Below are 72,089 nucleotides of genomic sequence, written 5' to 3' on the forward strand. Positions count from 1 at the left end.
CTAGATGGGTTTGCACACCCCATAAACAAATAGGCTTGGTCCTGGCCTTTCTATTGGCTCTTAGCAAGATTACACATGCAAGCATCCCCGTCCCGGTGAAGACGCCCTATAAATCATCATGACCAAGAGGAGCAAGCATCAAGCACGCACACGCAGCTCAGAACGCTTTGCCTGGCCACACCCCCACGGGAGACAGCAGTGACAAATATTTAGCAATAAACGAAAGTTTAACTAAGCTATGCTATATTTAGGGTTGGTTAATTTCGTGCCAGCCACCGCGGTCACACGATTAACCCTAGCTAATAGAGATCGGCGTAGAGGGTATTTAAGATCTGACATAATAAAACTAAACTCCATCTAAACTGTAAAACCCTAGCTGATGTAAAATAAACTACGAAAGTGGCTTTAAAGCTTCTGAACACACAATAGCCAGGACCCAAACTGGGATTAGACACCCCACTATGCTTGGCCCTAAACCTCAATAGTTAAATAACAAAACTACTCGCCAGAATACTACAAGCAACAGCTTGAAACTCAAAGGACTTGACGGTGCTTTACATCCCCCTAGAGGAGCCTGTTCCATAATCGATAAACCCCGATCCACCCCACCCTCTCTTGCTTAGCCTATATACCACCATCTTCAGCAAACCCTGATGAAGGTTACAAAGTGAGCGCAAATGCCCCCACCGCAAAAACGTTAGGTCAAGGTGTAGCCCATGAGACGGTAAAAAATGGGCTACATTTTCTATCTCAGAAAATCCCACGAAAACTCTTATGAAACCTAAGAGTCCAAGGAGGATTTAGCAGTAAATTAAGAATAGAGTGCTTAATTGAACCAGGCCATAAAGCGCGCACACACCGCCCGTCACTCCCCTCAAATATATTTAAGGAACATCTTAACTAAACGCCCTAATATTTATATAGAGGGGATAAGTCGTAACACGGTAAGTGTACTGGAAGGTGCACTTGGATAAATCAAGGCATAGCTTAATATAAAGCACCTGGCTTACACCCAGAAAATCTCAATACCACTTGATTGCCTTGAGCCAATACTAGCCCTAAGCATAGCCAACACTAATACCAAGCCACCACACATTAAACCATTCACCTACACAAAGTATAGGCGATAGAAATTTTAATCTGGCGCTATAGATATAGTACCGTAAGGGAAAGATAGAAAACCACCCAAGCACAAAACAGCAAGGACTAACTCCTGTACCTTTCGCATAATGGATTAGCTAGAAGCAACTTCACAAAGAGAACTACAAGCCAAATTCCCCGAAACCAGACGAGCTACCCAAAAACAGCTAAAAGAGCGCACCCATCTATGTGGCAAAATAGTGGGAAGATTTCTGGGTAGAGGTGACAAGCCTACCGAGCCTGGTGATAGCTGGTTATCCAAGACAGAATCTTAGTTCGACCTTAAGCTTACCTGCAGAACTACCTAATCCCCCTGTAAGCTTAATTGCTAGTCTAAAGAGGGACAGCTGTTTAGACACTAGGAAAAAACCTTACGGAGAGAGTAAAACCCCCAATTACCATAGTTGGCCTAAAAGCAGCCATCAATTAAGAAAGCGTTCAAGCTCAACATCAACCACCTCAAAAATACCAAACACATAACTGAACTCCTCACACCACATTGGATTAATCTATCACCCTATAGAAGCAATAATGCTAGTATAAGTAACATGAATATTTTCTCCACTGCATAAGCCTAAATCAGACCGAAAGCCTCACCGATACTTAACAGCCAGGCATAGCAAGCACAAACAAGTCCATGCCACCTTCACTGTTAATCCAACACAGGCATGCCTTAAGGAAAGGTTAAAAAAAGTAAAAGGAACTCGGCAAACTCAAACCCCGCCTGTTTACCAAAAACATCACCTCTAGCATTACTAGTATTAGAGGCACTGCCTGCCCAGTGACACACGTTTAACGGCCGCGGTACCCTGACCGTGCAAAGGTAGCATAATCACTTGTTCTTTAAATAGGGACTCGCATGAATGGCACCACGAGGGTTTAACTGTCTCTTACTTTTAACCAGTGAAATTGACCTGTCCGTGAAGAGACAGACATAAGATAATAAGACGAGAAGACCCTATGGAGCTTTAATTTATTAATGCAATCAAAAACCATACAAACCCACGGACCTTTAAACTACTACACCTGCATTACAAATTTTGGTTGGGGTGACCTCGGAGCACAACGAAACCTCCGAACAACACATGCTAAGACCACACAAGTCAAAGCGAGCTAACATTCATAATTGATCCAATAATTTGATCAACGGAACAAGTTACCCTAGGGATAACAGCGCAATTCTATTCTAGAGTCCATATCGACAATAGAGCTTACGACCTCGATGTTGGATCAGGACATCCTAATGGTGCAGCAGCTATCAAGGGTTCGTTTGTTCAACGATTAAAGTCCTACGTGATCTGAGTTCAGACTGGAGCAATCCAGGTCGGTTTCTATCTATTGTACATTTCTCCCTGTACAAAAGGACAAGAGAAATAAGGCCCACTTCATAAAGCGCCTTCATTACATAAATGACCTAGTCTCAATTTAGCAAAGTATCACACATTCCACCCAAAAACAGGGTTTGTTAAGATGGCAGAGCCCGGTAATTGCATAAAACTTAAAACTTTATAACCAGAGGTTCAACTCCTCTTCTTAACATCATGACCACAGTAAACCTTTTACTTCTAGTTATACCTACATTAGCTGCCATAGCATTCCTCACACTCGTTGAACGAAAGTTACTAGGCTATATACAACTACGAAAGGGACCCAATGTTGTAGGTCCATATGGACTATTACAACCCTTTGCTGATGCAATAAAACTTTTCACTAAAGAACCTCTAAAACCCTCAACATCTACCACTACCCTCTATATTATCGCACCCGCTCTAGCCTTCTTCATTGCCCTTCTCCTATGAACTCCCCTCCCCATACCCAACGCCCTAATCAACTTCAATCTAGGACTCCTATTCATCCTAGCCATGTCTAGCCTAATCGTCTACTCCACCCTATGATCAGGATGAGCATCAAACTCAAACTATGCCCTAATCGGAGCCCTACGAGCCGTCGCTCAAACAATTTCATATGAAGTCACCCTCGCTATTATCCTACTATCAGTCCTACTAATAAGTGGCTCATTTAACCTTAATACACTCATTACAACGCAAGAACATCTATGACTTCTCCTACCATCATGACCCTTAGCCATAATATGATTTACTTCTACGCTAGCAGAAACAAATCGAACCCCCTTTGATCTCATAGAGGGCGAATCAGAATTAGTATCAGGCTTTAACATTGAATACGCTGCAGGTCCATTCGCCCTGTTCTTCATAGCCGAATACATAAACATCATCATAATGAACGCCCTAACAACCACAATTTTCCTAGGCACATTCTACCCCATCCATTCACCAGAGCTATTCACAACATGCTTCACCACCAAAACACTCTTCCTAACTTCCCTATTCCTATGAATCCGAGCAGCATACCCCCGATTCCGTTACGACCAACTCATACACCTACTATGAAAAAGTTTCCTCCCACTCACACTGGCACTACTCATATGATGCACCTCAATACCCATCGCAATCTCCAGCATTCCCCCTCAAACCTAGAAATATGTCTGACAAAAGAGTTACTTTGATAGAGTAAACAATAGAGGCCCCAACCCTCTTATTTCTAGGATTGTAGGTATCGAACCTACCCCTGAGAATCCAAACTTCTCCGTGCTACCTCATACACTCTATCCTAAAGTAAGGTCAGCTAAACAAGCTATCGGGCCCATACCCCGAAAATGTTGGTCATATCCTTCCCGTACTAATTAACCCACTAGCTCAACTCATTATCTACACCACAATAATTACAGGCACACTTATCACAACACTAAGCTCACACTGATTTCTCGCCTGAGCAGGCCTAGAAATAAACATACTAGCCTTCGTCCCAATTCTAATAAAAAAAACAAACCTCCGCTCTACGGAAGCTGCTACCAAATACTTCCTAATACAGTCCACCGCATCTATAATTCTCATAATAGCAATTATCTCTAACAACCTATCATCAGGATGCTGAACAACAACAAGTTACATTAACCAACCCCCATCCCTAATAATAACAACCGCCCTTGCCATAAAACTGGGAATAGCCCCCTTTCACTTCTGAGTCCCAGAAGTCACCCAAGGAACACCCCTAACTTCCGGCCTACTCCTCCTTACATGGCAAAAACTAGCCCCCATCTCAATCATATACCAAATTCACCCATCAATCAACACCCACATCCTCCTAACCCTCTCTACCCTGTCCATTGTAATAGGCAGTTGAGGGGGTCTTAACCAGACACAATTATGCAAAATCCTAGGATACTCTTCAATCACACACATGGGTTGAATAATAATAACACTGGTATACAACCCAACTATTACAATTCTTTATTTAACTATATATATTATCCTAACAACTACCATATTCCTGACCCTTAACCTAAACTCAAGCACCACAACTCTCATACTATCCCGCACCTGAAACAAATCAACCCACCTAGCACCACTAACAGCACCCATTCTCATATCTCTAGGAGGCTTACCCCCTCTAACTGGCTTCCTACCCAAATGAATTATTATTCAAGAACTCACAATGAACAACAACTTCCTTATCCCCTCTATTATAATTATCATAACTCTACTTAACCTACACTTCTACATACGCCTAATCTACACCACCTCCCTAACACTATTCCCCACATCCAACAACACAAAAATAACATGACAATTCGAAAATACAAAACCCACACCCCTTATCCCCCCGCTCATCATCACCTCTACTCTTTTACTACCGATCTCTCCCCTAATCTTAGCTACCCACTAGAAATTTAGGTTAAACAAGACCAAGAGCCTTCAAAGCCCTTAGTAAGTAAAAATACTTAATTTCTGAAACACATAAGGACTGCAAACACCTACTCTGCATCAATTGAACGCAAATCAACTACTTTAATTAAGCTAAGCCCTTACTAGATCAATGGGATTCAAACCCACAAAAACTTAGTTAACAGCTAAACACCCTAATCGACTGGCTTTGATCCACTTCTCCCGCCGCAGGAAAAAAAGGCGGGAGAAGCCCTGGCAGAAACTCTGAAGCTGCTCCTTTGAATTTGCAATTCAACGTGAAAATCACCTCGGGGCTGGTAAAAGGAGGACTAGACCCCCATCTTTAGGTTTACAGCCTAATACTTACTCAGCCATTTTACCACTTTTCCATCCCACTTATGCTCATCAACCGTTGACTCTTTTCAACAAACCATAAAGACATTGGAACCCTATATTTACTATTTGGTGCATGAGCTGGGGTCATAGGTACAGCACTAAGCCTTCTCATTCGAACTGAACTAGGTCAACCTGGCAATCTACTAGGTAACGACCACATCTACAACGTTATTGTAACGGCCCATGCATTCATTATAATTTTCTTTATAGTCATACCTATTATAATTGGAGGCTTCGGGAACTGACTAGTGCCCTTAATAATCGGCGCACCCGACATAGCATTTCCCCGTCTAAATAATATAAGCTTCTGACTCCTCCCTCCTTCTTTCCTACTACTAATGGCGTCAGCCGTAGTAGAAGCTGGCACCGGAACAGGTTGAACAGTATACCCCCCTTTAGCAGGAAACTTCTCCCACCCAGGAGCTTCCGTAGATTTAATCATCTTCTCCCTCCATCTAGCAGGTATTTCCTCTATCTTAGGGGCCATCAACTTTCTTACTACCATCATCAACATAAAACCCCCCGCAATATCCCAATACCAAACCCCCTTATTTGTCTGATCAATCTTAATCACAGCAGTCCTTCTACTCCTCTCTCTACCAGTCTTAGCCGCTGGCATTACCATACTGCTAACAGATCGCAACCTCAACACTACTTTCTTTGATCCTGTTGGAGGAGGAGATCCTATCCTGTATCAACACCTATTTTGATTCTTTGGTCACCCCGAAGTCTACATCCTCATTCTTCCCGGTTTTGGAATAGTCTCCCACATTGTAACTTACTACTCTGGAAAAAAAGAACCGTTTGGGTATATGGGTATAGTTTGAGCCAAAATATCAATTGGGTTTTTAGGTTTCATTGTATGGGCCCATCACATATTTACAGTTGGCATAGATGTAGATACACGAGCCTATTTCACTTCCGCCACTATAATCATTGCAATCCCCACCGGTGTGAAAGTTTTTAGCTGACTTGCTACACTTCATGGAGGCAACATTAAATGATCTCCAGCAATACTTTGAGCCCTGGGCTTTATCTTCCTATTTACTGTAGGAGGTTTAACCGGCATTATCTTGGCAAACTCATCCCTAGATATCGTACTACACGACACATACTACGTTGTCGCCCACTTCCATTATGTTTTATCAATAGGGGCTGTATTCGCCATTATAGGAGGCTTTATACATTGATTTCCCTTATTCTCAGGCTATACACTGAACCAAACTTGTGCCAAAGCCCATTTTATCATTATATTCGTGGGCGTAAATTTAACTTTCTTTCCACAACACTTCCTTGGCCTGTCCGGAATACCCCGACGCTATTCTGATTACCCTGATGCCTACACTACATGAAATGTCCTGTCATCTATAGGCTCCTACATCTCACTAGTAGCAGTAATCTTAATAATTTACATGATCTGAGAAGCCTTTGCTTCAAAACGTAAAGTACTACTAATCGAACAACCCCTCACTAGCCTAGAATGACTAAATGGCTGCCCCCCACCCTACCATACATTCGAAGAACCAACCTATATTAAACTAAACGAAAAAGGAGAGAGTCGAACCCCCTAGAACTGGTTTCAAGCCAGTCTTATAGCCCCTATAACTTTTTCAACAAGATATTAGAAAAATCATTTCATAGCTTTGTCGAAGCTAAATTATAGGCCAAACCCTATATATCTTACATGGCTCATCCAGTTCAACTAAGCCTGCAAGACGCCACATCTCCTATTATAGAGGAGCTAATCACTTTCCATGACCATGCTTTTATAGCCATATCTTTAATCAGCTTCCTAGTGTTGTATGCCTTGCTCTCAACACTCACAACAAAACTAACCAATACTAACATCACAGACGCCCTAGAAATAGAAACTATCTGAACCATCTTACCCGCAATTATCTTAGTCCTAATTGCCCTCCCATCCCTGCGCATCCTGTATCTGACAGATGAAGTCACCGACCCATCCTTCACTATCAAATCAATTGGACACCAGTGGTACTGAACCTATGAATATACGGACCATGGGGGCCTAATTTTTAATTCCTACATATTTACCCCCGCTATTCTTAAACCCAGGAGATCTTCGGCTTCTAGAAGTTGACAATAGAGTAGTCCTCCCAATTGAAGCCCCTGTACGTATAATAATTACATCTCAAGATGTCTTGCATTCATGAACTATCCCTACACTAGGCCTAAAGACAGATGCAGTGCCTGGACGCTTAAATCAAACTGTATTCACGGCCACACGACCAGGCGTCTATTATGGACAATGCTCAGAAATCTGTGGCGCAAACCATAGCTTCATACCAATCGTTGCAGAACTAATCCCACTAAAAATCTTTGAAATAGGACCTGTATTTACCCTATAAATAACCCTATTTCCTTTCTCTCCCCTTAACACCCTCACCTCATAAATCCTCAAGATACCCTACAAGTCCACTGTACAGCTATCCTAGCATTAACCTTTTAAGTTAAAGACTGGGGGACACACCCTCTGCAGTGAAATGCCCCAGTTAGACACATCGACATGATTCACTACTATTATGACGATGCTTCCTACATTATATCTTATCATACAATTAAAACTACTAAACACAAACTACTATCAACCACCTCTTACAAAAAACTCCAATCTACAAGCCCACAATATTCACTGACAACCAAAATGAACGAAAACCTGTTTACCTCATTCTCAACTCCAACAATCCTAAGCCAACCCGCCACAATCCCCATCATCCTATTCCCCACCCTGCTAATCTTAACCTCTAAACACCCCATTAATAATCGACTACCATTCAACAAAACCTAACTCAATTCACCCTAAAACAAATAATAATAATTCACAATGCTAAAGGACAAACCTGATCTTTAATACTAATGTCTCTAATCACCTTTATTGCTATAACGAACCTTTTAGGCCTTCTGCCTCACTCGTTCACACCAACCACCCAACTTTCCATAAACCTGGCCATAGCAATCCCTCTATGAGCAGGCACAGTAATCGTAGGACTTCGCTTTAAAACCAAAAATTCTCTAGCTCACCTTCTACCACAGGGTACACCTACACCTCTCATCCCTATACTGGTAGCAATCGAAACTATTAGTCTACTTATTCAACCGGTAGCCCTAGCCGTACGACTGACCGCAAACATCACAGCTGGCCACCTACTAATACACCTAATTGGAAACGCTGTACTAGCACTATCAACTATCAGCTTCTCCATGACTCTGCTAACCTCCATACTTCTAGCACTATTAACCATTCTAGAAATTGCAGTAGCCCTAATCCAAGCCTATGTCTTCACACTCTTAGTTAGCCTCTATCTACATAACAACACCTAATGACCCACCAAACCCATGCTTATCACATAGTTAAACCCAGTCCCTGGCCACTGACAGGAGCTCTGTCAGCTTTCTTAATAACATCCAGCTTAGTCATATGATTTCACTTCTACTCTACCACCCTACTAATACTAGGCCTACTAACCAGCATACTAACCTTATATCAATGGTGACGTGACATTGTACGAGAAAGCACATACCAAGGCCACCACACAACATCTGTCCAAAAAAGCCTTCGATATGGAATAACACTATTCATCATCTCAGAAGTATTCTTCTTTATCGGCTTCTTCTGAGCATTTTACCACTCAAGCCTCGCCCCAACACCCTACTTGGGGGGCCATTGACCACCAACAGGCATTATCCCTTTAAACCCCCTGGAAGTACCCCTCCTAAACACCTCTGTACTACTCGCGTCTGGGGTTACAATCACCTGAGCTCATCACAGCCTCATAAACAGTAACCGAAAACAAACAATCCAAGCCCTACTTATCACAATCCTACTAGGCACCTACTTCACCCTGCTACAAATCTCAGAATACTTTGAAGCGCCTTTCACTATCTCCGATGGTATTTACGGTTCAACATTCTTCATTACCACAGGCTTCCACGGGCTCCACTTTATTATCGGATCCACATTCCTCTTTATTTGCCTCATTCGCCAACTACTATACCACTTCACATCGAACCATCATTTCGGCTTCGAAGCCGCCGCTTGGTATTGACACTTTGTAGATGTTGTCTGACTACTCCTCTATATTTCTATCTATTGATGAGGATCCTACCAGTACAATTGACTTCCAATCAATCAGTTTTGACAGCATTCAAAAAAGAGTAATCAACCTAGTGCTAGCCTTAACAATCAACACCCTATTAACCTCGCTACTGATAATTATCATATTCTGGTTACCCCAACTCAACTCCTATACAGAAAAAACTAGTCCCTACGAATGCGGATTTGATCCCCTAAGCCCTGCTCGTATCCCGTTCTCAATAAAGTTCTTCCTAGTCGCCATTACTTTCCTACTATTTGACCTAGAGATCGCTCTACTACTATCCCTACCATGAGCCATTCAAACAACAAACCTCCCAGTAATAATTAAATCGACCATCACTTTCATCATTATCCTAATTCTCAGCCTAGCCTATGAATGAACTCAAAAAGGGCTAGACTGGACCGAATTGGTAAGTAGTTTAAATAAAACAAATGATTTCGACTCATTAGATTATGATAACCATACTAACCAAATGATCCCCACCTATATAAACATTATACTAGCATTTACCATCTCTCTTCTGGGCATATTAACCTACCGCTCACACCTAGTAGCTTCTCTCCTCTGCCTAGAGGGAATAATGATATCACTCTTTATCATAGCTGCCCTTATTGCCTCGAACACACACTTCCCTCTAATCAATATTATACCCGTCATTCTGCTAGTATTTGCCGCTTGCGAAGCAGCAGTAGGTCTTGCCTTACTAATCTCAATCTCCAATACATACGGACTAGACTATATCCACAACCTAAGCCTGCTTTAATGCTAAAAATAATTATTCCCACAACCATACTACTACCTATAACATGACTTTCCAAAAATGATACAATCTGAATCAACTTGACTATACACAGCCTAGCTATTAGCCTCATTCCCTTACTATTCTTCAACCAAACTAACACTAACCTCCTTAATCACTCAACCCACCTATCCTCTGACCCACTAACAACACCTCTCCTAACACTAACTGTCTGACTCCTACCTCTCATGATCATAGCGAGCCAGTATCACCTATGCAATGAGCCCCCCTCACAAAAGAAACTTTACCTCTTCATAATAATTCTCCTACAAATCACCTTAGTTCTGACATTCATAGCTACAGAACTAATTATATTCTACATCCTATTTGAAACTACTCTTATTCCCACTCTAATTATCATCACTAAATGGGGCAGCCAAGCAGAACGTCTTAATGCAAGTACATATTTTCTATTCTACACACTAACCGGCTCTCTACCCCTACTCATTATACTAAACCACACCTACAACAACACAGGCTCATTACATATTATATTACTAACACTCACAGACCAAAAACTAACAACCACCTGATCTCATAACTTTACCTGACTAGCATGCATAATAGCTTTTATAACAAAAATACCCCTATATGGCTTACACCTATGGCTCCCTAAAGCTCATGTTGAAGCCCCCATTGCAGGATCAATAGTTCTTGCCGCAGTACTCCTAAAACTAGGTGGCTACGGCATAATACGACTTACTCCCATTCTTAACCCCTTAACAGAATATATAGCCTATCCATTCCTTATATTATCCTTATGGGGCATAATCATAACAAGCTTAACATGTCTCCGACAAACGGATCTAAAATCACTCATCGCATACTCTTCTGTAAGTCACATAGCTCTTGTAATTGTAGCCTCCCTTATCCAAACCCCCTGAAGCTTCTCTGGCGCAACTATCCTTATAGTCGCCCATGGACTCACCTCTTCCATATATTTCTGCTTAGCTAACTCAAACTATGAACGCACTCACAGCCGTATCATACTACTATCCCGAGGACTCCAAATCCTACTCCCACTAACGGCCTTCTGATGATTCACAGCAAGCCTTACTAATTTTGCCCTACCCCCCACTATTAATCTACTAGGCGAACTCTTTGTAATCGCAACCTCATTTTCCTGATCCCATATCACCATTATACTAACAGGACTTAACATACTAATCACAGCCCTCTACTCTCTCCACATATTCATTACAATACAACGAGGAACACTTATACACCACATAATTAACATAAAACCCCCCTTCACACGAGAAAACATTAATATTCATACACCTCCCTCCAATTATTCTTCTATCTCTTAACCCCAACATCATTCTAGGTTCACTTCCTGTAAATATAGTTTAATTAAAACATTAGATTGTGAATCTAACTATAGAAGCTTACCACTTCTTATTTACCGAGAAAACTCGCAAGGACTGCTAATCCACGTCTCCGTACTTAAAACTACGGTTTTCTCAACTTTTAAAGGATAACAGCTATCCATTGGCCTTAGGAGTCAAAAATATTGGTGCAACTCCAAATAAAAGTAATAATCATGTACACTCCCATCATAATAACAACCCTCATCTCCCTAACTCTTCCAATTTTTGCCACCCTTATCAACCCTAACAAAAAACGTCCATACCCAAACTACGTAAAAATAACCGTAATATATGCTTTTATTACCAGCCTTCCTTCAACAACTTTATACATCTTCTTAAACCAAGAAACAACCATTTGGAGTTGACATTGAATAATAACCCAAACATTAAACCTAACATTAAGCTTTAAACTAGACTACTTCTCCATAATATTTATTCCAATTGCACTATTCATTACCTGATCCATTATAGAATTCTCGCTATGGTACATAAGCTCAGACCCAAACATCAACCAATTCTTCAAATACCTCCTTATTTTCCTTACTGCCATACTAGTTCTAGTCACTGCTAACAACCTTTTCCAATTCTTTATCGGCTGAGAAGGCGTAGGGATTATATCCTTCCTCCTAATTAGCTGGTGACACGCTCGAACAGATGCCAATACAGCAGCCATCCAAGCAATCCTATATAACCGCATTGGCGACATTGGTCTTATCCTAGCTATAACATGATTTCTCCTACATTACAACTCATGAGACTTTCAACAAATATTAACCCTAAATTCGAACTTAAGTCCCCTTCCACTAGTAGGCCTTCTCCTAGCAGCAGCAGGAAAATCAGCTCAATTTGGCCTTCACCCCTGATTACCCTCTGCTATAGAAGGCCCAACTCCAGTCTCAGCCCTACTTCACTCCAGCACCATAGTCGTTGCCGGGGTATTCTTGCTTATTCGCTTCCATCCTTTAATAGAAGCCAATACATTAATTCAAAATCTTACATTATGCCTGGGGGCTATTACTACCCTATTTATAGCCATCTGTGCCCTCACACAAAACGACATTAAAAAAATTGTAGCCTTCTCCACCTCAAGCCAACTAGGTCTAATAATAGTCACCATTGGCATTAACCAACCATACTTAGCATTCCTACACATCTGCACCCATGCCTTCTTTAAAGCCATACTTTTTATATGCTCCGGATCCATTATCCACAACCTAAACAACGAACAAGACATTCGAAAAATAGGGGGCCTATTTAAAACAATACCCCTCACCTCAACTTCCCTAATCATTGGCAACCTAGCACTCACAGGAACACCCTTCCTCACAGGCTTCTATTCCAAAGACCTTATTATCGAAGCCACAAATACATCGTATACCAACGCCTGAGCCCTATTTATTACTCTCATCGCTACCTCCCTAACAAGCGCCTACAGTACTCGAACTATTCTCCTCACCCTAATGGGACAACCTCGCTTCCCAGCTCTAACAAACATTAACGAAAACAACCCCGCTCTACTAAACCCAATTAAACGCCTCACAATAGGCAGCATAATCACAGGATTTCTTATCACCAATAGCATCTCCCCCACTTCACCCCCCCAGCCAGCAATACCCCTCTATTTAAAACTCTCAGCCTTATGCGCAACTGCCCTAGGTTTCCTAGCAGCTCTGGACCTCACCCTTATAACAAACAAACTAAAAATAAAAAACCCATCACAAATATTCAAATTTTCCAACATACTAGGGTATTTTCCCACCACAATTCACCGTACAATCCCCTATCAAAATCTACTTATAAGCCAAAACTTAGCCCTCCTCCTATTAGACTCAACATGACTAGAAAAATCTATACCTAAAATAATCTCACAAACACATATCACTGCTTCCATAACTGTAACCACCCAAAAAGGCATAATCAAACTCTATTCCCTCTCTTTCCTTATCCCCCTTACCCTAGCCCTATTTCTAATGATATAATCTATTGCCCCGGACAATCTCAATCACAACGTACACACCAACAAATAGCGTTCAACCAGCAACTACCACTAATCAACGCCCATAATCATACAAGGCACCCGCACCAATAGAATCACCTTGAATTAATCCTGATCCCTCCCCCTCAAAAATCACCCAATCACCCGTATCACTAAGACTAACCACCACTACTACCACTTCATCCAAATTTAAAACCCATAAAACTAACACCACTTCCATCATCAACCCTACTAAAAGACCCCCTAGAACCTCAAATCCCGAACCTCATGTCTCAGGATACTCTTCAATAGCCATTACTGTAGTATAACCAAAAACAACTATCATACCCCCTAGATAAACCAAAAACATTATTAAGCCCACATAAGCCCCTCCACAATTTAAAACGATCACACAACCAACCACACCACTAACAATTAACGCTAAACCCCCATAAATAGGAGAAGGCTTGGAAGAAAAACCCACAAATCCCATAACTAATAATACACTCAATGTAAACAAAATATACGTCATTGCTTCCATATAGACTCTAACCATAACCAATGGTTTGAAAAACCATCGTTGTACTTCAACTATAAAAGCACTAATGATTCCAATACGCAAATCCAACCCAATCATAAAAATAATTAATCGTTCTCTCATTGATTTACCCACCCCATCTAACCTTTCCATATGATGAAACTTCGGCTCACTTCTTACAGCCTGCCTAATTCTACAAATCATCACAGGCCTATTCTTAGCAATACACTACTCACCAGACACCTCCTCTGCCTTCTCCTCAATCGCACATATTACCCGAGATGTAAACTACGGCTGAACCACTCGCTACCTCCACGCCAATGGCGCCTCTATACTCTTCATCTGCCTTTTCCTACACATGGGCCGAGGCCTCTACTATGGCTCATACCTCCTCCTAGAAACCTGAAATATTGACATTATACTCCTTCTTATAACCATAACAACAGCTTTCATGGGCTATGTCCTCCCATGGGGCCAAATATCATTTTGGGGGGCAACGGTAATCACAAATTTACTATCGGCAATCCCATATATCGGAACCAATCTCGTTCAATGAATCTGAGGTGGGTACGCCATTGGTAACCGCACTCTCACACGATTCTTCACCTTACACTTTATCCTACCTTTCATCATCGTCGCTCTCACAACCGTACACTTACTATTCCTACACGAAACAGGATCAAACAACCCCTGCGGAATCTCCTCCGACTCATGATATAGAAATCATGCCATATATGCTGTCAGACTGGACTGGAATTAAACTAGAAATCAGTGACACAAAGATAGCTGAAAAATTCCAAAATACATGGAGATTAAACAACATACTTCTAAATAACACATGTTATTATACTGCATAATGATATATATGACATTTTGGGAAAGGCAAAACTATGGAGATAGTAAAAGATCAGTTGTTACCATGGTTTATGGGGAAAAGAGGGATGAACATATGGAAAACAGGATTTTTAAAGCAGTGGAACTAATCAGTATATCAGTATAATAGTGGAAACACGTCATTACACATTTGCCAAATTAATAAACAACACCAACAGTGAACCTTAATGTTAGCTATGGGCTTTGGGTGATAATGGTGATAATGGTAAGTCAATGTAGGTTCGTAGATGGTAACCAATATACCACTGCAGTGAGAGATTCTGATAGTGAGAGAGGTTATATATGTATGGGGAGGGGCATATATGGGAATGTTCTATACTTCCTGCTTAATTTTACTGTGGACCTAAAACTGCTATAAAAAATAAAATCTGTTTTGTTAAAAACATTAAACACATACTTAGCAATTCTACCCAACAATTCTACTCACAGGAATGTACTTAAGAGAGATGGAAATATATGTCCACACAAAGATTTACCTGCACATGTTCATAGCAGCATCAATCATTGATGTCAAAAATTGGAAACAAATCAAATATTTATCAACAAGCTAATGGATAAACTAAACATGTGTATCATAGAATGGAACACTATTCAATAACAAAAGGAAGTGAAATGCTGTTTCATGCTACAACATGTGAGAACCTGAAAAACATCATGCTAAGTAAAAGAATTTAGGTGCAATATCACACATTATATGATTCCATTGATATGAAATGTTCAGAAAAGGAAAATCTAGAGAAAAAGAAAAATGATTAGTGGTTGCCTGGGACTGGGGTTGAAAAAGAAAATTGCCAACAAATATGAGGAATATTTTGGAGGGATAACACGTTCTAACATTGAAATTTAATGGTTGCACAACTCTATAAATTTAAATTGAATTTTGCGTTATGTAAATTATACCTCAGTTATTCTATTAAAAAATGCCAGCAATTTTTTTTTAGCAGATTACAAGCTGATTCTAAAATCCATAATGAAGTGCAAAGGACCTAGAACACCCAAACAACTTTGAAGAAGAATATATTCAGAAGGCTAACACTACCTAACTTCAAAACTATGAAACTATAGCAATTGATACAACATGGTATTTGCATCGAGATAGATAAGTAGATCAACAAAATTAAACAAAGAGTCCAGACTATGCCCACATATATAGAAAAAGGATCCTTGACAGAATAAAAAGGCAAACCAGAGGAGGAAAGGGTAGTCTTTTTAACAAATGATCCTGAAACAATTGAATATTCTTATGCAAAAAGGAAACTCTGATTAATACCTTGCACAAGCACACAGTCAAAATTGATCATAGACCTAAATATAAAACCTAAAACTAAAATCTTGCAGAAGAAAGCATAGGAGAAAGTCTTTGTGACCTTATGTTAGGCAAGAATTTTTAAAATATATGATATATATAAAACAAAATCCTTCAGGAGGAATACATTCCATTGTTCTATTATACTGTAGGATGACTATAGTTATGAATAATATATATTTTCTAATAACTAGAAAGAGGATATTAAATGTTCCCAACAGAAAGCAAATGATAAATGTTTGAGATAATGCATATGATAATAATCCTGATCTGATTACTATTCATTATATGTATTGCAATATCACTATGTACCCCATAAATAAGTATGATTATTCTGTGTCCATTTAAAAAATGTTTTAAGAAGAAAACATACAAAACAACTAGGCCATGAACAAATTTCTGATTGATATTAAGCAACTTAAACACATAAAATCCATAAAAGAAAATAAACTGGGCTTTGTTAAATTTAAAAAACATCTGCTTTCTGAAAGACACTGGTAGGAGAATTAAAAGTTTAGCCACAAACTCACAAACTGGAACAAAAGTACTTGCAAAGCATAGATAGGATTAAGAGTTCATACCCAGAATATAGATAGAACATTCAAAAACACACAACGAACACACATACCCCTAAAAATAAGTCCAACACTTTGAAAAGACACTTCATCAAAAAAGATATGTTGAATTTCAAATAAACACATGAAAAGATACTCCACATCATTAGTGACTAAAGCAAATTTAAACTACAGTGACATACCATTACACACCTAACTTTAAAACAGTGACTATACGAAGTGTTGGTTAGGATATAAAGGAAATAGAGCTTCTTTACCAGCTGGTAGAAATGTGAAGTACTATAACCACTATGAAAACAGTTTGACAGATTCTTAAAATGTTAAGCATACAACTACCAGATTATCTTGCCATGTTACTCCTAAGTATTCTCCCAAGAATAAAGTGATGTCTACATAAAAACTTGTGCACAAATATTCATGGAAACTTTATTTGAAATAGTCAAACGCTGAACACAACAAAAATGTCATCAGCAGGTGAATGGATAAACAAATTGTGGCATATTCATACAATGGACTGCTACTCAACAATGAGAAATCAGCTATTTACACACTTAACATAGACGGATCACAAAAATTATTATGCTGCCAAAGTTAGATGAGAAAGAAAAGTACAAGACACAGAGGTCAGTTTCCTCCTCCTCCTCCTCCTTCTCATTCTTCCTCTTTCTCTTCCTCCTTTCTTTTAAAAATGGTTTTCTATTTTTTTATTATGGTAAAATACACATAACATAAAATTTATCATCTTAACCATTTCTAAACTCCATCATTTATCATTTCTTTGTGTTAAGAATATCCAAAATCTTCATTTGTAGCTATTTTGCAATATACAATAAACTATTAATAGTTACATTTATCCTATTGTGCTATCAAACACTAGAACATATTCCTTCTATCCTATCATATTTCTGTGCCCATTAACTAACCTCTCTTCATCCCATTTTTTCCCCTATTCCCTCTAGCCCAGGCAACTATTGCTATATACTTCTCTCTTAGTACTGCTTTTGCTGGGCCCATAGGTTTTGCTGGACCCATAGGTATGTTGTCGTTCCCTTTTTATTTGTTTCTAAATTTTTTTTATTTTCTTAATTTTTTCATTGACTCAATGGTCATTCAGAAAAATGTTATTTAATTTTGACGTATTTGAACTGTTTCCAAAGTTCCTTTTGTTATTGACTTCTAGTTTATTATTTTTGTGATATGATCTTTACATAGTGTTGATTTTTAAAAATAGTTTTTAAGACTTGTTTTATGGTTTCATGTGTTGTCTATCCTGGTGAATGTTCCATGTGCTGATAATAAGAATGCGTATGCTGTGGCTGTTGGATGAAGTGTTCTGCAAACGTCTGTTAGATATATTTGGTTTGTAGTGTAGTTGAAATCTGATGTTTCTTTGTCTATTGTCTGCCTAGATAATCTGTCCAATGCTGAACATGAGGCATTGAAGTCACCAACTATTATTGCATTGGGGTCTATCTTTCTCATTAGCCCTAATAATATTTGCTCTATATATTTGGGTGCTACAGGGTTGGGTGCATATATATTTACAATTGTTATATTCTCTTACTGAATTGATCAACAACTTATTATATGATGACCTTCTTTGTGTCTTTTTGTTTTTTGACTTAAAGTCTATCTTGTCTAATATGAGTACAGCAACTCCTGCACACTTTTGGTTTCCATTTGTGTGGAATATCTTCTTTTATTCCTTCACTTTCAGTCTATGTGTGCTTTCACAGGTGAAATAAATAAGTTTCTTGTAGACAGTACACAGTTGGGTTTTGTCAGACAGTCTTATTTGGTCCTATCTCAGTTGTTGTAGTTCAACAAGTAACATTTCTGCTAATCTGGTTGATTGGATACATAGGTCAAATGCCTAATCTCTTTAGCAAATGGCTGTCCAGCTCTCCATAGCATACTTTCTTATTTTTTGCAATATGAATGACCTGAGAATTTTTCAAATATTCATATTATGGTTCCTTTTGCTTAACAAATCATTATTTAATTAATCTTGTTTTTCTATCATTTTTCTGTAAGCAGCAAAGAACAACCTAGCTGCATCTTCCACTTTGCTTAAAAATCTCAACTAAATATTCTAGTTTATCACTTCCAGCAATAGAAGATAATTCAGCCAAGTTCTCTGTCATTTTATAACAAGCATTTTCTTTCCTCCATTTTCCAATAGCATGTCCCTCATTTTCATTTGCAGCCTCATCAAAAGCACCTCCAACTTTCATATTTGTAGCAATATTTTCTTCTTGACATATGTGTTCTTTAAAATGATATCTACTATATCTACAGTTCCCTTTTTTTTTCCTGAGCACTCACTAGAATCACATTTAATATCCATATTTTTGCCAACAGTCTCTTACAAAGCAATATAAGCTTTATCCTATCATGTGACTTAAAATTCTTCTAGCCTCTTCCTATTATCTAATATTGCAACATTATGGAAATAAACTTACATTTGTAGGTATCTTTTTCATATCACCTCACCTTCAGGTACCAAAATCTGTGTAAGTCTCCTAGCACTGTTGTAGTAAAGTAACACAAACTTGAAAGCAGCTTAAATCAACAGAAATTTATTCTCTCACAATTCTGGAAGTTAGAAGTCCTAAATATAGGTGTCAGCAGAGTCATGCTTTTTCTGAAAATGATAGAGGAATATTTCTTTGATTCTTCTTAGCTTTTTGTGGTTTTCTGTCAATATTTGGAATTCCTTGGCTTGCAGCTGCATACTTCCAATCACCCCCTTTGTCATCATGCAACCTACCTGAGTGTCTGTGTCTTTGTATGGCCATCTTCTTATAAGAGCATCAAAGACCAGTAAGCAGAGATGCTTACTGATGCTCACCACTGGTAAAGATACTCACCATCCTTAGTTATTAGAAAAATGAAAATAAAAACCTCAATACGATAGCACTACATATCCAGTAGAATCACCATAATAATTAAAAAACACAATAATATGTTTTTATGAGAACGCAGAATCCTCATACATTGCTGGTGGGAGTGTAAAATTGTTAGTCACTTTGGCAAACTGTTGTAGTTCCTCAAAATGTTAAACAGAATTACCATATGACCAAGAAATCCCACTTCTAGTTATATAGAGCAAAGACAGAGGAAAATACATGTTTGTACAAAAACTTTTACAAGAACACTCAAAGCAGCTTTATATATAATAACTAAAAAGTAGAAAGAGCTTACATTTCTATTAAATGATAAACAGATAAAATATAGTACATCCATATAAGGGAATATTATTTAGCCATAAAAATGAATGAAATTTGGATACATGCTATAACATGGATGGACTTGGAAAACATCATGCTAAGTGAAAGAAGCCAATCATAAAAGACTCCATATTTTATAACTTAATTTATACAAATGTCCAGAATAGATAAGCCTTCCTTTAGAGATAGTAGATAGTGGTTGCCTGGTGTTGACATGTGGGTGGAAATGAGATATGACTGCCTATATTTTTAGAGTGATGAAGATATCATTAAATTAGGTTATAGTGATGTTTGGAACATACACTGTAGATATATTTGAAAAATCACGGGCTGGGCTCCATGGCTCAGTGATTTTTTAAATCCCAGCACTTTGGGAGGCTGAGGTGGGTGGATTGCTTGAGGCCAGAAGTTCCAGACCAGCCTGGCCAACATGGCAAAACCCCGTCTCTACTAAAAAATAAAATAAAATAAAAATAGCCAGGCATGATGTCGGGCACCTGTAATCCCAGGTACTCAGGAGGCTGAGGCAGAAGAATCACTTGAACCCGGTAGGCAGAGGTTGCAGTGAGCTGAGATTGTGCCTTTGCACTCCAGCCTTGGTGACAGAGCGAGACTCTGTTTCAAAAAAATTTAAAAAAAATAAAAATCACTGAATTATGTAGTTTACATGAGTGAATTTTATGAAATATAAATTCTATTACAATACAGTTATAAAATATTGAATGCAAATAATAAATAATAAATTTTACTTTTAAATCTTAAATATTTTTATTTGATTTTCAAAACATTTTAAAAACATTTAATTTAAATATTATAGGGTACAAATATTTATTTTCCTTTCATAAAAATAAATTTAAGAAGGCATAATAGAACCCCAAACTTAGAAACAAAGAGCTATTCTAGAAAATTAGCTTGAATTTCACCTATATAGTTAAAGTTTTAAATGAAAGCTCACAAACTTGGATTTAGAACTGATTGTCTCTATCACAAATGTCTTATGACTCTTAATTGACATGGACCAACCCTGTCAGCTTATTTGCCATATTTACATATCTGAATATCCCCTCTTTCTCTACTTCTTAGAGGGTAAAAATGAAATAAAGGTAATAAAAAGACTAATTGGTAAAATAATTAAAGGCAGAGAAGTCTTGATTTCCTTTTCGATAATTTACCCTGAGGGATCAAACTATTATTTTTTTGACACATAGGGATTTGACCTGACATCTTAACCCTTGTGACCACACATCCCCCATCCCAAGGTGAAATCTTGCGGCACTCCTTTTTGGTACTTTGGGAAGGTGGTGGTGCGGTGGAGTGAATCATCTAAAGGATTAATAGCACCAAAGTGCTTGAGAGTGGACTGTAGAAAAATGCAAGAGGATATTAAAAGATAAATTTATTCAAAGGTAAAATCATAATCTAATATAAATATAGAATTAACATATATCAAAAGTCTTACTTAACTTATTAATGAAAGAACTAGTAAGAAGATACAACTGTTCGAAGGTAGAATTTAAAGACCACACATATTTAGACAATAATGAATATTGATATGAATTTACATTCAGATGCAAATCTAGCCTATCTACAGGCAGTCATCAATTGCACTCCCTCAAACATTCTTTTGCATTTCTAAAGATGCTAATTATTTACATTATGTTTTCTATGACTGAGTTGAAAATTAGCTCAAAAACAATGACATTTTGAGATAATCTGAAAGAGTGAACTATACAGGACATTCAGTAGTACTTTTTCCCATTCCAAAGTATTTTGTAATTTTTCACAACAATAGACATCTCTAATAAAGATGGTTTTTGCTTATTATGGAGGTTGTGAATGTTGAAGAAAATGAGACAGTTGGGATAATCAAAACATGAGATCAAGTGCCACAAAACAAGTTACTTCCAGAAACCTATCTCCCTAAATTATATGGGGTTGCTTAAACCTAAAGTAAAAGTATATTGAAGACATGCAGAAAGATCTTCTTAAATGACTCTTCAGTAAGGCTTTTCTAAAATAAAATGTCTCATCCATTCATTCATTTATTTAGAGGCCTTATTGCAGGGATTATCATCAAGGATTACTCCTTACTTGTATCAGGTATGAATGCAATCCAAAAAAGAAATAATAAAAATTATATATGCTGATGTATTGGAATCTGTATACTCATTTTTCTTAGAATTAACAGAGGAGCACATACCTCTTCACCTGGAGCAGCTTTAGGTAGCAGTTTGCTGGGGTGAAATATGGGAAGTTCTTATGGATAACTCTTTACTCTGGTATGGATTTTGCTCTTGATGTTATAGAGGCTTAATAACCTCTATATCACACTTGAAAGGCCTGCTGCAGTACATTCTGAGAACATTTTCACTGTTGGTCAAATTTCACATTGGCTCCAATCAGCTCACCTGCACACAGGCACAACTTGAATGTCCCATTATTTACTCACACTTAGCTTTAAAACAAATATGCATTGCTTCAGTGTCGGTGGCTCCGTAAGGTTGTAGGCTGATGATTTTTTATATAGTGTGAAGGTCCCACATAATTATTATATAAAAATATTATATATAAATATTATAAATAAAATATATTTTTATAATATCTTACAAATAAAATATTATGTTTTATATAAAGTAAGGTCCCCCATAATTGTTTTGACAACTCCAGGGAATCCAGAAGAAACATTTGGTAAGAATTTTATAGCCATGTAGGAAGTGACACTTGATTATTTCTCTTTTCATCTTTAAGCTTGGTTTAGAACTTAATGCTTGGGATCCCCTTAATAAAGCATATAGTTAATGATTTTATTCTAAAACTGCTGAATATGTTTCCTTGCCCCCAAATACTTCATTCATTAGTGTCTGAAATGTCCATCATAGTCTCTTTTTTGCATTAAGGCAATGCACCAAATTAAAATTTTTATGCCAATAGGAAAATAATTATTTTAGCTATTAACACCTGGGTAAAAATAGCATGTCCAATTAGTGAGGTCCTGATAGAATGGCACATGGAGCAGATAGGATTTGACTGAGAGCAAAGAAAGGAAAAAAAGTGAAAGAAAAATCAAGAGGGAAACTACAAAAACTGACAGAAATAATTTTTTTTTTTTGCAGTAAGAAAAAAAGAAAGAAAAAACTTTTGGTGAGGAAACATCTTAGTCCATTGAGGCTGCTATAACAAATACCACAGACTGGGTGGCTTATAAACAACAGAAATTTATTTATCACAGTTCTGGAGCCTGGAAAGTCAAAGATCAAGGTGCCAACAGATTTAGTGTCTGGTGAAAGCTCACTTCCTCATAAATGACAACTTCTCACTGGGTACTCACATGGTGGAAAAGACAAGGCAAATCTGTCCGAGACCTCTTTGACAGGGAAGTAATCCCATTCATGAGGGCTTTGCTGTAAGACATAACTACCTCCTCAAAGGCTCTACTTCCTAATATCATCTTGAGGATTAGGATTTTAACATGTGAATTTGGAGGGTACAAACATTCAGATCATAACAGGAGAAATGTCAAAATGGACAAGGAAAAAAACTGCCAAACCTTATATCATTCATAATTTTCCTTAGTGTTTATTGTATTGATGTCAAATTCTCTTTTTCTTCTATGCTTTCAAATGATCAAGGCCTCTTTGGAAATATTTTTTCAAACACTACAACTCAGAACATGTTAATCAATGATAAAAATGGTCAGTTTTGCGTCATGAGTTTTAAATAAACACAAGGAAAGCATTTGTGTCAGTTTTCAATTTATTGCCTCTGAGGTTCAAATTTGTGTTTTAATATATGCTCTGCAATAGTTCTCAAAAAAATTTAAACAGGACATGTTAAACAGGCAAGGAGGACTTTATTCAAGAATATTGCAATAGGATACAGGCGTTGAGCTCAACTCTGTAGATACAAAAACTGGGAGAGTTTAAGTGCTGGAATGAGCCAGTGGAAAAGTACTGGAGAAAAAGTTAGGGGAAGATTGTCAATGTGATTACGCCACACATATATGCTAATTTACACTTAGAGAAGTTAGGATCTTTCCTTCCCATAAGGACTGAGAATTATGGGTGCTGTGCTATTTCTCCTGATGAGTACATATCAAAGGAATGGTGCCCAGGTCCCTGAGAAAGAAAGTCCTGTGTTGTGAAACTGGCAAGAGCCCAGAGAAGATTTACATCTCAAAGGAACAGAGAAAGAATTTAAAATTGCAAGTTTTCTAAAGGAGAGGCTCTAAAAAGAGGGAAGTTAGATATCTAGAGTCCAGAAGAAATCTATTGAAAGTTTAGTCAAGCTGCGGGGAATGTTAAGGCCTTCTTGGTCATAATAGATTGTGTAATTCCTTTATGCATTTCTTCTTAAAACTAAACAGAGTGGTAAACTTTCTTAGAAGAAGGTGCTGGAGGGACATTGCATGAAAAAAGGCTTTACCTGTGGTGTCTTGATGCAATATGGTTGGCTGGTGGTATGGGTGTGGGGACATCTAGTGGAGTTCTGCCACAGCCATATGGCCAGAATACACATTGACCTTGCAGCCCCAGAGTATCCTAGGGATCTCCCTTTTCAGTCCTCCCCATATGGACATCCTGTGCGCTAGGTTTCCAGCCATGTTGGAGCCTCCACTCCATGACACTTCAGTCACCAGCCGTGACTTGTCCCTCTTTCCTGCTTCCTGGAGTGTTGCTTGCTTTCTGTACCATAACAACAGATTAGCTATAGTCTGGTGTATTAGTCTGTTCTCACATTGCTATAAAGAACTACCTGAAACTGGGTAATTTATACAGAAAAGAGGTTTAATTGATACATAGTTCTGCAGGCTGTACAGGAAACATGACTGAGGAGGCCTCAGGAAACTTACAATTATGGTGGAAGGCAAAGGGGAAGCAGGCATATCTTATGTCTGGAGAAGGTGGAAAGTGAGAAGGGGAAAGTGTTACACACTTTTAAACAACCAGATGTTGTGAGAACTCACTATCATGAGAACAGCAAGGGGGAAGTTCACCTAGACCCCCATGATCTGGTCACCTCCTACCAGGCCTCTCCTTCAACACTGGGAATTAAAATTCAACAAGAGATTTGGGTGGAGACACAAATCCAAAGCATATCATCTGGTAAACTAGCAAACTGCTGCTATCCAGTGGGTTCAACCTTATTCTGTACCCTAGTCTTAGGGAGGGATCCTATTTCCATGTTCATCCTTCCTTATGTGCTCGCCCTCAGCCCTAGGATACCATACAGAGTTTCATTATATCTCCAGTTACTATTTTTTTTTTTTTCAACAGAGTCTTGCTCTTGTCCCCTAGGCTGTCGCGATCTCGGCTTACTGCAACCTCTACCTCCCGGGTTCAAGCGATTCTCCTGCTGCAGCCTCTCGAGTAGCTGGGATTACAGGCACCTGCCACCATGCCTGGCTAATTTTTGTGCTTTTTAGAGACGGGGTTTCACCATGTTGGCCAGGCTGATCTCGAACTCCTGACCTCAGGCAATCTACCCACCTCGGCCCCCCAAATTGCTGGGATTATAGGCATGAGCCACCACACCTGGCTCTGGTTACTCTTTTATCACTTTAGTTATTATTCATATTAGCCTTCCCCTAATTAAATCACTGAATGGTTCTAGAGCTGATTGGATCCAGGCTGCTATAATATTTTGTTACCATTGTATTTTTCCCCTAAACTATAGATTCTCACTGGGAGACTTGGACATATGCCCAATTCTTTTAAAAGCATAATTGGATAAGGATTAAGAGGGGGATGTCCATAATCTCCCTGGCTTTAAGGTATGACTTGGGAGGAGATGACCATAGCTTTCAACAAATTCTTAAAGATCTCAGTGATCAAGGAAAAAAAAATGGAGGATAATTTTTTGAGTCTAGAAAGTGAGCACCAAACCTGGTTGCATTTTATAATTACTATGGAGCTTTTAAATATGCCACTGCCTGGGCCCCAGCCCAGACTAATTGAATCAAAATTTCTAGGAGTGAGACACAGGCATTGGTATTTTTCAGCATGCCCCAGGTGATTTTGATGTGCAGTTAGAGTTGAGAACCACCACTCAAGGGGCGTACTACCATTTTGGTTTCTTGTGCTTTTCATGCCCTCTTAATCATTGCTTTATTCTTCTTGCTTATAATAGAAGACTATTGAATGGAAAGTAGAGATCAAAAGTGCTCTTCCAGCAATTTAATATCCAAATTTTTAACTCATTTTCCACATAAAATGACCTTACATTAACAGTGACTCTTAGGAAGAGTAGCACGTGTGAGTTATGATCAAGAAATTAAATTTGCCCATTTCTTTTTGGTGGAGGTCAAAAAGCCCTACAGCAGGTAGATAGTGCACTCACAAGCATGACAGAAAAATTCTCAAGATAAAATGACCTTTCAAGTGGTAGAAAATGTTCTTTTAGAGAAAATTTCTTCAATACTGTTTAGAGGGCTCATTTAGAAAATGCCACCTAACCACTGAGTAAAGGCATGTTCTGAACAAAACGATTTTATATTTAGTTTGAACTTTATACAAGCAATTTGCTGTTCCTTATATAGCATGCAGTGACAAGAAAAGAGAGATTAACACCATTCTTTCTAAGCATTGAAGTTAAAAACTGACTAAATATGCCAAATCTAAGTGTCAATTTATTTTTTCAAATGGTGTCATGATGTTTCTTTATTTCTCCTGCAAGGAGATTAAAATGTGTTTTTATAGAAAATTTTAAACATGATGCAGCACAAATGTCATATAACAGAACAAATAAAATATATTGTTATATGTATCCTGTATTCTTTCTTGGTTTTCTACAGATTTTCTTAACAAAGTCTTGTAAGTGATATGTGGATTGGCTGGGCTTCTGTGTATTTGTATTGCTAATCTTAATAAGTAAAGACGTCATGTTCTTGACTTCCAGCTAATTTCTTCATCTTGTCTGACAAAATCTTGGTTAAACAAATGGTTCTTTCCTTATGGATCTGAAGGTCAGCAGTATATTTGGTCAGAGCAAACTAGGAAATTATTTCAAAATGTGTGATTGATCGTGGAAGACCCTTTGCACCTGTACTCTGAACTTAATGCTGATGTCTAAAATCTGAGAAGTTTGGCTGATGAGAAATGAATTGGGATCAAGAGTAGAGGTTATGTTGACATAAGTGAAACCTCAACTCTATGGATTCTTCCTGATTTATGACAATTATTTTCCTTTGTGGACTATAGAGTCTATATCTTAAGAAAACATATTAATGGGATTTGAAGGCAAGTAATGGGGTAACAAAATTAAAGAGAAAATTAGAAGAATATAGCTTGTGATTGATGTTACTGATTAAACTAGACTTAACATACTTAAAAAAATAGACAAAAACATACTCTAAAATTTGGATTCTCTGATATATGTGAATGAGAAAAACTTAAAGGAGCTAAGATAAAACAAATTCTTTTAATAATAATAATTCTTAATAATAAAAATTCTTTAAGAGTATGAAAAGTCACAAGAGTTTTTTTTTTGTAAAAAAGAATAAATTTGCTCAGTTTTAAAGTGTATAACAATTGGTTAGGACAATTTTGCTGAAAATTAAATATGAGATATTGGGATTAGATATCTTTTTTGGCAAGATAGCCTAGGCTGCCATAACAAAATAGCGCAACTGGGGGGCTTAAAACAGTAAAACATTATTTTCCCACAATTCTGGAGGTTAGAAATCCAAGATTAAAGTGTCAGCATGTTTGGTTCCTTCTCGGTGCTCTGAGAGAGAATGCTCCATGCCCTTCTCCAAGATATGGGTGGTTGCCAGCAATCCTTCATATTCCTTTGCTCATAGATGTATCACTCCAATCTGTGCCTCGATCATCATATGGCATTCTTATGTGTCTCTGAATCCAAATTTCTCTATTCTTTTAAGGATGCTGGTCACTGGATTGGGTCCTACCCTAAACTAATATGACTTCTTCTTAACTTGTTTACATTTGTAAAGACCCTGTTTCCAAATGAGGTCACAATCATAGGTACCAGCAGTTAGGGCTTGAACATATCTTTTTGGAGGATGCAATTCCACCGAATACACATAGTGTTTCAAGAATGTTTGGAATATTCTTTTGGGGATTTTTGGTTATGCAAAGACCTTAGAGCATTTTAACTTTTTTAACCCCTCAAATTATGATTTTTACTGTGTATTATAATACTCAATGTATATTTTAAGCCCCATAAGACATTCTTATTTATACAGTCAGTATTCATCTAAATTCATTCATATAACAATCTTTTTCTTTCCTCTTGGTTACTTCCCCAATCTTCCATGTATATTTGTATGTGTGTGCATTGGCAGGAATAATGAAGGAAAGCATGTGTGGATGTTTATGGGAAACCTACATGGAATCTTTCTTGTCAAAGACATAATAAAATGGACCAAGTGCCCTTTAATATCTCTTCTAAGAACATGGTTCTATGAGAAATTCATTTAATGACTTCAAATAATTAGAGGTCCTTTTACCCAAGGCAATGTTTTTCACCCTTTCAACTTGCAAAATATTGCAACTTTAATTTTGCTCGGATGCATAAAATGCATCTTTCATCATTGTGGTAGTGAAATGAGAATTTGGAGATTAAAAAGTCAGAGAATCTAATATCTACTGTCTTTATGTGTGTGTAAAAATAGGCACTTAAAGCTTCATTTTTGGGAGTTGATTTTATAACCTTGTTGGGGGCCATTTGGTAGTATGTATTGGTAACTTGAGAAAAGGAATTTATATATACAGGCATTTGTATTTTCTAATTAATAAATATGTGCACAAAATGTATATATAAATGATTTACTGGAGATTATTTATAATAACAAAAACTGGAAACAATTTAAAGATATGTAGGGGAAAATCTGTGGTCAGTGGAAAACTATGTATTTTTGTTTAGCCTCTGGCATTATCTTATTCCAGAATTATTTTCAACTCTGTAAATTGTAGATAATTCATAGTGATGCAAAATAATTATTGTCTATAGACGTGTCAATTTTTTCCTCTGGAGGTTCTATTGACTCCCCTGCCATACTGTTGAAAAGACTAGTTTTGTTCCTATTTGCACATTTATTTTATTATTATTGGTTTCTAAATCTCTTTCTTGTTCTCTCTGTGGTTTTGATTCTTTTTTGAAGAGGTTTGAACACCTCACCAGTTTCTTCCGTAATGGATTAAAGAAAATCTTTATTACAAGTTTATTTTTAAAACTGTTTGAGTCATGATTTTACTTTATTTTGAAAACTATTGCTTAACATGCCTGATAATGAAGGAATGGTTCAGATATCTATACCAGGTAATGCTGCATTCACTCATTTAAGTAATCTGCCAGTGAATTTGATAATGTAGATGTGGCCTAGCAAATTACTTAAGAATGTGGTCAGATCACAGCTCCACCACTAAGCAGCAGTGGGAACAGGTGCCTCAATTATCTTTTATAAAATGAGCATAATAATATCTACTGGATAATTGCATTGTGTAACGTATTGTGTAAGACACTTAGAAGAGTGACTGATATATTATTACATTTTAAAAGTATACAAAAATAGCATGGCCTAATTTTATAATTTTATAACTATTTGATTATCTACTTACGTATCTTAATCTATCCTGAAAGGAAAATATAACAATATTTTATTTCTGAGTATATAAATACATTAGTCTTTTTATTTTCCTTTTGTTTACTTTTGTTTATTACAACAGACATATGTTAATTTTATGAGAAATTAAGAAACAGTTTAATTTTTTAAATGTCGCTGATTTCGTTAGCCATTTAACAAATATAATAGAGAATAGAAAAAAAAAAATCTCCCTGGGGTGAAAATGTAATGTAATGTCTACCCCTTTTTTTTTTTTTTTTTTTTTTTTTTCAAATGCTTTCTTTTGTTTACCAGCTTCACTGTGTGTCCTGGAATTAGTCTGTGTAAGCTTGTCACCAGTCATGCATGTGAATGAAAAAAAAGGGTAAAATGATAGCAAAATCACTGCTCTCTTTATGAAAAACAGAAGAAGCCTGTGCATGGGCAGATGGTGCTTTATTCCTAATTTGCAGGGCATGTACATCTGGCGATTCTGTCCATATTTTAAAACCTGTGTTCAGGATGGGGAAGAGCTGCATGTGACCTCGGTAACAGGCTGCTCCCTGATAAGTTGTCATGAAGCAACCTGAGACAGGCAGAGATAAACCAAATGGTGCTTTTTCATCTTTAAAATATAAATCTCATCAATAATAAAATATATGCTCTCCTTCATTATTCCTGTCAAAAATTGGAAGATAAAGAGCTCCTATTGGAAAATACGAGCTCAAATTGCTAGACGGGTACACACAAGAGTCAGTAACAGTGCTGCTAGCCCCAGGACTAAATAGCACAACCTTCTCAGTCACTAAGGATCCAAACTCAGCTAATGGATTCAGATCTACTTCCACAAAATGACTTACTCATCATGACGGTGTTTTCTTAGGTATGGTCAGCAGCTACAAGGAGGAATTTCAACATGATTGTCCACAGATGGTTGCCGGTTCAGCCAAACATGCTTTCTGGAATAGCCACCCAGTTCACCCATGTGTTCTCCAAAAAACCTAGAGAAGTGCAGACACATTAACTGGAGGTACATTGCAAGAACTCATTATACGATATAGTCACCTTCGCAAGGGAGACTTAGGCCAGTGAGAAGAGAGGGGTCTTTAAGTAATAGGCCAGAAAAGACCAATTCTGATGAGAATTGCACTTACTACAGGGACAAGATTTGTCCATTTGAATCATGGATGTCAGAAGATGATTTCTGGTTGTTGGCACATTCAACCAAAGAGAGAGAGACAATGAAAGGAATTTCTACACCCTGCAGTCACTAAGGTAGAGCTTCCCAGCTTAATATTGTGTCTAGGTTTGCATTATTGTGGAGGAAGAAACAGTGCGGTAAGTATTCTTTATACAAGAATCTTTTCCGATCTCTCCACTAGATGTTTGTAAGGTATGGGGAAAAAAATTCAGATATCGTACCTTGTCTAATCTAATGCCTAGCCGTATATCATACAGAATTGAAAGTGGCTTATGTAACTGTGAATCTCTCTTTCCTGGGGCACCTTCTCTACACTTAGTGAGTATAAGCCAATGTGGAAGTAACAAAACAGTCTTATGTTTTACATAGACACCGTATATACTTCTGCAAGTCAATGTTTATTAGGCCAGTTTGGTGATAAGTGTAAAATACAGAATTACTTTTGTAGAAAGAATTTTTGTTTCAATGGAAAACTGCATATTAGTCATAATATACCCTTCTAGATTTGTCAGATTCTATCTCTGGCCATTGCCTTTGAGGTATTTTTAAAGTTTTAGGTAAATTCTGTCCTGTCTAGTAGTGATTTTAATTGACTTCCTTCCCCCCATGATAAAAATCCTCTTTCATATTTGCAATTCACCTCAACATTTTTTTACTCCATATAAATCTGTGCTATTTGATTTATTCTTTGAAGTGGCTATCATATCTGCCTGTTCCATTATATGACTTGAGTAAATTCTTTAACACAAGTCCGTGTTCATATTTGAGTGCAAGAAATGATTTTAACATTTTATTATTATTATTTTCCACTGACAAATTGTGTACATTTATGGGCTACAATGTGATGTTTGGATAAATATATACAATATGGAATGATTACATCAAGCTAACTAGCATATCACCATTTTTTTTTGTTGGTGAGACGTTTGAAATTTACTCTCTTAGCTATTTTGAAATATACAATACATTATTATTAACTATTGTCAACCTGCTGTGCAATAGATCTCAGAAACTTAACTTTTATGAAAAGTACCTTTGAACAGCTTTAGAGGATTTTCACTAAGATGCCCAATGAGTTCACCCACCAGAGTCTGGCAAACTTCATTGCTAGACAAGTGCACTTCATGGATAGTTTAATTTGCTGGAGGTGGGTCCAAAGCAGTTGTTGAACTGGCCAGGTGCAGTGGCTCATGCTTGTAATCCCAGCGTTTTGGGGAACTGAGGCCATAGGAGTCCTTGAGGACAGGAGTGAGAGACAAGCCTGGACAACATAGCAAAACCTGTTTCCACAAAAAATACATAAATACATGAAAATCAGCTGGGCATCGCAGTGCACACATGTAGTCCTAGCTACTCAGGAGGCTGAGGCAGGAGGCTCATTTCAGTCCAGGAGTTTCAGGCTGCAGTGAGCTATGATCATGCCACTGTACTCCAGCCTGAATGAGAACTGTCTATAAAAAATAAAAGTAAAAAAAAGAAAAATAGCATGAGCCATGAATATGAAAAGGGAATAATTATTTGATACTAACCATTGAATTCTGTAATTCTGTGTTTAATCTTGACCCATGGCTACAATTGGAAAGTTGAAGTTATAAATTCGATGTGTCCTTGTCTCTGGCTACATGTCTGGAATTCAGAAAGGCCCTTATGTCTTATTGTATAAGGTCATAATATTTTCCTAAATCCAGTGGTGTTAATAAATTTGATTATAAAGCCTCTTAAACAAAAAAACTCTATTCTGATTGGCTTAAATTAATAAATAAGTGCTTATATAAAGATAATATTCTTAACATTTCCAGAAAATAGGAAAATTGAACTTCTAATATTTCCTATATGCTATACTTAAAAGGTACTCTTGGCCGGGTGTGGTGGCTCACGCCTGTAATCGCAGCATTTTGTAGGGCCGAGGCGTGTGGATCATGAGGTCAGGAGTTTAAGACCAGCCTGGCCAAGATGATGAAACTCCGTCTCTATAAAAATACAAAAATTAGCTGGGCATGGTGGCAGGTGCCTGTAATCCCAGCTACGCGGGAGGCCAAGGCAGAGAATTGCTTGAACCTGGGAGGCAGAGGTTGCAGTGAGCCAAGATCGTGTCACTGCACTCCAGCCTGGGTGACAGAGCAAGACTCCGTCTCAAGAAAAAAAAAAAAAAAAAAAGGTACTCTTATTGAAACTGGGAAATGTTTTTAATAATTCTAGTTTATATAATTTAGGTAAATCATGGCAAATGAGACTATTTTAGTAATATTGTCTAAATAAAAATAGCTACATCAATCCTGATTTATTAATGTTAAATACAAGGGTATATCTTAATTCTACTTGAGTATGTTCTTCTTAAACTTATAGTTTACTGATGAACCAAGCTGACATTACTTCTAGTTCATGTTTAAGGTTGTGAAAAATATAAATTTTTGTTTAACCAAATTAATTCATTATCCTGACAATGTTATTTCAGCAGTAATTATGTTTTGTAGGATGTCAATTTGAAGATAATTTCTAAGCTCTTCAGATGGTTTAAAACTTTGGACAGACATTAAACTAAATTAACTAATGTATGTACATTCATTCATTACACCACTAGATAAATACTGATTACTAAGCATAATTTTAGGTTTATATGCCTTGTTTTTATTTTATATTTATATGCTACAGAGAGACTGTATCTTTGGGTCTGTTAATGACTGTGTTCATTTTGCCCCTTTGAGGAGGTTAATATAAAGAGTGGCTGTGTTCATGAGCTATGCTGGACTGCAAGGATGCAGGTGTGTAACATTCATGGAGGTCCACCCCCCAATTTTCTCTGAAATAGAGCTTACTTTCGTTAAAAGACATAATTGATATATTGGAATGAGAATGCTTATAAACAATAGTTTCAGAGAAAAACAACTATGTACATCTATTTTTCAAGAATAAGAGTAGATTTCTCTTTTATTTATTTTTTATTTTTTTAATTTTTTTTTGAGACGGAGTCTCGCTCTGTCACCCAGGCTTCAGTGCAGTGGCGCAATCTCAGCTCACTGCAAGCTCTGCCTCCTGGGTTCACACCTTTCTTCTGCCTCAGCCTCCCGAGTAGCTGAGACTACAGGCGCCCCCCACCACGCCCAGCTAATTTTGTTTTTGTATTTTTAGTAGAGACGGGTTTCACTGTGTTAGCCAGGATGGTCTCAATCTCCTGACCTCATGATCCACCCGCCTCGGCCTGACAAAATGCTGGGATTACAGGCGTGAGCCACCGCGCCCGGCGTGGAGTAGTTTTCTCTTAAGGAGTGGCTTTTTGGTCTCTGAGTCCCTTTGCACTCTTTAGGCTTATTGAGGATTCCAAAAAGAGTTTTGTGGGTGATAATTATTGTTATTTACTATGTAAAAATTTGAAACGAAAAATTTGAATGCTTACTTGTATTCTTTTGAAGATAGCAACGATTACTACATTGATGTTAATAACACTCTGGTAATATCATAAAACTAATTCTGACCTCGCGGATCCCCTGAGATTGGTCCTAAACTGTCAGTTGGTTCCAGAATTAAAACTGCATAATAGAAGACAATATTTGGAAATTAATTTTGTCTACATTTATAATATCTGAGTTTGAAAAATTATAAAATATTTTAAACTCTTAGCAAAATGTGCTCATTTTTCATGTTCTTGTTTCCTTGGCTTACTTTTTATTGTCATAATGAAGATAATTATTCTTATATTTTCCTGTGAAATATGCCTAGATAATAAATATATTGTGTTTTACTGGAATAACCTTTGATATTTGTATCAATTTTCTGATGTCCTTATTAAAGAAAATAAGTTTCTCATTTAGGTTTTTTACATTCACGATAACTTCTTATGTTTAATTTTTAAATGTTTTACTGTTACTTTAAAATAAGTGATAGTCTGGGTGTGGTGATTTAGGCCTGTAGTCCCAGCACTTTGTGAGGACAAGGTAGGAGGACTGCTTGAGCTCGGGAGTTCAAAACCAGCCTGGGCAACATAGTGAGATCACATCTCTCAAAAAAAATTTAAAAATAATTAACCAGGAGTGGTGGAGTGTGCCTGTAGTCCCAGCTACTCAGGAGGCTAAAGTGGGAAGGCTGCAATTAGCTGTGATCATGCCACTGCACTCTGGCCTGAGCGACAGAGCAAGACCCTGTCTCGAAAAAATAAAATATAAAAAAAGAAAGGAATGACATTACTGTTTCTCAGGCTCCCTGATCAGATTTTTTATCTTAAGTATTAAAATCTCTTCACAACTTTTGATTTTTGCTTTTCTTCTGAAAGCAAATTGTAAATATAAAATAAAATAATTTTTAGCTTGCCTTAAATCTAAAATTGTCTTTGAGATTTATGAGAGGGCATCTGGAAGATCAAAGTGTTCTGTTCTTCGAAGGAGAAATGCTTGAGGTGATAGATAGCCCATTTACCCTGCTGTGATTATTAGTTACCGCATTTTTAAATTAGAATATCTCGTGTACCCCACAAACATATGCACTTACTAGTACCCACAAAAATTAAAAATAAAGAATTGAAAAAAAAGTTTTTTGTTCATTTATCTTATAAAAAAAGAAGTAGAAATAATAAGGCTTGATACATTACAATTGATGAATTGTGAGGGAAGAGTTATAAAATGAGAAGAGATACCTAAGTTGGCTTAGGTAAATGTTATTAGTATAAGTATTTCAGAAATGGAATGAAATATGGGAGTTTCTTAGAGATTTTTCAGTGTCCTTGCTGTCCAAGGGATGTTTCTACATATCAGTCTGCTGTGCCTGATGTTAGTTGAAAAGGGTGCATTTTAGCAGTCGTAATTTCAGTTGTATTTTAAAATGTTAACGTGGTTGCATCATTAATTCTTTCATTTGGATCTTCTATGTCAGTAGTTTTCAACTGGAGATTCACAATAATTTAATATGGAGTTTTATTAATACGCAGATGTTTAAGAACTACTACAGATTTAGTAAACCTCTTACTGATATCCTTGCTATATTCTTATTATATCTTATTATATACTTAGTTTATTCATGATATGTCAGGCTTTTTTTTTTAAGATTCCTATAATGTGTTCTATGATAAGGCTTATTTTTTATATCAAAATTTTTTCTCTGTAAATATTATGATCATCTATTTTTTTTGCAATTGATTATATTATCTTGTTTTCATGCCATAGAAATAATCAAATTTTCCTGTTAATTGTATTATTATTGTTATGAATTTTTAATAGATCTTTTATTGCTAAAAATTATCACCAATAAGTTAACAACAGTCATATTAAGTCTTTTGTTCTCTATGGGCAATTTTGTTGTTGTTGTTTTACTCTGATGCTTTCCTGAAAGCTCTGAAATAAATTATAGGTCAGATACTTTTTCCTCAACAAAGAACTGCTTGAGAGCACTATGGAAAAGGGCATTGCCAGGTACTTTTGGGTATAAGCTTCTGATGACATCACTGAAATAAGCTTTTTAGACTATAACACTGGAACTGAGTCAGGAATTCCAGAATTTTAGTAATTTTAGAGATGAGTTCATGAAACTCCTAACAAAAGACCCAGTGGAACAAAAATTACATAGAATTGAATGAACTAGTGAGTGATAATTACGTTTTATTTGAACTATTGATATTGTTTTAATGTTCTATTTACTCATATATAAAAAAGGCCTTTTTCTATCTCCTTAAGCTATCTGTAACTCATAGCAATTTGATAGTCTCCGTTTTTATAAACTAAAATAAAACATTTGTAAATTATCTTATTCTTTCTACTTGAGCCCTCCAGAATTTGGAAACTTTTATTTATATTTATTTCTTTATTTCTTTATTTAGAGATGAAATCTCGCTCTGTCACCCAGGCTGGAGTGCAGTAGCATGATCTCGGCTCACTGCAGCCTCCACCTCACAGGTTCAAGAGATTCTCCTGCCTCAGCCTCCCGAGCAGCTGGGACTACAGATGTGCACCACCATGCCCGGCTAATTTTTGTGTTTTTAGTAGAGATGGGGTTTCACCATGATGACCAGGCTGGTTTCGAACTCCTGACCTTGTGATCCTCCCGCCTCAGCCTTCCAAAGTGCTGGTATTACAGGTGTGAGCCACCCTACCTGGCCAAGAATTTGGAAACTCTTATTGAATATTCTTATTTTTGTAGCAATGTAGCTATTTGCATGAATCCGATAGCAGTGTTATTCTTTATACTAAGTAAGACATAATTGGAAACTTTGGTTATGCAACTAAAGACTTATTTGAGACTGATGCTCATTTAATCAGGTATGACCAGACACTTTTAAGGAACAAAGATTGACTTCATGAAAGCAATGTTTACAAAGCTCTCTTAGGAAAACTGGTATGGCAGGTAGCTTACAGGGTTCCCAGCCTCACGAGTGAGTAATGAAGGTCACTTCCTGTCTGTCCCAGGAACATTAGGATATTTTAGGGACCTTGAGAAGAAAGAAATTCACCCAAATAAATACGTACTATAGACGAAATCTTATGGTGCATTATTAGCTTGGCTGCCAAGCCTCAAGGGGCTTTTAAAGGTCCAATTTGAGATTCTTTAGAAAAATTTTTAGCAAAGCAAACTTAGGAAGGCCCACGTAGCAAATTAACACTGTTGTTGCACCTATGTAAATAATCAGACCAAATCTAATGAGAACAATTTGTATTTTGTGATCAAGAGTAGTCTTTCTTTGAGATAATTTTTAATCAATAGGGGGAATATTGTGGAAAATTTCTTTCAACAGAAAACTATGCATTTCCTACAGCATGTCCTTCCAGATTTATCATTTTCTAGTCCTGTTGTCTTTGAGCTATTTTGCAACTCTTTTTAAGTTGTAAATGACTAATGATATGTAAATTTTCTCCTGTAAGTTAATGATTTCAATGGATTTCCTTCCAATGTGGAAACACAATTTTGTCCCCATTTGCAATTCATCTCAATATTCCCTTACTTCATACAAATTTGTGCTGTTTTGATTGTTTCCTTAAACCAGTCATAATATCTGCCTTATTCCCTCATATGATATTAGTAAAATAAATTCTTTAACAAGTGTTTATTTTCATATGCATTTTTGAGTCATGATTTTACCATTCTTTCTAAAAATTATATGTTAACACTTTTTTCCCCAATAATATTGACAATGGGTGGTAAACTATGGGATTTAAGAGAGCATAGTGGTTACATTAACTACTATATGGACTATAATACTGTCAATAAAGTAAGGGCATTTTCTTCCCAATAGAGTGTTATGTACTTAAAATAGTTGTAAAATATGTATCTATTAGTAGAATAGAGAAACAAGCAGAATAATGAGTATATTTTGCCATATTCTAATACAGAAGTGAAAGATAAGGCCATTTTTACCCACTTCCAGCAATAAGCAGATATGCCTTAGCTTCACTCTAGGTCAATAAAATTATAAGCTAGAGCTTAAAAGTAAACAAAGACACCTTGAGATTGGGCTAGTTTTTATGTGAGTAGTTAGGGAGATCATTGTTTTATAATCCTACTAAACTTATAAATGCAGATTATTTTAGGTTGTCATTTTCTATTGATATCTTGGCTTGCTTTTCACACCAAAGGTATATTGTGATGTGGTAAACTAAATAACGCTTCATCTATTCCGGAGTCTTAATAGGATAAAATAGTTAAATTTTTATTTTTCTTAAGAATGACCATAGAAATAATAATTTAATTCTTACTCTTTGCCCTCCTTTTTAAAATCACTGTAATTAGAAGACATAAAAATTTAGAATTTCACTGACGTGACTTATGCCATGGCACTTGAAAGGCTAAGTGGCTAGTTTAAAGGCAAAAGTAATCATTAAGTTTCAAATAACAACTTTTCTTTTACATATTATATTATGATTAAATGAGTAGATGAAGTTATTACCCTTTAATATTTTATAGCTCAATAGGCATAACAGACACATGTTATAGAAAGTCTACTGATCAAAGTCTGACCAATAGAATGGCTCTTGGTTTTTAAGAACTAAACTTTGTAGAACAAAATATGTTTTGAACATTTTCTTTATGTCTTAACAAGAGCTTGTTATTTATAAATAGTTTTAGTTGAGGGTTGGGGGTTGACATACATCATTTCAAATAATGAGATACAGAATCCTGCTGTATATTAATTAGGATATATCTGTAATTAAATCCTGTATTGGGAACTACTCTCCAATGGTTCCTCTATCAGTGGAGAAATTGCCTCTTAAAAATAGTAAGGGGGATTTTCCCATAACTTTTAATTATCATGAGTCAGTAAAACTATTGCATTATATAAATTTCAGAAATTTTTTTTTCAGATATTACCAAAAAGTTTTAAAATTAGATGAAATATTTTTTATATTATTATTGTTGTTGTTGTTCTCTTGAGATTCAAAGGTTTACCATGAGTTTTCTAGATGTATTCATTCTAATTTGAATTAAAAAGTCACATAATTAAGTTATTAGATAAGGCAGAGGTTCCTGAAATTAAATAGTTAATTGAATTTGAGGGGAAAAAAAGAATAGCAGAAGCCCCTGAGTATCCTGCATTTCAGAATTAGTGACATAGGACCAAAACAAATTCCATGGCAACGCTCATTGTGTGTGGTAAATGCAATACAGATAAACCTATTTATGGATCCACTGGGAACACATCATAAAACGATGATCACTTAAAACTGGAATAATAAAATAAATCTCTGTTCCCTTTGGCAATGATTTCTACTAATAGCAGTTCACCCATGTGGCAATTTCCTGATTCAGCATTTACATATAAATAAACCCTGAGACTCTTAACGGCAGTAATGACTTTTTTTTTTTTCCTGTTAACTTCTTTTGAGACTATTAAAAAAAAAAAATAAAGAACCAAAAAGCTTCTTTTGCCATTGCCATCTTTCCTTCTCAACTAATTCCATTGAAAGTTTAATACACATTTGTGTTCGTTTTTGAGACAGGGTCTCACTTCATTGCCCAGGCTGGAGTGCAGTGCCATGATCACAGCTCACTGCAGCCTCGACCTCCTTGGCTCAAGTGATCCTCCCACCTCAGCCTCCCCAGTAGCTGGGACCACAGGCTCGTGTCACTATGCCTGACTGGTAGTTTTTGTAGAGGTAAGGTTTTGCTATGTTGCCTGAGCTGGGCTTGAACTCCAGGCTTAAGCAATCTGCCTGCCTTGGCCTCCCAAAGTGCTGGATTACAGGTGTGAGCCACTTTGCCAGCCAATATAAATTTTTGAACAGATAAAATGGAAGCTACTTTCTAGTTAGCTGAATAGAAATCAGAAACATAACTCTATTGTTTAGCAAAATGAGCAAGGGAATTGAAACGTATCTCATTACAATAGCCAAAAAAAGGTAGCTAAACTCAGAACAGGTAAGATTGTTATTAGAAAGCATGCAGTGGCTTTAGCCCTTTAAATAATGTATAATAAACCTAGAGAAGTTTCAGAAGAAAGTAAAACATCGTACATTTTGGAAAGCATAAGAAACAGTGTAAAGTAATGACCTTCAGAAGAATAAAGCTTAAGAGTATAGAAAAAACTGAACTTTTCATGTTTTTCTTAAGAAAAAATGAGTTTTTTTGTAGGTATTTTTATAGTTTTAGGCAATAAGGATGCATAACAAGAGAAAATGACTTAAATTTTAAAATTAATTTAACTAAAGTTTCCAAGAGTGTGCATCGTTAGGCAAGATTCATTCAGATTAATAGTTATCCATATCTCGTCTTTCACTGCATATGTTTCAATCTTGTTTGTTTTAGTTCATGTCATGGTCATTTCTTAGACTATGCTTCCTTCTAGTAATGCTTTTAGGTAATATATAAATAACAATGATTGTAAAATTTATTTTCTGTTAGTTTTTTTAGCTTCCTCTTGTGATCTTAGCTTGTTTTCCCCTACTTTTCATTATCTGGATTTCTATGAAGACTAAATCTTAAAACAAACACATCATTAAACAACTCGAAGGTAACTAATAAAATCTAAAATATTTAGTGCAATACTTTAATAATGCAGCTAAATCATTAGTCAAGATTTCAAGTCACAATGGAATATTTATTAAACATCTTGTTTCAAGACCAAAATAACATGCATGTAGGATTCAGCGTTTAATATGTATGAAAATAAATGGCAATATAGCAGTGATTATGTGGCTGTATTCAGCTGTTTATTGAATTGATCAATTAAGCAGAAGACCACACAACAGCAAAAGTGCAGTAATATTTTTTCATTCTTTCCCCTTTGGATATATTGGAGGTTCTAGCAAGATGTTCAAACAGTCATAGCTGCACTGTTTTAATGCCATGCCTGTATGCGTGTTTTTTACTTTCTTCTTAAAATAGTTTGGAACGTTTCTCAGCATTATGAAATGTCATCCAACACATCTACAAAGTGTGACAAACATCTGTGATTCCTCATGTCTCATACGTGCTAAGACTATATTTCCTATTTGGAGAAAGTGGTTCTCTGTGAAGCACTGGGATATTATAACATTACTGCTACATTATTTAAAATGGTTCATTATTCCTGCTTTGTTCATGAGGGAACTGGAAACTTCACTAATTAGACAAATATACCACTGATGTTATCCTAGAACTGCATGTAAATGGCAGCCTGTTAATTTCATAAGATGCCGAGGGGTATTCAGTTACTGGTTGATCATAAAGACATTAAAGTTAGGTGAACTCAGATGCATGTAATAGCCTCCCCATGGCCTCATTTGGTTCTGATGTGGTGTAGTGAAACACATTCATCTAATCCATTTAAAATATGTTAGCTGAAGTGGAAGGAAAGTAAAAAAAAAAATGGAATGTACTTTTAGTGGCTTACTTAACAATTTTACTCTGGTAAAATATATGTTTTATGTGAAATGACAGGTAATTAGGATAAAAACTGATTCTTGAACTAGATGTGAATGACCCGAGTTATAAAATACCTCAATTCACATCTCCTTTCTGGATTCCCTCCAAAACACTGAGAAGTGACTGACCCATCATTTTGAACAGATATGTACATTACTCTTTAATTGACGAGACTAAAATGTGAAACAAACTAAAGACAATACCTAAAAATAGGAAATATTGAAAAGAAATATTGGTTATTATAGCAAGCTTGTTAGTGAGGAACCAATTCACCACTAAAATAATAATCACTTCCATAATCTTTGTATATATTGAGAAAATTTTCCTTTGAAGCTATTGACTGATTTTCAAAACTATAATCTGCATGGCCTTCAGACAAAGAGTATTGAAGAAATCCTTAAATTATATCTACCATGATTTTTCCTTGCTGCCAAACCTGACAGTCATTGATAGCTTCTCTAATTTCAAGCCTGTCAAACTCATTAAACAGCAACATGGCTGAACGCTTTTCCAATGATCGTACCACCATCTGTTTAAATTATGACCTATGATCTTTCCAAAAAATTTAGAACTTGAATATTAAGTAGGATGAAAGCAGTTTACCTCTGATACACATAGTTTCTCTGTAACTATTTTGAGTTATATGACAATTTCATAAATATTAGCCATGGAAATTTACTTTAATATTTACAGATGCAAATACTCACTATATTCACTAATGTTTTATTTATTTTTTATTTTTTGAGACAGAGTCTCATTCTGTCACCCAGACTGGAGTGCAGTGGTGTGATCACTGCTCACTACAGCCTCAACTTGCCAGGCTGAAGCAATCCTCCCACCTCAGCCTCCTGAGTAGTCGGTACTATAGGCATAGCACATCATGCCTGGTTAGTTTTTTAAATTTTTTGTAGAAACAGGTTCTCTCCATTTTCTCAGGCTGGTCTTGAACTCCTGTGCTCAAGCGATCTCTTGTCTTAGCCTCCCACAGTTTTCAATTTTAACCACGAATATGTGTGTGTATGAATATATATACACATATATATATTCACATATATACACGTATATACATACACACGTATATACATACAATATACTATATATACTGTGTGTATATATACATAATTGTTTATATAATCCTAACATATTTTTCATATATTCCATTAAGTTTTTATTAACTTTTAAAGTAGATTGCTTGCAAATATCTCCTTAATAACAAAGACGTCTAACTGACCAGAAATTTGGCTACAAAAAGCAAACTTGAAGTCTCTAGCAAAGATTGTTAGTTTCACCTAAATGGACTTTTTAGCTTTATCAATATCGACTTTCTGAATGTACTACAATATCTATAATAGCCTTTACAATGGATGCTTAGACTTCAAATAAAAGTAAATAACCATATTATATATGGAAATTTTTACATGAACATAGGCAATTCTGGCACAAAAGTACTTTGATCACTACTGAGCCATTACAACAAATATAAAAATACCAGAAATTCTACTATTGCTGTGGCTTTATTTCAGGGCTAACAAAAGCGTTATCAAATAGAGTATTTCTTATTTTCTAAGATATCCATCATTTCCCACATTTTAACATCTGTGAAATGAGGCATGATACAGTTAGGCTTTGTGTCCCCACCCAAATCTCATCTTGAATTGTAATCTGCAGGTGTTGAAGGAGAGTCCTGGTGGGAGGTGATTGAATCATGAGGGCGGTTTCCCCCATGCAGTTCTCATAATAGTGAGTGAGTTCTCATGAGATCTGATGGTTTTATAAGTGTCTGGCTCTTCCCCTGCTTGCACTTCTCTCTCTTGCTTGCCATCACCTAAGATGTGCCTGCTTCCCCTTCTGCCGTGATTGTACATTTCCTGAGGCCTCCCCAGCCATGTGGAATGGTGAGTCCATTAAACCTCTTTCCATTATAAATTACCTAGTCTTGGGCAGTTCTTTATAGTATTGTGAAAACGGACTAATACAAGGCTACATCTTCCAATTGACAGAGTATCATTGTTTAATTGGCAATAGGTGTTTTTGTTTTGTTTTTAAGTGGCACTTGAAAAGAGGTTGGTGCAGTGGCCTATTTCTGTAATCCCAGCACTTTGGGAGGCTGAGGCGGGCGGATTGCCTGAGGTCAGGAGTTCAAGACCAGCCTGGCCAACAATGGCCAACATGGTGAAACCCTGCCTTTACTAAAAGTACAAAAATTAGCTGCGCTCTGTGGCATGCACCTGTGATCCCAGCTACTCAGGAGGCTGAGGAAGGAGAATTACTTGAACCTGGCAGGCAGATGTTGCGGTGAGCCGAGATTGCACCACTGCACTCCAGCCTGGGCGACAGAGTGAGACTCCATCTGAAAAAATTTTTTTTTGAAAATAATCCCCCCTTATCTATAATTTCACTTTCTCTAGTTTTAGTTACTCTCAGTCAACTGATGTCTGAAAAATAAGCAAGCATCATACAATAAGCTATTTAGAGAGAGAGACCATGTTCATATAACTTTTATTATAGTGTTTATTATAATTGTTCTGTTTTTTACCAGGAATACTTGCTACTCTCTTACTGTGCCTAATTTTTGTAAATTTAACTTTATCAAAGGTATGTCGGTATAAGGAAAACTCTATATAAAATATTGGGTATTATCTGTGGTTTCAGGCAACCATTGGGAGTCTTGGAATGTATCCTCCTTGGATAAGGGGAACCTACTGTATCTTAAATTGACTCTCTCATACTCTAAGAAATAGTTGTGCATTGCTAAGGGTAAAGTAAGTTCAGAATATGAGGTAAGAAAACAAAGAGGAATCTTATAAAATTACCTCTGTGTAGTTTGTTAATTTGCCTAGAGTTGGTGTTCCATATTCAAATGCTTCTGAGTCAGGTATGAATAAGCACTGGTCACTGACTAAAGTAAATTTATTTGCATTCTTGATGTTAGATTACCAACCAATAGCTTACAGGTGAAGTTTAAATTTGGGCTATTTTTTTTCTCCTTGTGTGTTTTAAAAATATGTATTCAGAAAATAATTATTAGCAAAATGTATTTAGGAATCAGCTTATGATTGTTAATTTAAAGGTTAAAAATCTTCCAAAATTGAACTATTCTATTTTAAAACATAGGTAGAACACTAAATGTAAAATAAAAGAGCAATCTTCAAATTATATATATGTATAAACATAAAACATATATACATATTTTGTATAAACATAAAAATATAAAATTTTTTCCCTAGATGTTAAGAAAGTAAAAATTGGCTCAAGATAGACTTGCTGAGATTTGAAACTATAAAATTAGTTTTCTAAATCAATACCCTGACTTGAGCAATTTTTAAAGGCATATCTTTCAGTGAATGAGTGAATAGGTTTCCACATCTTGACAAAGTAAATCTCCATTTCACTTCATTTTTTTATCAGAAAACAAGCAGCGGAAAGAACTTAAAAGAAAGTTTTTTGTTGGTTGGAAATCTTTGTGAGCTAAGGCTATTTGTGTCCATAACACTAGTGGGTGTAGGACGGCCCAGACGACTAAGTGTATGTGTGAGAGGGTTAAGAGGCTAGCAACATTGAGGCAGAAAATGGTAAAGAAGAGCAAATATGACATTTAAAATAGAAAAATTACCCCAGTATGGTGCCTTTAACCAAATGAGTGAAATAAGGGAGAGAATAATTCTTCCATATTATGCAATTGCATATTCCATGTGAATCCCATGTAAATTATAAGAAAGCCTTTACTCTCAGGTCCTGTTGAGTTTTTCTTATTGTTAACACATATTTGATCTGGAATTACAATGCTCATGTGTTTGCATGCCCTGCCAACTATGTTTTGTTTACATGCAAGGATCCTAGACAGTAGATACTACGTTTCTCTAAGTTAATTGTATTTCATTTCATGCTGCAATGCATTGTTATCACATATTGATAATATTAATGAGAATGCTGTTAAACCAATGAGGAATCCAAAATGAAGGACATAATCAGGTAAAGTATTTGTGGTTTTAGTTTTTCCTAATATGTTTACAGTCTTTCATTTTCTCAGTCTATTGTGAAAGGCAATGGCATATTTTTACAGTGCAATTTTAAATCCTTTTGCAAAGCAATTCTTCCCTGGTTGTTTTTTCTGCCTCTGTTCCACTCTCCACTTGCTTTTCCAATGTGTGTATTTTTTTAATAGACGACTTTATTTTTTAGAGCATTTAAGTTCACAGCAAATTTGAGTAGAAGGTATAGAGATTTCCCATATATCACCTGCCACCTCTCATGCATAGCTCCCCTCATTATCAGCATCCCTCACCAGAGTGGTATTTTTGTCACAATTCAGAAATCTGTACTGATACATCATTATCACCCAGAGTCCGTAGCTTATACTAGAGTTCACTTTAGGGTTATACTTTCTGTGGGTTTGGACAAACGTAAGATGTCGTTCATTCACCATTATGGTATTATACAGAATAATTTCAATGCCCTAAAATCCTCTGTGCTCCCTCTAATGCATGCCAAACTCTGATTTTTTTTTAACTGTTCTGATAGTTTTGCTTTTTCCAGAATGTCATAGTGTTTGAATCATACAATATGTAGCCTTTTCTGACTGGCATCTTTCACTTAGTAACCTGCATTTAAGTTATTCCATGTGTTTTCATAGCTTGATAGGTTATTTCTTTATAGTGTAGAGTACAATTTAATTGTTTGAATGTACCAGAGTTTATTTATTCATTCACCCTCTGAAGGATATCTTGGTTGCTTCCAAGATTTGGCAATTATAAATAAAGCTGCTGTAAAAATTCCTGTACAGACTTTTGTGTGGACATAGTTTTTTACTCCTTTGGGTAAATATTAAGAAGTGCAATTGCTCGATTTTATGGTAAGAGTGTTGAGTTTTGTTAGGAACCACAAAAGAATCTTCCAAAGAGACTGCACCATTCTGCATTCCTGTCAGCAATGAATTAGAGTTCTGATTGCTTTACATCCTCACCAGAATTTGTTATTGTCAATAAATTTGGTGTTGTTTTGGATTTTGGCCATTGTAGTGGGTGTGTAGGTTTTGTAATTTTTTTTATGTGTGTATTTGCCATTTGTACTTCTTTGGTGTGATATCTATTAAGGTCTTTGGCCCATTTATTTTTTATTTTATTTCAATCGTTTTTGGGGAATAGGTGGTTTTTGCTTACATGGATAAGTTTTTTTAATGAGATGCTGGTGCACTTGTCACCCCAGCACTGTACACTGTACCCAGTATGTAGTCATTTATCCTTCACCCCCCTCCCAGCCTTTGCCCCAAGTCCTCGAAGTCCATTGTATCATTCTTATGCCTTTTCATCCTCATAGCTTAACTCCTACTTTAAAGTGAGTATATACAATACTTGGTTTTCAATTGTTGAGTTACTTCATTTAGAATAATGGTCTCCAGCTCCATTCAAGTTGCTGCAAATGCCATTATTTCGTTCTGTTTTACAACTAAGTAGTATTCCATGGTGTATGTATATCACATTTTCCTTATCCACTCATTGATTGATAGGCATTTAGGTTACTTCAATATTTTTGCATTTAAGAATTGTGCTGTTATAAACATGCATGTGCATGTGTCTTTTTCATATAATGACTTATTTTCCTTTGTGTAGATATCCAGTAGTGGGATTGCCAAATTAAATGGTAGTTCTACTTTTAGTTCTGTATGGAATCTCCATGCTGTTTTCCATAGTGGTTGTACTAGTTTACATTCCTACCAGCAGTGTAGAAATGTTCCCTTTCCACCACATCCATGCCATCATTTTTGTTTTATTTTGTTTTTAAATTATGGTCATTATTGTAGGAGTAAGGTGATATCTCATTGTGGCTTTAACTTGCATCTCCCTGATAATTAGTGATTTTGAGCATTTTTTTTCATATGTCTGTTGGCTATTCATATATCTTCTTTTGCTAATTATTTATTCATGTCATTTGCCCACCTTATCATGGGATTATTTGGTTCTTTCTTGCTGATTTGTTTGAGTCCCTTTTAGATTCTGGATATTAGTCCTTTGTTGGATGCATAGTTTGTGAATATTTTCTCCTACTCTGTAGGCTGTCTGTTTATTCTGCTGGTTATTTCCTTTGCTATGCAGAAGCTTTTTAGTTAAATTAGGTCCTATTTATTTATTGCTGTTTGTGTTTCATTTGCTTTTGGGTTCCTGGACGTGAATTCTTTGCCAAACCAATGTCTAGAAGAGTTTTTCCAATGTTATCTTCCAGAATTTTTGTGGTTTCAGGTCTTGGATTTAAGTCTTTGATCCATCTTTAGCTCATGGATGGGTAGAATCAATATTGTGAAAATGACCACACTGCCAAAAGCAATCTACAGATTCAATGCAATTCCCATCAAAATACTGGCAACATTATTCACAGAACTAGAAAACAATCTTAAAATTTATATGGAATCAGAAAAAGAGCCCACATAACCAAGCAATACTAAACAAAAATAACAAATCAGGAGGCATCACATTACCTAGCTTCAAACTATACTTACAAGGCTATTGTTGCCAAAACAGCATGGTACTGCTATAACAATGGACACATAGACCAATGGAACAGAACAGAGAACCCAGAAATAAAGCCAAATACTCACAGCCAACTGATCTTCAACAAAGTATACAAAAACACAAAGCGGGGAAAGGATACCCTATTCAACAAATGTTACTGGGATAACTGGCAAGCCACATGTAGAAGAATGAAACTGGATTCTTATCTCTCACTTTATACAAAAATCAACTCAAAATGGCCCATTTTTAAATCAAATTATTTGTTTACTATGTTAATAAAACAACTATTACTAAACTATACTTACTATAGTTTAAACTCAACAACTATATATATAGTTTAAACTATAGTATCATACAGTAATTGTTGTAGTAATATAGCAAATATATAGTTGTTGAGTTTGAACTATATATATAAATATATATAGTTATAGAGGGCATATATATATATAGAGAGAGAGAGAGAGTCTGTTATCAGATGCGTCTTTTGCAAATATTTTCTCCCACTCTGTGGCTTATCTACTCAGTCTCTTAACATTATCTTTTGCAGAGCAAAAGCTTTTAATTTTTTTGAAGTTCAGATTACCAATTACATATTTCATGGATGTGTCTTTAATATTGTATCTAATGAGTCATTGCAATACCCAAGGTCATACAGGTTTTCTCATATGTTATCTTCTAGGAGTTTTTATAGTCTTGTGTTTTCCATTTAGGTCTGTGTTCTACTTTGAGTTAATTCTTGTGAAGGGTGTAAGGTCTGTGTCTGGATTTGGTTTTTCTTTTGTAGCTGGGTGTCCAGTTGTTCCAGCACCATATGTTGAAAAGACCATCTTTGCCCCATTGTATTGACTTTGTTCCTTTGTCAGAGGATCTTGTCAAAGATCAGTTGACTATATTTTATGGGTCTATCTGGGCTATTTTGTTCCATTGATATATTTGTCTGTTCTTTTATCAATACTGTACTGCCTTGATTATTGTAGCTTTATAGTAGGTCTTAAAGTCAGATATTGTGATTCTTTTTCCTCTCCATATAAACTTTACAATCAGTTTGTCAAATTCCACTAAATAATTTGCTTGGATTTTGATTGGAATTGTATCTGTGCTATGACATCAAAATCATATTTGCCAGAAACCCATCTACAGATATTTTGAGCTCCTGATTTCATTAACTTTGTGAATGTGGACATTCCTTTCCTTAAATTTCAGAATATTTTATTAAAAATGGAACTTAATAATACTTCTTCTAGTTGCCTTACAGGGGCACAAAACACATATTTTATAAATTGAAAATATTTATATAAATGTAATGAAGTGTAGCTGTTATTCCCGTTATCCTTGATCATTTCTTACACATTGTAATTTGAGATAATTCTATTACATTCCACGCATTACAGGGCAGTAATATCATATCCTCAGAGTGCTACCTATACATAGAGAAGCAGCTTAGGATAGTCTGCCAGTTAAACATGTAATCTTCTGAAATTTAATGTATAACTTGATTATTTAATGCTTATAAGATGTTTTCATTAGGAATATCATTATGCCTGGTGATGAAGTGCCTAGATCAGATGACTAAAAGATTCCTATAATGCAGCGGAAAAATTGTATCAGTATCTTCATTTGTTTCTAAGTGGAAAATCTAGGTTTCTAATTTGTGGAAGGGAAAAGAGTCCCATCGACCTGTCCTGCAATGAGTTTTAGGACTCTCTGTTTCTTACTTTGCCTTCATGGTAAGAGGGTAAAATCTATGCATAGGCCTCCACTGACTTGTGGACTTTCATTTTTGTCCTCAGTTATCACTTTTAATTGCAATCACCTTTTGTTCTAAGGCTTTGTAACTTCACAACCTCTTCATCGTGTTCTTTTCCTGAAAGTCATTCTAAAAACTTTAATAGTAATAAAGGGCAATCATAGGAAAATCATTGAAACTTGCTTATGTAATTAAGTTATCCTTTTCTTTTTCCAAATTTTTTATTGTGGTAAAATATACAGAACACAAAATTTACTATCTTCATTATTTTTAAGAATACAGTATTTAAGTAGTACTTAAGTAGTATTACACAGTAGGTTATACTTAGTACTAGTTAGTACTCAGTAGCATTAAGCACATTCATATTGTTGAACAACCAATCACCACTATCCATCTACAGAACTCTTTTTCTCATATGAAACTGAAACACCATATCTATTAAACAATAAATCCCCATTCACTCCTGCCTCCACCCTCTGACAACACAACTCTATGCTCTGTCTCTATGATTCTGACTACTCCAAGTGCCTCATATAAAAGGAATCTCATAGTATTTGTCTTTTAGTGACAGGCTTATTTCATTTAGTATAATGTCCTCAAGGTTCATCCATATGTAGCATATGTCAGAATTTGCTTCCTTTTTTTTTTTTATTTCAGAGATAGAGTTTCGCTCTTGTTGCCCAGGCTGTAGTGCAATGGCACGATCTCAGTTCGCTGCAACCTCCGCCTCCCAGGTTCAAGCGACTCTTCTGCTTCAGCCTTCTGAGTAGCTGAGATTACAGGCACCCACCACCACACCTGGCTAATTTTCTATATTTTTAATAGAGACAGGGTTTCAGCATGTTGGTCAGGCTGGTCATGAGAATTTGCTTCCCTTTTAAAGATACATAATATTCCATTGTATGTATCTATCATGTTTTGCTTGTTCATTTATCTCTTGATGAATACTCAAATTGCTCTCATGTTTTAGCAATTGTGTTTAATGCTACTTATGAACATGAGTATAAAAATATCATCTCTTTGAGACTTTATTTCAATTCACTGGAGTGTATAGCCAGAAGGAAAATTGATGGGTTATATGGTAATTCTATTTTTATTTTTATTTTTTGAAAATTACTGTACTGTTTTCTAGAGAAGCTGTTTTAACATTCCCAACACTGGTGTACAAGGATTCTAATTTATCCATATCCTCACCAATATTTGTTATTTCCTATGTTTTGTTATAGTAACCATCCCAGTAGGTGTGAGATGGTACCTCTTCGTAATTTGAATTTGCATTTTCTAAAGATTAGTGAAGTTGAGCATCTTTTCATGTGCCTACTGGCCATTTGTACATCTTCTTTGGAGAAATGTCTGTTCGAATCCTCTACCCATATTTGAAATAAGTTTTCTTTGTTTTTGAGTTTTAAGAGTTCTCTATGTGTTCTAGGTATTAATCCCTTATCATTTATATCATTCACAAATATCTTCCTCTAATCTGTGAGTTGCCTTTTACTCTGTTGATAGTCTTTTGGTGCAAACATTTTAAAAATTTTCAAGAAGTCTGAATTGTCTATTTTTTCCTTTTTTTTTTTTTTTTTTTTTTTTTTTGCCTGTGCCTTTAGTGCCATGTTGAATAAATCCTTAACTATATATGGGAAGGTTTACTTCTGGACTGTCTATTCCATTTCATTGGTCTTATATGTCTGTCTTTATGTCGGTAGTACATTGTTTTGATAACTTTAGCTTTGTAGTGAGTTTTGAAATGAAGCAGGTTGAGTCCTCCAACTTGGTTCTTCTTCAGGATTGTTTTGGTTATGTGGGGTCTTTTGAGATTTTATGTACATTTTAGGATAAGTTTTACATTGGGATTTTGACAAGGATGGCATTGAGTTATAGACTGCTTTCGATTTACAGCTTAATAATATTAAGTCTTCTCATTCTCAAATGTGGATGTTTTATCATTTATTTGCATTGATTTCTCTTTAATTTCTTCATCAATGTTTTAGAGTTTTCATTGTATAAGTCATTGTATAAGTCATTCACCTCTTTGGTTCAGTTTATTCCTAAATGCAGTCATGTGTTGCTTAATGACAGGGACATGTTCTGATAAATGCATTGTTAGGTGATTTTGTTGTGTGAACATCAGCGTGTACTCACAAGAACCAAGATGGTATAGCTTATTACATACCTACACTATAGCTTATTGTTCCTAGGCTACAAATCTGTAGAGCATGTTTTACTGTACTGAATACTGTAGACAATTGTACCACAATGGTAAATATTTGTGATTCTAAACATATGGAAACATATAAATAGTAGAGTACTACAGGCATGCGCCTTCACGCCCGGCTAATTTTCTATTTTTAGTAGAGACTGGGTTTCTCCATGTTGGTCAGGCTGTTCTTGAACTCTCGACCTCAGGTGATCTGCCTGCCTCGGCCTCCCAAAGTGTTGGGACTACAGGCATGAGCCATTGAGGCAATAATTAACAGCCTACCAACCAAAAAAAAGTCCAGGACCAGATGGATTCACAGCTGAATTCTACCAGAGGTACAAGGAGGAGCTGGTACCATTCCTTCTGAAACTATTCCAATCAATAGAAAAAGAGGGAATCCTTCCTAACTCATTTTATGAGGCCAACATCTCACTCATAGGTGGGAACTGAATAATGAGATCACTTGGACTCGGGAAGGGTAACATCACACACTGGGGCCTATCATGGGGAGGGGGGAGGGGGGAGGGGGGAGGGATTGCATTGGGAGTTATACCTGATGTAAATGACGAGTTGATGGGTGCTGACGAGTTGATGGGTGCAGCACAGCAACATGGCACAAGTATACATATGTAACAAACCTGCATGTTATGCACATGTACCCTAGAACTTAAAGTATAATAATAATAATAAATAAATTTAAAAAAAAAAAGACAAATCAGTTGGTTGTAAAGACATTGACTTATTTCTGAGTTCTCCATTCCATTTTGTTGGTGTATGTGGTTTCATACCAGTATCATGCTGTTTTGGTTACTATATCCTTTGAACATATTTTGAAGTCAGAAAGTGTGATGTCTCCAGCTTTGTTCCTTTTACTAAGGATTTCTTTGGCTATTCAAGCTCTGTTTTGGTTCCATATGAATATTAGGATTTTTGTTTCTAATTCTGTGATGAATATCATTGATATTTTGATGGGGATTGCATTGAATATGTAGATTGCTTTGGGCAGTATGGTCATGTTAATGATATTAATTCTTCTGATTTATGAGCATAGGATGTCCTTCCATTGGTTTGTGTTCTTTTTAATTTATTTCATCAGTGTTTTCTAATTTTCCTTGTTGAGGACTTTCACCTTTGTGGTTGAATTTACTCCTATGTCTCTTGTTTTGTAGCTATTGCAAATAAGATTGCCTTCTTGCTTTCTTTCTCAGCTAGTTCATTATTGGTGCATATAAACACTATGGATATTTCTGGCTGGGCATGGTGGCTCATGCCTGTAGTCCCAGCACTTTTGGAGGCCAAGGCGGGTGATCATGAGGTCAGGAGATGGAGACCATCCTGGCTAACAGGGTGAAAACCCATCTCTACTTCAAAAAAAAACTACAAAAAATTAGCTGGGCATGGTGGTGGGTGCCTGTAGTCACAGCTCTTCAGGAGGTTGAGGCAGGAGGATGGCGTGAACCCAGGAGGCAGAGCTTGCAGTGAGCTGAGATCGCGCCACTGTACTCCAGCCTGGGCAACAGAGCAAGACTCCATCTCAAAAACAAAAAAACACTATGGATATTTCTATGTTGATTTTGTATCCTGCAACCCTACCAAATTTATTCATCAGGTCTGGGAGTTTTTGGTGGAGTCTTTAGGTTTTTCTAGTTATAAGATCCTGACGTCTGCAAAAGGAACAATCTGATTGCCCTTTTTTCTGATTTGGGTGCCTTTTATTGCTTTCTCTTACCTTATTGCTGTAGCTATGACATGTAATACTATGTTGAATAGGAGTGGTAAAAATGGACATCCTTGTTTTATTCCAGTTCTTAGAGGGAAGGCTCTCAGCTTTTCCCCATTCAATTTGTGGGGTTGAAATATGTTCTTTCTATATCTACATTGTTGAAAGTTTTTATCATAAACTGAGACTGAATTTTATTAAATGCTTTTTCTGCAATTTATTGAGATGATCATATGGTTTTTGTCTTTCATTCTGTTGATGTGATCTATTATCATATGTTGAACTGTCTTTGCATCCCTGGGATAAATCCCAGGAGATCATGGTATATTATCTTTTTGATTTGTTGTTGGGTTTGATTTGGTAGTATTTTGTTGAGAATTTTTTTGTCTATATTTATCAGGGATATTGGCCTGCAGTTTTCTGTTTTTGTTGCATCTTTGTCTGGTTTTGGTATCACGGTAATTCTAGCCAGATAAAATGAGTTAGGGAGAATTCCTTTTAAATTTTTTTAGAATAGTTTGAGAAGAATTGGTATTAGTTCTACATTGTAAGTTTGGTAGAATTTAGCAGTGAGGCCATCTGGTTCTGGGCTTTGCTTTTTTGGAGACTATGCGTTCAATGGTATGAGCTCAGGTTTTCTGTTTAGTTCTTATTTAATCTTGGTAGGTTGTATGTGTCCAGGAATTTATTATTTCCTCTAGGTTTTCCAGTTTGTGAGTGTATAGTTGTTCATAATTGTCTCTGGTGATATTTTGTATTTCTGTGGTATCAGTGTTATGTCTCTTTCATTTCAGATTTTATTAAATAGGGTCTTCTCTCTTCTTGGTGAGTCCTGCTAGTGGTGTATTACTTTTATTTTTTTCAAAAAACAAATCAATGTTTCATTTCACTAATCTTTGTATTTTTAAAAGTCTCTCTTGCATTGAATTCTGCTCTGATTTTTATTTCTTTCCTTCTAGTAATTTTGAGCTTTTTTCTTGCTTTTCTAGTTTCTTGAGGTATATGATTAGATCATTTATTTGAAATCTTTCTACTTTTTGGATGTAGTTGTTTACTGCTATAAACTTTCCTCTTAGTACTGCTTTTGATGTATCCCATAGGTTTTGCTGTATCATGTTTTGATTTTCAAGTATTTCCAGATTTTTTAAGTTCCTCTTTCATTTCTTCCTTGACCCAATGGTCACTCAGAAGCATGTTGTTTAATTTCCATTTATTTGTACAGTTTCCCAAGTTTCTTTTGTTATTGTTTTCTAGTTTTATTCCATTTTGGTCTGAGATGATACTTGGTAGATTTCAATATTTTAAAATGTCAAGAGTTGTTTGGTGTCCTAATGTAGTCGGTTCTGGAGAATGTTCCATGTGCTAATTAGAAAAATGTATACTCTGTAGCCATTAGAGGAAATGCTTTCTAATTGTCTAATTGTCTGTTAAGTCCATTTGATATTAAGTGCAGTTTAAAGCCCATGTTTATGTGTTAATTTTATGTCTAAATGATCTGTCTAATGCTGACATTTGGCTTCCCAACTATTTTTGTATTGGAGTCCATCTCTTCCTTTAGATCTAATAACATTTGCTTTCTATATGTGGTTGTTTCATTGTTGGGTGAATATATGTTTAGAAATATTGTATCTTCCTCCTGTACTGATCTCTTTATCATTATATAATAATCGTCTTTTCTCTTTTTACTGTTTCTGACTTAAAGTCTGTTTTATCTATTACAAGTATAGCTACTTCTGCTTGCTTTTGTTTTCTGCTTACATGGAATCTCTTTTTTCACACCTTGACTTCCAGTTTATACGTCTGTACTGATGAGATGAATGTCTTGTGGGTAGCATATAGTTGTTCATTTTTGTTCAATCCATTCAGCCAGTCCATATCTTTTAAGTGTAAAATTTAATCCATTTACATTTAAGTTTATTATTGATATATGAGCGCTTATTCCTGTTATTTTGTTAATTGATTTTTGTATGTTTTATATATCCTTTGTTCCTTTCTTTCTCTGTTTTTGTTTATAATTGTAGTTTCGTGGTTCTCTGTGGTGGTAACATTTGAGTTCTTTCTTTTCCTTATTTGTGTGTTTGTTCTACCAATGAGTATCATACTTCGATGCATTTTCTTGGTGGTAGATTTTTGTTTTCCCACTTCCAGGTTTAGGACTCTCTTAAGCATTTCTGGTATGGCCAGTCTAGAGATAATGAATTCCCTTGGCTTGTGCTTGTCTGAGAAATACTTTATTTCTCCTTAATTTATGGAGGATAGCTTTGCTGGGTGTAGTATCCTTGAAGAGTAGTTTTTGTTGTTGTTGTGTTTTTGTTTTTCCCCTTTTTGCACTTTTAATATATCGTCCAATTCCTCCCTGACTTGTTAGGTTTCTGCTGAGAAATCTACTGTTAGTCTGATGAAGATTCCCTCATAAATGTCTAGATGCTTTTCTCTTGCTGTTTATAGAATTCTCTCTTTGTCTTTAACTTTTAACAGCTTGACTATAATATCCCTTGAAGAAGACCTTTTGAATTGAATATTTTTGGGGATCTCTGAACTTCCTGTATCCAGATACTAGACTGGTAAAGTTTTTGGCTATTATTTCACTAAATATGTTTTCTATCCCTTTGGTTTTCACTTTGCCTTCTGGGACATGGAAAATTAAAATATTTGGTCACTTTATTGTGTCCCATATGCCATGTAGACGTTGTTCATTCTTATTTATTTTTTTAAAAACTTTTGTTTGACTAAATTATGTCAAGATACCTATTTGCATTTATGAAATTATTCTGCTTGACTTAATATATTATGGAATCCTTTGAGTGCATTTTTTATTTCATTCCATAAATTCTTCAGTTACAGAATTTCTGTTTGGATCTTTTTCATGATGTCTATCTATCTGATGAACTTCTCATTCATATCCTGAATTGCTGTTCTGACTTCTTTGTATTGTTTGTTTTTGTGCTTTTGCATCCCACTGAGCTTTTAAAAAACTCATTATTTTGAATTATTTTTCTGAGATTTTATAAAGTTCTATTTCACTGGAATCTGTTGCTGGAGAATTATTGTGTTCCTTTGGAAGTGTAATATTTTCTTGTGCATGTGGTATAAGAGTCACTTCTTCCATTTTTTTTAAAAAAATTGTTTTAGTAGGAGAGGACTTTTTCTTGAAGATGTATTTATGGTGTTGGCTGGGTAGGGCACTTTGGCTCTGAGTCTGATTATGTACAGTAGTGTAGTCTGTGTACAATTTCTTTGGCTATAAACAGTGTCAGTCGTATCTGTGATTTCCTCAGGGGTTTAGGGTGTGTTGGTTAATGGAGGTTGTGGTGAGATTTTGCTGACGATGAAGATGCCAGGTGGCCCAGTCCTCATGCCCCACTGGTGTGAGTGTAAGCTAAGCCTGACTGTCCTTGGGCCCCAGAGTAGTGTATACTGGCATCAGTGTTAGTGAGTCCAGGAAAGCCTATTCTTGGGCTTCTAGGATTCTTTCTCAGGTACCATTAATGGTAGCAGTGAGCCAGTTAAGAGAGTGTGTTCTTGAGTCCCTGGCAAGCAGGTGTGGCTTGGGCAATGGCAATAGCAGTGGCAAGGCAACCTTCTGGCTCCCAAGTGGTATGCACTGGTATTGTTAGTAGTTGCAATGGGCTGGTCAGTCCAGTCACTAGGCCAGCAGATGGTGTGTGCTGCTTAGTGCCAGTTGTGGTGGTAGTGGCAGGTTGGGTGGGCCTGATCTCAGGTACCCAGGAGGAGTTCTTAGGTGCCAATGGTAGTGGCTGGGGCTGGGTCATAGCCACGTCCCTGATGGCATGCTTGGACACTGGGAGGGGCAGGGCTGGACTGGGCAGATCTGTCTTCAGGTTCACTGGTGGTGTGTGCAGGCATTGGCTATGGTAGTCAGGGGCAGGGTGATCCCAGGATTCAGGTGGAATACTTGAGTGGGGGTACAGTAGCAGCTGCACTGCAGACTTGTAACTGGGGAGGGCAGGGTTATATTTAATGGCAGCAGCCATAAGTAGGTGGCTGGAGAGCATGTACTTTGGCCTCAGGTGGCAGCTGTTGGCGATATAACCTATCCTCAGAGTGCTTATAGCTGTTAAGTGGTTCTGATACTTGGGGCAGCAAGGTCACTGCCAGCAGTTTGCACTTTGGCCTTGGTGGTGGCAGTCATCAATGCTAGTGACTGTGAATTGGTAAGTCTTTTCTTAGGGTTTGTGAAAACGTGTGGCTACTCGGCTGGGGCCAGTGGGGTTGCCGCCAGTGCTCATACTATGGCCCTGGCAGCAGTGGGGCTCCAGAAATGTGGAGATGCAAGGGCTGTTTGGCCCCGGAGTAGAATGCAGTTTGGTGGAGGTTTGGTTCTCATAATGGCACCATGCTGTAGCTGCTTAGGACTTACGGGGTATATGGAACCCAGCCCGAGCTTTCTTTCTAAAGCAATTCTATTGTGTGGTCTCCTGGCAGCTTCTTATGTTAGTCTCAGGGTCTGTGAGGGTTGGCTAGGATTGAAGGATTCATTGTGGGAATGTGGACTGCTGGAGGTCTCTTACATATTCTTTTTCTGCATTGGGGAGCCTCTCCATGTTCCTAGTGGATCCAGGCCAGCAGGCTGCCAGAAAGGGAAGAAATCCCCCTACTTCCTTGCTTTAGGTGTTTCCTGTCACTTCTCTGTTGAATGCCAATGTTTTCTCTTAGATGATCTTTTCAAAATGTGATTATTTACTTGCTATTTTCGTTTGTCTTTGTGGAGGATGTGAGTACCAGATTCTTCTGGTCAGCCATCTTGAAGCCTCTCCAATTCTCTGATTTTAGATTCAGTTGGGGTGCAATACTTCAAATTTCATATTTAGGATGACCTTTGCTTATTTAATTTTAGAAAATTTATTTTATGTAAGGCTTTTCTATTATTTCTTGTGTTTTAGGACAACATCTAAATAATGTCTAATATTCAATAGTTAATATCTAATACATACATATCCTTTTTTAGGACCACATAACAAATATTATATACAAAAGGAATTATGGAGAATATAATAGTTACTTTATAAAGGAATTAAAAAGGAGTGTGAATTAAGTAATATAGCTAAGAAAGTATAGGACAGTTGGCTAGTTGCATGGAGGAAATGAAATGAAAAGAGCAGGAAAAGATGCTGCCAGGAAGTGGACAATTGTGTCATATTCGACAGAATAATATGACCTTTGGTTGCTCTTCATTCAATTCTAGAGTCCAAAAGATGCAGTTATTTACAAGAGGAAATAGATTTTGATAAAAATTAATGAAGACTTTAGACAATGATGTACTCATTTTTTAAAAATTGAATTATTTATATTTTTTATTTATCTAATTGTTTTACTTCCCTGATGTGAAACCATATTTAGAAAATATATGTCCCATTGCACTGGTAATCTCTTCAGTGTGTTACTATCTCTGGGATAGATCAGTCCTGCAGTCATGAGCATGTAAATCTCGAACAATCGTTGCTGACAACCTCTTCCTGCAAGTCTACATGATTTTCAAATGGAATTAACTTAATCATTCACTTTTTTGAGAATGTTGAAAATATAAACTTCTTTATTAACTGACATGGAAATATACTCATTGTCTAAATGGATCAGAGAAAAAGATAATTTTTAATCTTTTTTGTTTGCTTTGAATTCTTTATGTTAAATAATCTGTTGGATACCATTAAATCTTGATCTCTGTGATAGATTTTTTTGAAAACTAACATTGGTTAACATTTATTAATTCATTCAACAACTTTTTAAAAAATCACTTGATTTGGACTGATTATACACAGATCAATCATCCATTGTCACGATTTTATTTGAATCTAGACCCCACAAGTTCAGACAAACATAGAAACAAATAATTATGAAATAGTATGAACAGTTCCAGAGAACATATGTGTAGCATGAAACTAACTGAGCCCAGGAAGCAGTTACTCCATCTGCCCCTGGATAATTGAAAAGAGCTGCACAGAGAAGTAGAAACTGAAGCCGAGACTGAAATAATACACATTTTCCAGATGTGCATTTAGTGAGGTGAGTTCTAGTCCTTTAGATTTATTTTCAAACTGAAGGTGTCCTTTGGATTTTCTCTTGTCATTTTACTAGTACAGACAGCACAGTTGACTCCCTGAGCAGTGAACTTGAATAAAATCTCTTACAGAAGGTAAAGGAAGAGGGTTTATGGGTGTGTGTAATGAAGACTTGCCAGTTGATCAGACTCTTTTCAGTGTTTTAACTAGTTTCAGGTTTCCCTGTGTTAGAACATAGATGAAGAATTTTTTCATCATCTCAATTTTGCTTTAAATATAACGATAGACAAGTTAGTGATGTTACACTGTTTCTTTCATGTGCCTTCTCCTATTTCTATTTGAGATATGTACTTAGTAAATGTAGAAATAATTTATTTTAATAGAAACCCTGAATGTACTAAAAATGAGATTTATTGAGCAAATAGTTCAGGCATCAAGTGTTCAACCAATTATTTGAGCCACCTGCCATTAATTTGATGGACAATATGGGAAATGAGAGTAATAGAGAAAATGTTAGTGTTCTCCTGAAAATATGGCAGTGTCACAGGGGAAGAGGGGAAAATTCAGTTTATATTTTAGGGAAGAAAAGCTTTCTAATATTATGCTTAAAAATTTAATTTTCTTTTTTCAGATCATAGAGAAAATCAGGATCTCCTAGGAAAATTGGAACTCAGAAATTGAAGACACAAAGATCAGATCAGATACCGGGAGACAGAATTTTGTCAACCAGAGCTACTTCTCTGTACACTGTAATGGAGAAAACCAAAGATGACTGTAGGTATAAGTCAATTATTAAAGACATATCAGTGTAAACAAAAACGGTGGCAAAACTAGGAAGACTGAAGGAGAAGGGTAGGGAGCTATCGTTAAAAACACTCCCTTGATTTTCCTAAATTCTTATATTGGAAAGATATTGTGGTCTGTAAGTCTCTAATTACTTCTTAAGTATCTTCTGTGCATTTTTAAATAATTAGTAACACCATAAATGTATTCCTATCTTTCTTCAAATTCTCAGTTAAAATTTCACCAAAATATCCAAAATTAGTATTTAATTATAACAGGTACTGAAAAATGTGCACAAATCACAAATGAGGAGTTCAATGAATTTTCAGAAAATGAACATACCTTTGTAACTTGCATTCAGGTCAAGAAATAGAGCATTAACAGTACCTTGGAAACCTCTCTTATATGCCTTTCAAATCACTACCCGCTTTCCCAAGGTTAACTGTTAATAATGATTCTAGCATCATAGATTAGTTTTGCATGTATATGAATTTTAGATAAATGAAATCATATAGTATATATGCTTTTGCATCTCACTTCTTTTGCTTAATGCTGTTTGTGAAATTCATCCATGTCTTGATATGTGTAAGCTTGCATTGTCTTTTTAGCTTCATTAACTTCCTGAAAATTATGCCTTGTCCATTTTAGAACTGAATTGCGGTGAAAAGTAGGAGCCTCTCTTTCCTGCATTTTATAAAGTGATCAGTTTAAAAATAAAAAGAGGTAAGTAAAGAGCTGAGATGTCAGATTGTCTTGAAAATAAAATAATACCACTATTAATAATAATGGATTCATTAATATTTAAAAAGGACTCTGTTTACCTGTTTTTGTACTTTGAATATATTAAGCTTTTTTATACATATCAAATTTCTCTTTGTTTTTTTTAGGAATTCTTATATGTGAGATAGTCATCACTTAAGCAAATCCTTCACCAATTATTTTATTTCAGCTTTAACTAACAATAGCTGTTATGCTCTGAAAGAGTAAAACATTAGGTAGTTTTAATCTCTTGGACAGTTTTGAGAATTAAATCTGTAATTTAATCTGGAACAGTTTTGAGTTTAATATCCTGGACAGCTTTGAGACCCATTATAAACTTGCACGAGTTTTGGTGTCCCAAGGCCAGGAAAAGAATCACTCTTACTGCGACTGAGCAAAATGGTAAGCTCTGTACCAAATTGATGAAAAGCTTACCAAGTCCTCAAGAAGGCAATCAAATTTCTCAATGCTAATAGTTTAAAGGTCATCAAAGCACTTAAATGCTCAGAAATAGTAGTTCTTACTATCTCCAGATCCACTGGAATTTGATAGCTCATATAAATAAAACTGATTGAACAATATTCTTTGTCACTGTAGGCTCTATGGGGCCATAGAATAGAAAATGATGGAAATTTGCTTAAAAGAATATGAGGATACTTCTTAGAGACCAAATCCCAAATCTAATAGTGTTTGGCAGTAATTATCGATGGTATTGGAAGTAGTGTTAGTATTTAAAATGGTAAGTTGCATATGATTTTTATGACATTATCAAAATGTGATAAATTTGTTTTTGCAAGGCAGAAGTCATAAAACACTAAGAAAAATATGAATATCAATTTCATTATAGTAATTCAGATTGCCTAATTATTAAATACAAAGCATTCTTTTTCTTTTGTGATAATGCTGAAAGAGGAAAATCCTAAAGTTACAATAAACTTAGTAAATCCTAAATAATGGTGTGGAGAAACTGGTGTATATCTGTATTTGTACTGCTTTTGCTAGGTGCAAATTGTATTGGCAGTGTTTCAAATTAGAGATGGAGAGGAAAACGAATTTTCTTTAGGTAACTTACACAGATTTTGAGCATAGTCACATTTTATAATAGAAACTAATTATTAAAATCCATGTCAGTCTTAAATAAATTTTTACAGATTGGAAGCATGAAGTTGGAGTGGTGGAAGAGAGTTGTGGTGGTGAATGTTTACTGTGATAGCATTTTACTGATCCTATAAATATCCCATCAAGAGATGAGATATCGTTAATGCAGTGTGATTTCTAAGCATCCTTCCTCAATGACATAGTTTATACGAACCTTATAAATGAAACTAATTATATTAAAAAAGGAAATTCTTTTCTGAACTGTAAATATTGGAGATAAATACTCGTAAAATTAAGTAGAGATTAGAGAGTGTTTCAATTAGGAAAGTGACAAGCATTATAATTGCCTTTAAACAAATAAAATATAAATACAAGAAGGTATTCAAGAGACTACTTTAATTCCCGAATCTATAGCCAATTAAAGAAAAAAAAATGTTGTAAACACAACATTGAGGTTTTCCTAAGTTGTGATCGATAACTTTCCAAATTTACTCAAGAAGTATTTGTAAAATGAGTTTATTAAATGTAGTTAAATCTAAGCTGAATTATACATATTTACTTGTCTATTTCATTTATTGATTCATTTACTCTTTCAAAAAATTATATACTCACTATATGCTAGACCCTGCTCTCTTAAAGAGTTTCTTTTAAAGTAGAAACTCTTGTTCTACTTTAAAAATAACTAAACAAGAGAGAATACATGTAAAATATAATGTTATGTAGTTGTTATAATATCTGTAATCTTAAAAAGTAGGAATCTCAAAAAATGGGAATCTGAAAAAGGTGATATTATCTATGTATGTGCTTGTCCCAGTCTCAACTCTAGGGGCAGTTAGTTGATGAAACTGAAAAATTACACTCCAGGAATTGTCAGAAAGGCAGAAAGACCAACTGTAGATGCAATTACTAACAGGGATTTATTAGTGATAACTTCATAAACACTTCACATTTGGTAATGACGATGATGCATTCTTACTGATGGGCTCTTACGAATGAAATTGGATAGTCAAAATGTATGGATTGGCTAAAATATTTTAGAGACACGCATACCTTGATATATTTTGGATATAGCCTTGTGATATACATTTCCAAGAATCATGGATATATAAGGAATCTTTAAGAAAGATTAAATTACTTACTGACTTTATGCTATCTCTTCTCCATATGACTATGAATTTTGTAATTACTGAAACTTAGCAGAAGAGCACCTCAAAGTTGCTCTTTATCCCTTACTATTTCCCTATTCTTCTCCACTCTCAAAGAATAACTGTGATTTGGTAAGACTTAAAGTCATTATTGGCTACTCTGCTAATGGTTGCAGGTTGCTGAGGGAGTTTCAACATTATAAATGGTCCTTATGGGGTTTCTCATTTTTCCTAAGTAAATTCTGCTGAAAGAGAACTGTCCATTCGTTAGTCTTTGTCTTAGTGGCCTTCGGGAAGTTGAGGTCAGGCAGCCTGGAGGAACTCCTTTCTAGGCACTGGGGAAATATTAGTCCTGTATTTCGTGCTTCCCTTTGCTTTAATTCTTTCCCTCAGGTGGCTGCTCTTAGATGTCCACCGAGATCTAAGACTTTGGTTTCACATTTAGGATTTGGTATAAAAACAAAGACAGAGTCATTTGCTCTGCCTTGAGTGTTGACCTTTCAGGCCTACCTAGAAGGAAAGAGGTTCTACATGAGATTTGACTTTTTGAAACCAACACCCTTAGTAGTTAATAAACAGTATTTTGCCTTATTACTAGTTAGTATATAATCTCTGACACACTGAGGTGAGGAATCACTTGAGGAAAGGATTCAGATGTTTCTGTTTCCTTGGCGTAATTTTATCTTAAACAATTATCACCCTTTAATTGTAACCCCATATGCTCAAGAGTAATTACTAGAAGTAAAAAATTATTTCCTTCCTCTACAGAACTGTGTAGTTTAGTTGGGTTACTAAATAAATAAACAGGCTGGGTACAGTAGCTCACACCTGTAATCCCAGTGCTTTGGGAGACCAAGGTGGGAGGAATGCTTGAGGCCAGGAGTTTGAGACCAGCCTGGGCAATATAGCATGACTAGTCTCTACAAATAATAAGAAAAAAGCCATGTGTGATGGCTTGGTCCTGTGGTCCTAAGCTCCTTGGGAGGCTGAGGTGGGAGGATTGCTTGAGCCAGGAGGTCAGGGATGCAGTGAGCTTAAGATCATGGCACTGCACTCCACAAGACACAAGAGTGAGACCCTGTCTTAAAAAAAAAAAAAAAAAATAGAAAAAAAAAAGAGGCTGAGACACTTATAAACAAATGTGAGACAATAAATTAAATGTGTGTACGTGTGTGTGTGTGTGTACTAAGTATGGGGGTGCATACAGTAGCACTTGCCACATGGTAAACTTTTAACAAATATTTGTGTGATAAAAGCATAAATTCATAATCCATGTGTTGTAAGTTATTCTCTTAAAATACCAAAACATAATTAAAAACAAAGAAGAATCCAAAAGTGTAAAGTAATGGATCAAAAAGATTTGCTGTTACTGTCCCCAAAATCAACAAGCATGAGAATAATGCAAAAGGATACAACGTATTAATTAATCTCTAAACATTTTTCTTGTTTTCTAGGTTTTGAGAATATGTTTTATCAATCTTGTGTATGTGTCACTGTTTTCTAGTCAATTATCTTACCATGCTAGTGGCTGAAGCACAATAGAAATCAAAGATTTTTTAGTACTCAAATGTTAAAATACTTCCCCTATTTGGGTTACCTCTTAATTATGAAGGCATTTGTAATTGCTTCTCTCCAGATTTGGGATTAGTCGAAGAGTGAATGACGAGATATTTTCAATAAAGTGTTGTTATCCGTAAATAGCTAAATGGCCTTTCAATCATTTTTGTAATGATATACTATTAAGTCTTAAATTTAAATAGTGAAACATTAAGGATCTTTTTCTGAAAAAATTTTTTAGCTTGCAGGATTATGTCATTTATTCTTTGATTTATAACTGAAGTACTCTAATACAATGTTAACTTCATGATTTTCTACTTTGGGAGATGGTTTAAAGATCAACAATTAGTAGGTGGCATATGGTGGCATGCACTTGTAGTCCCAGTTACTTGAGAGGCTGAAGTGGGAGGATTGCTTGAGCCTGGGAGTTTGAATCCAGCCTGGTTAACATAGTGAGACCCCCATCTCTAAAAAAATGATTTTAAACATCCAAATCAGCAATTATTAATGTTTTTTACTGTGTGTATTGGATTATGTAAATTAAAGGGGAAATCTAAATGAATGATCTTAAAATTGATTTTTTTAACACAGCATTGAAGAAAAATTAACAAACGTTGAACATTCTCTATATTACAGACACCCCTGCTAGAATCTAGGAATTCAGAAAGAAAGGGACTGTCCTCTGTGCTTCAGGAACATTCACACAAGTGAGGTAAATATTTTGCTAGATTTTAAAAAATTATGTTGAAATAAACTTGAATTATATTTGTTTGGTTTTGTGGGGACCAAAGGCCAAAAGCTGGTTTTGAAAACACACTTAAAAGGGATGAATGATTTTTAAAATCAGCTTGTAGAAGTTCTGTCTCTCTGTTGAAATAAGTAGCACTTTTTTTGTCTCAAAATATTTCTTTGTTTCAAAATCCTCATGTTCTTTTATAAGCTGTTCTTTACTGAAACTAAACAAAAAAAATAAATAAATAAAACAACTAAACAAAAGAATAAAAAAAGAAGCCTTACATGAAACTATTATACAGTATTGTGAAAATAGAGAACTTATTACAGTAGATTATTTAGACAGAGCTCAGACCATATTATGTATAATTTGAAACATTACATAACTGTAATAAGCAGATCTCAAATGTTTATAAGTAAAAATTACTATGTGGGATGATAATGAATAAATAGAAATGTAAGCAAACCATGATCTTTGCTTTGGAAATATTTTTTCTTGACAATGTCATGTACTCAGATTTTAGATTCTAACTTAAATTGCATTTTTATTTCTGGCTAACATCCCTTTCAGCCTGTAGCAATTACAGAGTAGATCGTCCAGAGTAAAAACAAAAAGCAGAGACGAAGTTAAAGGGCTTCCTGCTACATTTACTTGGCACAAAGTCTTATATCGACCCTCAGAGGTAGATGTGGGTGTTAATCACTTCATCTTAAGGACTTTTCCTCAGCTCCTCAGAAACTGAATGTGTTAAGCATAGAGCACAATGGGAACAGCTCCATGCAGGCTCACTTGTTCATTCATTAATAATTTATTTATTACCAATATGTAATAAACACCCTTTTCTTATTGGTCAGACCACTTCCAGGATAATTTATATGATTGTGTTAGCATTGCCTTTATTTGTGGTTTCTGGGGGAACCTTGTCAAATTATAATCCTATTCTACTTAATTTCCCTATTGGTGATCTGTATTAAAGTATATCCTATCTTGACCATGGGATTTTCCCTCTCAGATTTTACATACACAAATGGGCAATGAATTTTGTTTTTCAGAGGAGACACAATAAAGTACATTTATATTCTCCACCTTGCAGAATATTATTTTGGTATATGCTGAGCCAGATTATCTCAAGGTCTATGTTATCAATAGATGGGTATCTTTATTCTCTCAATGCCTTGTTTTAGAGAGGTACCTTATAGCTGTTCTGATTTTCAGTATGAAGGATCAATTGAATATTGCCCAAATTAAATGTAAAAAAGAGGAGAAGGGGACAAGCATTATTTGACTATCTGCTACTATTAGTTCATTAGTTCAATTCTCAAGACAACTTTTTAAAAATTTTATGTATTTAGTTATTTAATATTTTTGAGGTGAGGTCTTGCTATGCTCTTCAAGCTGGTCTTGAACTCCTATAAACAATTTTTTGAAGTAGAAACAATTATCCTCATTTTATTGATAAGGAAATTAAAAATTAGGTCATCTATAGGTCAGACTATAACTAACATTGCCGTGGAGATACCATTCAAATCCAGTACCCTGTCATGTTATATCTCTTGCCCTGAATTAAATATCAATTGGAAAATGCATTGGATATCTAGAATTTCTCCTTGCTTACTGGAATTTTTTTTTCAGAGAAAAACAACTTCTGAGGCTACATATCATAGCAGATTTTAAAATGACTTAATTACATTGTCTAGTTGCAATCCCAGAGATTTGGCTGGTGGTGCTTTCTGCCTTTAAATAATCATGTCTATTAATATTGCAGAGTGGGTTTGTCTCTTTCTGTAAACTAGGTTTAGGAATAAAATCTGATCGATTTTCAAACCAAATAATGTTTTTCATTGGGAACGTACTACCCTACCTACTACCAAAGGTACTATGCTACCTACCCTTTGGTAATAGGTAGGGTAGTACCTTTCCAATGAACCCATACCATCTATTATATCCCGTACTTCAGAATGACTGTATTTGGATGTAGAGTCTTTAAAGAGGTAATTAAGTTAAAATAAGGTCATTAAGGTGAGCCCAAATCCAATATGACTGGTGTCCTTATAAGAAGAAAACATTAGGACAGAGACACATTTAGAGGGAAGACCATGTGAAGACACAGTGGGAAGGGTGCCATTTGGAAGTCAAGGAGAGAGACTCAGAAGAAACCTACCCTGCCAATTCCTTGGTTTCTGACATCTAGCCTCCAGAATTTTAAGAAAATAAATTTCTATCGTTTAAACCACACTGTCTGTGGTACTTTGTTTTCTTTATTAGGGGAGCCCTACCAAATTAATATACCATTTTATTTGATACTGTAGGAACTGAGATTTCCTGGCTCACATTTTCAAGTAGTTCTGCTTGGGAATCATTTAGAAGATTTAGAAATCATCCATATTAAGATGTGGAAAGAGAAATATAATTAGTCACCCAACATATTAAATTATTATAAGTAGTTGTATTTGTAATGGGGTATTAAATAAATACCCTGAATGTGATATGAATATTTAGGGTCTCTCTATCATTAGGTTGCATGGATGATAACCAATCTGTGTACTATGTTGTTGTCGTTATTGTTGTTGTTGTTGTTTTTGAGATGGAATCTCACTCTGTTGCCTAGTCTGGAGTGCAGTGGCACAGTCTGGGCTCACTGCAACCTGTGTCTCCTGAGTTTAAGTGATTCTTCTGCCTCAGCTTCTGGAGTAACTGAGACTACAGGTGTGTGCCACCATGCCCGGCTAATTTTTGTATTTTTAGTAGAGACAAGGTTTTACATATTGGCCAGGCTGGTCTGGAACTCATGACCTCGTGATCCGCCTGCCTCAGCCTCCCAAAATGTTGGGATTACAGGCATGAGCCACTGCACTTGGCCCTGTGTACTATGTTGTTAACAGCATAAAGTAATAATTAATAAGCCTGATATTATTTGACTATTGTTTATCAAATATCTATAAGATTGTATTTGAAGACAGTGAAAAAAATGCTTTCAATCTGAGCTACCTCACCACCTGGTCCACCAACATGTTTAACATCACTGGGCTTATTACTTCTTTGCTACAGACTACTAAAGAGTTTTGTTAATATGCAAATTTTTCATCTAAGTAAAGCAACAAATTAGGTTTGAATTATTCATTAATATTGTTATACAAATTAGTTTAATAGATGATATAGCCAATTACTTAGCCTGTCCTTGCAGCCAGTGGACATGTATTTTTTTAATTTTATTTTTATTGACAAGTAATAATTATATATATTTATGAGGTACAATGTAATACTGTAATACATGTATACATCAGGGACTCTGTAAATTACTTTAATTAGTATATTAATCACCTCACATATTTACCATTTCTTTGTAGTGAGAACATTTAAAATCCCCTCTTTCAGCAATTTTGAAATATACAATTTATTATAATTAACTATAGTCACTGTGCTGTGCAACTGATCACCAGAATGCATTCCTACTCTCTAACTGAAACTTTATACCCTTTGACCAGCATTTCCCTTACCCTGCCCACCCCTCACAACCACCATTCTACTTTTTCCACTTTTATGAGTTCAAATATTTAGATTCCACATATATGTGAGATTATGTGATATTTGTCTTTCTCCTTCTGGTTTATGTCACTTATCATAACATCCTCTAGATTCATCCATATTGTCAGAAGTGACAGAATTTTATTCTTTCAAAAGGCTAAGTAGTATTCAATCATGTATATTTAAAACACATTTTAAAAAATTCACTCATCTTTTGATGGACACTTAAGTTTGTTTCCAAATCTTGGATATTGTGAATAATGTTGCAATAAACATGGGACTGCAGATATCTCTTCCACATACTAATTTCAAAGAGGATATACAAAAGGCCAACAGGTATATGAAAAAACAGTCAATATCTCTAATCATCAGGGAATTACAAGTTAAAACCACGAGGTATCACTTCTCAACTATTAGAATAGCTATTATAAAAAAGATGCAAGTTCACAACTGTTGGTGAGAGTGTGGAGAAAAGGGAACACTTGTACACTCTTGGTGGGGATGTCAAATAATACAGCCATTATTTAAAAAAAAAAAAAAAAAAAAGCAGGAAGGAGGTTTCCTAGATAGCTAAAATGGAATGACCGTGTGATCCAGCAATTCCACTTCTGAACATGTATATTTTAATAGAGAATAGTTGAAGGCTGAGCTAGGCACAGCATACTGTGGGAAGGTACGGACAGAAGGAAGAGGAATATTAAAAAAAGAAATAGGTAGGCAAACGGAGATACAGGCCACAAGCAAAGAAAGTGTATTTGCTTTAAGCTGGAACTGACACCACATAAAAGTATGACAGGAAGTGTGGGTAAGTTCACCATTTATAAATCAAAAGTAAACATGGAGAAGTGCTGAATATGGAATAGACATCTCTCATGTGGGAACAGAGTGGGCAGTTAATTCACAACACCAACCCTCATATGATTGGTACCTTAAAGAAGCCATACCACGCTTCATGAATTAAAACAGTTACAGAAGGAAAAGTAAGGTACGTACATATCCCAATTTGTTTGGGGCATTCTTTATTTTCTCCCTTTGTCCCCTAGTTAGGTTAAACATATGACATCAACAGTATTTGATCATTTTAGCCTATAAATACAGCAATTTTTAAGTAGTTTAATCTAATATTAATAGTATCTCCTTTTGCTCTTGAGTGTCTGAGTTTGATAAAAAGTTATATGTGTATATATAGTTACCTTAATAAAATAGCTGTGGTATTATCGTTTTTCCTAGGATGTCTGGTAATAATTTTCCTTATTTCTTTTTAATTGGTGACTTTAATTAGTATATTTAGAAACGTTTTCCTTGCTGAAACATATACATACAGAATTGTATTGAGAGTAGGTAATAAGAATGAGACAAATTATTCCCCCATAAAATGAGTTTTAAGACCAGTAACAAGAAAATATTTTTAATTGATGTATTTAAAAGATTGGTGGTTTATAAATAATTTTTAATTATTATCTTTCCATAGGGTTCAAATGGAAATATCTTAAATGTAAAGATACATTTTACTATGTCTATAGGGCAAATCAATCGTATTTCTTGCATAAAGGAGGCATTCTCCCTCTTACTACATGGTAGAGCTGCTTCAAACTAGATTCTGGTAGGTATTGGAACCTCTCCTAGGACCACAACACAGGCAACATATAATTAACTTTGTCAGATGGCTAGCAGCTGAAACCAATCATGTAGCAATGCAGACATATAGTACCTCTCATAAAGAGAATGGAAAAGTGCCTAATATAATAAATAAAATAATTTTTACAACCATGATAAATAACCATTACTGCTTCATGGTGTTTTTTCTTTTAGTTATTCACTGTTTATGACTGAAAATAATCAATAATCTAAACTCCAGTGACTGAAATTGAATTACTAAGTCCCAATAAGCACTGAATCTACTTTTTACTTCTAGTATTGTTATTTCTGTCACTACGTGATTATTTTTTACATTTGTCTCTGTTTGTCCTTTATTTATCATGAAATAAGTTAACAAAGCCTGGGAACTGCTTTTGAGTTAAGGTGAATGTCAACATTTCTCTGCTTAACTGGTATTAATTAGTTTTGCAAGGGCAGTTTTGCCTAACTTTTTCCACTAATCATTGTACTGCTGAAAGGCAAAAAATAGTGAGATGTATTGCCAATTCTCTTCTACTAGAGAAATTAATATACTTAAAAATGTAAAAATATAGACCTCTGCAAAGAAATTGCTCAACTACAGCAATCCCGTTGTGTGTGTGTGCGTGTGTGTGTGTGTGTGTGGTGGAGGGAATTTAGTTATATATTTTTGAAGCATCAACCAAGCTTACTTTTTATTAGAGGGTAAGTTGAAAATCCATTGGGGTTAGCTATTCTTTTTAAATTTGAGAGTCACTGGACTACTTAAATGTATTTGGTTGAACTTTGTTTCTTATTGACTTACGATATGAAATTATTATTTGTAAACATACCTGTAAATCCTAATTGCAGAAATTAATGCCCTCATCATTTCTCAGTTACCTAATAAAATTAATGTCATACCCACACACCCACATCCATCTACCCCCGCAACACACTGAAAGTTAAATATCAGACCTTGGATTGGACTGTATTCTGTATGGTCAGGATTAGACTTTGAGTGACAGAGTTGAG

At 35.8% G+C, this 72,089-nt stretch overlaps 3 pseudogenes; all 3 read left to right on the plus strand.

Annotated features, from left to right (window-relative positions):
- The first annotated feature begins 6,946 nt into the window (after positions 1–6,946).
- LOC126961161 (cytochrome c oxidase subunit 2-like) lies at positions 6,947–7,655 on the plus strand (annotated as a pseudogene).
- Positions 7,656–7,784: 129 nt separating this feature from the next.
- LOC126961160 (ATP synthase subunit a-like) lies at positions 7,785–9,001 on the plus strand (annotated as a pseudogene).
- Positions 9,002–9,191: 190 nt separating this feature from the next.
- On the plus strand, positions 9,192–13,567 carry LOC126960659 (NADH-ubiquinone oxidoreductase chain 5-like; annotated as a pseudogene).
- Positions 13,568–72,089: the final 58,522 nt, after the last annotated feature.

Source organism: Macaca thibetana, chromosome 8 (genome assembly GCF_024542745.1).
Source record: "Macaca thibetana thibetana isolate TM-01 chromosome 8, ASM2454274v1, whole genome shotgun sequence".
Lineage (NCBI taxonomy): Eukaryota > Metazoa > Chordata > Mammalia > Primates > Cercopithecidae > Macaca > Macaca thibetana.